Source organism: Danio aesculapii, chromosome 9 (genome assembly GCF_903798145.1).
Source record: "Danio aesculapii chromosome 9, fDanAes4.1, whole genome shotgun sequence".
NCBI lineage: Eukaryota > Metazoa > Chordata > Actinopteri > Cypriniformes > Danionidae > Danio > Danio aesculapii.
Window position 1 is genome coordinate 17,696,680 of NC_079443.1, and position 60,948 is coordinate 17,757,627.

The following is a 60,948-nucleotide window of genomic DNA, read 5'->3' on the forward strand; positions in this document are numbered from 1 at the left end:
TCATGTACAGTAACTTTATTTAGGACTAATCTTGACAAAAGAATTTTTTTATTTTTTTGGTCATTTTAGTCACAGTTAGACATTTACTTTACTTTCTTTATTATCCACAAGTGGAAACTCATCTTTGGCTTCACCACACAACTACATCAACCTTCATGTCACACATATCACAAAAAACAAGCAAAACAACATATCCAATGTCATCATATAAATCACATTAAAAACTTAATCAACCCAATTTATATTTTGTCCAAACTTACAAATGAGGAAAGCATTACAGTAAGTAACTTAGCACGAAGAAGCAATACTCACAAGATGGGCTGCAGTACTTTTACAAAGGTTCTGATTGTGTTTAAGTTTATATATATATATATATATAAACTTAATATATTATTATGGTGGCTTGAAAAGCCAGCATATTGTTATCTATCTTAAACTTATTATTATTCTTCTTCTTCTTCTTCTTCTGAGACTAATTTCTAAGTGTATCTCCTCCTAGGCCTTTCAAGCTACATACTTCAAACTTTCATCAAACCTTCAAACTGGTCTGACTCGGGTTGCTATATCTTTTCTAACTGATCCGACTTTGGGTTTTCCGAAAAACGACCCAGAAAAATCCCAAAAGTCCCATTGACTTAACATTGGGTCAAACTTTGTGAGCTCATAACTCTGCATCAGACTGTCCTACAGACTTCTAACTGGACTCATTTAACTCAGTCTAGCCAGCAGCCAATAACTGATGACTTTTTAACTTACTAGCCACTCCCTAGCAACCACTTACAGCACCCTAGCAACTGTCCCATAGACTTCCATTGTAAAAGACTCCCATTTACTTAACATTGGATCAACTTTTGTGAGCTCATAACTCTGCATCAGACTGTCCTACAGACTAGAGTCTGGCCTCATTCAACTCAGTCTAGCCAGCAGCCAATCACTGATTACCTTTAAACTTACTAGCCACTCCCTAGCAACCAATTTCAGCACCCTAGCAACTGTCCCAGAGACTGTGACTAGCTATTCTAACACACGCTAACAGTTTTAACATCCTACTGACATGCTAATCTTGCTAGAAAGGTGCTAGCAACACGATAGTGACATGCTAGTCATGCTAGTAACATGCTAATTCATGCTAGAATCATGCTAACAACATGCTAATTCATGCTAGAAACAAGCTGATTCATGCTAGAATCATGCTAGTAACATGCTAGTTACATGCTAATTAATGCTAGAATCATGCTAGTTACATGCTAATTCATGCTAGTAACATGCTAATTCATGCTAGAAACATGCTAGTAAAATGCTTATTCATGCTAGAATCATGCTAGTAACATGCTAATTCATGCTAGAAACATGCTAGTAACATGCCAATTCATGCTAGAATCATGCTAGTAACATGCTAATTCATGCTAGAATCATGCTAATAACATGCTAATTCATGCTAGAAACATGCTAGTAACATGCTAATTCATGCTAGAAACATGCTAGTAACATGCTAATTCATGCTAGAACCATGCTAGTAACATGCTAATTCATGCTAGAATCATGCTAGTAACATGCTAATTCATGCTAGAATCATGCTAACAACATGCTAATTCATGCTAGAAACATGCTAGTAACATGCTAATTCATGCTAGAAACAAGCTAGTAACATGCTAAAATCATGCTAGTAACATGCTAATTCATGCTAGAATCATGCTAATAACATGCTAATTCATGCTAGAATCATGCTAGTAACATGCTAATTTATGCTAGAATCATGCTAGTAACATGCTAATTCATGCTAGAAACATGCTAGTAACATGCTAATTCATGCTAGAATCATGCTAGTAACATGCTAATTCATGCTAGAATCATGCTAGTAACATGCTAATTCATGCTAGAAACATGCTAGTAACATGCTAGAATCATGTTAGTAACATGCTAATTCATGCTAGAATCATGCTAGTAACATGCTAATTCATGCTAGAATCATGCTAGTAACATGCTAATTCATGCTAGAATCATGCTAGTAACATGCTAATTCATGCTAGAAACATGCTAGTAACATGCTAATTCCTGCTAGAATCATGCAAGTAACATGCTAATTCACGCTAGAATCATGCTAATAACATGCTAATTCATGCTAGAAACATGCTAATTCATGCTAGAATCATGCTAATAACATGCTAATTCATGCTAGAAACATGCTACTAACATGCTAATTAATGCTAGAAACATGCTAGTAACATGCTAATTCATGCTAGAATCATGCTAGTAACATGCTAATTCATGCTAGAAACATGCTAGTAACATGCTAATTCATGCTAGAATCATGCTAGTAACATGCTAATTCATGCTAGAATCATGCTAATAACATGCTAATTCATGCTAGAAACATGCTAGTAACATGCTAATTCATGCTAGAATCATGCTAATAACATGCTAATTCATGCTAGAAACATGCTAGTAAAATGCTAATTCATGCTAGAATCATGCTAGTAACATGCTAATTCATGCTCGAATCATGCTAGTAACATGCTAATTCATGCTAGAATCATGCTAGTAACATGCTAATTCATGCTAGAATCATGCTAATAACATGCTAATTCATGCTAGAATCATGCTAGTAACATGCTAATTCATGCTAGAGTCATGCTAGTTACATGCTAATTCATGCTAGAAACATGCTAGTAACATGCTAATTCATGCTAGAATCATGCTAGTTACATGCTAATTCATGCTAGAATCATGCTAGTAACATGCTAATTCATGCTAGAATCATGCTAGTAACATGCTAATTCATGCTAGATTCATGCTAGTAACATGCTAATTCATGCTAGAATCATGCTAATAACATGCTAATTCATGCTAGAATCATGCTAGTAACATGCTAATTCATGCTAGAATCATGCTAGTAACATGCTAATTCATGCTAGAAACATGCTAGTAACATGCTAATTCATGCTAGAATCATGCTAGTAACATGCTAATTCATGCTAGAATCATGCTAATAACATGCTAATTCATGCTAGAAACATGCTAATTCATGCTAGAATCATGCTAATAACATGCTAAATCATGCTAGAAACATGCTAATAACATGCTAATTCATGCTAGAAACATGCTAGTAACATGCTAATTCATGCTAGAATCATGCTAGTAACATGCTAATTCATGCTAGAAACATGCTAGTAACATGCTAACTCATGCTAGAAACATGCTAGTAACATGCTAATTCATGCTAGAATCATGCTAATTCATGCTAGAAACATGCTAGTAACATGCTAATTCATGCTAGAATCATGCTAGTTACATGCTAATTTATGTTAGAATCATGCTAGTTACTTGCTAATTCATGCTAGTAACATGCTAATTCAGACTCGGCTTTTCAAGCCACCATAAAGTTTGTCCTCAAACTTTAATATCTAGTTATGGTGGCTTGAAAAGCCAGCATATTGTTATCTATCTTAAACTTATTATTCTTCTTCTTCTTCTTCTTCTTCTGAGACTAATTTCTAAGTGTATCTCCTCCTAGGCCTTTCAAGCTACATACTTCAAACTTTCGTCAAACCTTCGAACTGGTCTGACTCGAGTTGCTATATCTTTTCTAACTGATCCGACCTTGGGTTTTCCGAAAAACGACCCAGAAAAATCCCAAAAGTCCCATTGACTTAACATTGGGTCAAACTTTGTGAGCTCATAACTCTGCATCAGACTGTTCTACAGACTTCTAACTGGACTCATTTAACTCAGTCTAGCCAGCAGCCAATAACTGATGACTTTTCTAACTTACTAGCCACTCCCTAGCAACCACTTACAGCACCCTAGCAACTGTCCCATAGACTTTCATTGTAAAAGACTCCCATTTACTTAACATTGGATCAACCTTTGTGAGCTCATAACTCTGCATCAGACTGTCCTACAGACTAGAGTCTGGCCTCATTCAACTCAGTCTAGCCAGCAGCCAATCACTGATTACCTTTAAACTTACTAGCCACTCCCTAGCAACCAATTTCAGCACCCTAGCAACTGTCCCAGAGACTGTGACTAGCTATTCTAACACACGCTAACAGTTTTAACATCCTACTGACATGCTAATCTTGCTAGAAAGGTGCTAGCAACACGATAGTGACATGCTAGTCATGCTAGTAACATGCTAATTCATGCTAGAATCATGCTAACAACATGCTAATTCATGCTAGAAACAAGCTGATTCATGCTAGAATCATGCTAGTAACATGCTAATTAATGCTAGAATCATGCTAGTTACATGCTAATTCATGCTAGAAACATGCTAATTCATGCTAGAATCATGCTAACAACATGCTAATTCATGCTAGAAACATGCTAGTAACATGCTAATCCATGCTAGAAACATGCTAGTAACATGCTAATTCATGCTAGAATCATGCTAATAACATGCTAATTCATGCTAGAATCATGCTAGTAACATGCTAATTCATGCTAGAATCATGCTAGTAACATGCTAATTCATGCTAGAAACATGCTAGTAACATGCTAATTCATGCTAGAATCATGCTAGTAACATGCTAATTCATGCTAGAAACATGCTAGTAACATGCTAATTCATGCTAGAAACATGCTAGTAACATGCTAATCCATGCTAGAATCATGCTAGTAAAATGTTAATTCATGCTAGAATCATGCTAGTAACATGCTAATTCATGCTAGAAACATGCTAGTAACATGCTAATTCATGCTAGAATCATGCTAGTAACATGCTAATTCATGCTAGAAACATGCTAGTAACATGCTAATTCATGCTAGAATCATGCTAGTAACATGCTAATTCATGCTAGAATCATGCTAATAACATGCTAATTCATGCTAGAAACATGCCAATTCATGCTAGAATCATGCTAATAACATGCTAATTCATGCTAGAAACATGCTAGTAACATGCTCATTCATGCTAGAATCATGCTAGTTACATGCTAATCCATGCTAGAATCATGCTAGTTACATGCTAATCCATGCTAGAATCATGCTAGTAACATGCTAATTCATGCTAGAATCATGCTAGTAACATGCTAATTCATGCTAGAATCATGCTAATAACATGCTAATTCATGCTAGAATCATGCTAGTAACATGCTAATTCATGCTAGAATCATGCTAGTTACATGCTAATTCATGCTAGAAACATGCTAGTAACATGCTAATTCATGCTAGAATCATGCTAGTAACATGCTAATTCATGCTAGAATCATGCTAATAACATGCTAATTCATGCTAGAAACATGCTAATTTATGCTAGAATCATGCTAATAACATGCTAAATCATGCTAGAAACATGCTAGTAACATGCTAATTCATGCTAGAAACATGCTAGTAACATGCTAATTCATGCTAGAATCATGCTAGTAACATGCTAATTCATGCTAGAAACATGCTAGTAACATGCTAACTCATGCTAGAAACATGCTAGTAACATGCTAATTCATGCTAGAATCATGCTAATTCATGCTAGAAACATGCTAGTAACATGCTAATTCATGCTAGAATCATGCTAGTTACAAGCTAATTTATGTTAGAATCATGCTAGTTACTTGCTAATTCATGCTAAAAAAATGCTAATTCAGACTCGGCTTTTCAAGCCACCATAAAGTTTGTCCTCAAACTTTAATATCTAGTTATTATTATTATAGACTGACAGACAGACAGACAGACAGATAGACAGATAGATAGATAAACTCCATGAATAAATTACTAAGGACTATGAATATTAATAATAATAATAATAATAGTAGTAGTAGTATTAGTAATAATAATAATAATTATTATTATTGTTATTATGGTGGCTTGAAAAGCCAGCATACTGTTATCTATCTTAAACTTATTCTTCTTCTTCTTCTTCTTCTTCTTCTTCTTCTTCTTCTTCTTCTTCTTATTCTTCTGAGACTAATTTCTAAGTGTATCTCCTCCTAGGCCTTTCAAGCTACATACTTCAAACTTTCGTCAAACCTTCAAACTGGTCTGACTCGGGTTGCTATATCTTTTCTAACTGATCCGACTTTGGGTTTTCCGAAAAACGACCCAGAAAAATCCCAAAAGTCCCATTGACTTAACATTGGGTCAAACTTTGTGAGCTCATAACTCTGCATCAGACTGTCCTACAGACTTCTAACTGGACTCATTTAACTCAGTCTAGCCAGCAGCCAATAACTGATGACTTTTTAACTTACTAGCCACTCCCTAGCAACCACTTACAGCACCCTAGCAACTGTCCCATAGACTTCCATTGTAAAAGACTCCCATTTACTTAACATTGGATCAACCTTTGTGAGCTCATAACTCTACATCAGACTGTCCTACAGACTAGAGTCTGGCCTCATTCAACTCAGTCTAGCCAGCAGCCAATCACTGATTACCTTTAAACTTACTAGCCACTCCCTAGCAACCAATTTCAGCACCCTAGCAACTGTCCCAGAGACTGTGACTAGCTATTCTAACACACGCTAACAGTTTTAACATCCTACTGACATGCTAATCTTGCTAGAAAGGTGCTAGCAACACGATAGTGACATGCTAGTCATGCTAGTAACATGCTAATTCATGCTAGAATCATGCTAACAACATGTTAATTCATGCTAGAAACAAGCTGATTCATGCTAGAATCATGCTAGTAACATGCTAGTTACATGCTAATTAATGCTAGAATCATGCTAGTTACATGCTAATTCATGCTAGAAACATGCTAATTCATGCTAGAATCATGCTAACAACATGCTAATTCATGCTAGAAACATGCTAGTAACATGCTAATTCATGCTAGAAACATGCTAGTAACATGCTAGAATCATGCTAGTAACATGCTAATTCATGCTAGTAACATGCTAATTCATGCTAGAATCATGCTAGTAACATGCTAATCCATGCTAGAATCATGCTAGTAACATGCTAATTCATGCTAGAATCATGCTAGTAACATGCTAATTCATGCTAGAAACATGCTAGTAACATGCTAATTCATGCTAGAATCATGCTAGTAACATGCTAATTCATGCTAGAATCATGCTAATAACATGCTAATTCATGCTAGAAACATGCTAATTCATGGTAGAATCATGCTAATAACATGCTAATTCATGCTAGAAACATGCTAGTAACATGCTAATTAATGCTAGAAACATGTTAGTAACATGCTAATTCATGCTAGAATCATGCTAGTAACATGCTAATTCATGCTAGAAACATGCTAGTAACATGCTAATTCATGCTAGAATCATGCTAGTAACATGCTAATTCATGCTAGAAACATGCTAGTAACATGCTAGAATCATGCTAGTAACATGCTAATTCATGCTAGAATCATGCTAGTTACATGCTAATTCATGCTAGAAACATGCTAATTCATGCTAGAATCATGCTAACAACATGCTAATTCATGCTAGAAACATGCTAGTAACATGCTAATTCATGCTAGAAACATGCTAGTAACATGCTAGAATCATGCTAGTAACATGCTAATTCATGCTAGTAACATGCTAATTCATGCTAGAATCATGCTAGTAACATGCTAATCCATGCTAGAATCATGCTAGTAACATGCTAATTCATGCTAGAATCATGCTAGTAACATGCTAATTCATGCTAGAATCATGCTAGTAACATGCTAATTCATGCTAGAATCATGCTAATAACATGCTAATTCATGCTAGAAACATGCTAATTCATGGTAGAATCATGCTAATAACATGCTAATTCATGCTAGAAACATGCTAGTAACATGCTAATTAATGCTAGAAACATGTTAGTAACATGCTAATTCATGCTAGAATCATGCTAGTAACATGCTAATTCATGCTAGAAACATGCTAGTAACATGCTAATTCATGCTAGAATCATGCTAGTAACATGCTAATTCATGCTAGAAACATGCTAGTAACATGCTAATTCATGCTAGAATCATGCTAGTTACATGCTAATCCATGCTAGAATCATGCTAGTAACATGCTAATTCATGCTAGAATCATGCTAGTAACATGCTAATTCATGCTAGAATCATGCTAGTAACATGCTAGAATCATGCTAGTAACATGCTAATTCATGCTAGTAACATGCTAATTCATGCTAGAAACATGCTAGTAACATGCTAGAATCATGCTAGTAACATGCTAATTCATGCTAGTAACATGCCAATTCATGCTAGAATCATGCTAGTAACATGCTAATCCATGCTAGAATCATGCTAGTAACATGCTAATTCATGCTAGAATCATGCTAGTTACATGCTAATTCATGCTAGAATCATGCTAGTAACATGCTAATTCATGCTAGAAACATGCTAGTAACATGCTAATTCATGCTAGAATCATGCTAGTAACACGCTAATTCATGCTAGAAACATGCTAGTAACATGCTAATTCATGCTAGAACGATGCTAGTAACATGCTAATTCATGCTAGAATCATGCTAATAACATGCTAATTCATGCTAGAATCATGCTAATAACATGCTAATTCATGCTAGAATCATGCTAGTAACATGCTAATTCATGCTAGAAACATGCTAGTAACATGCTAATTCATGCTAGAATCATGCTAGTAACATGCTAATTCATGCTAGAATCATGCTAATAACATGCTAATTCATGCTAGAAACATGCTAATTCATGCTAGAATCATGCTAATAACATGCTAAATCATGCTAGAAACATGCTAGTAACATGCTAATTCATGCTAGAAACATGCTAGTAACATGCTAATTCATGCTAGAATCATGCTAGTAACATGCTAATTCATGCTAGTAACATGCTAACTCATGCTAGAAACATGCTAGTAACATGCTAATTCATGCTAGAATCATGCTAATTCATGCTAGAAACATGCTAGTAACATGCTAATTCATGCTAGAAACAGGTTAGTAACATGCTAATTCATGCTAGAATCATGCTAGTTACATGCTAATTTATGTTAGAATCATGCTAGTTACTTGCTAATTCATGCTAGTAACATGCTAATTCAGACTCGGCTTTTCAAGCCACCATAAAGTTTGTCCTCAAACATTAATATCTAGTTATTATTAATATTGTTATTATTATTATTATTATTATTATTATTATTATTATTATTATTATTATTATTCATTCATTTTCTTTTCGGCTTAGTCCCTTTATTAATCTTGGGTCACCACAAAGGAACCAATTTATCCAGCATATTTTTTACGCAGCTGATGCGTTTCCAGCTGCTTCACCATCAATGGGAAACATCCATACACACTCATTCACACACATAGCCTACACTACGGACAATTTTAGCTAGTTAGTTAGTTTAGTTAGTTAGTTTATGTTAGTAAATACATTAATAAGGAAAACTTATACTATTTTATACTAAATATTGTTTTAGAGGGTAACCCGGTAATGCGATGTTTTGCTGTTCAAATACAAGCGCGTGTCGGTCTGTTTGATGTGCAGAGGACTGTACCATAAACAAGAGATCCCTGTACATTAAACAAACCCCGCTCGACAATTTATTACACGTAAACACCCACGTTCGTGCACACAACACATTTTACCTTTTTTAAGTGATGAAATACAGCCAGTCTAAACATATTCGTGGTCTCCAGCAGAACATTACTTTCACAAGCAGAGCGCGCACCCCTTTAAAGGGACGGGTGGTCTAAACCTCGTGATGTCTCAGCAACATAGCAACGCTGTACACCGCTTCCGCATTGACTGCACTCCTCTCTGTCGATGCGGGAGAATGAATAACTCTAAATGTGCCATTACGCACAGACGACGGAGACCAACGCGCATTATACGATGTATATACGTGGTGGGATTCATGGTGAGTATCATATTTTGTATTTGCCAAAGTTCAGAGTTTTTCTGCATGCCATTGACCGCAATGACACATCACTTTAAGCTGCTGTCAGTAAGTTTACATCTATGGGATGCCCCTGTTCTGCACTTTTTATTCTTATACAAGCTGTCATATTTAATGGCTCTAGAAAACGATTTTATTTCCTACTATTTAACATTAAAATATTATGAAAAGTTAAGATATTTATAAATTGTTGTAAGACAGGAATGTTGTTTACAAAAAAATAATGATATTCACCTTTGCTATCACGTGACTTTTAAACAGGGTGTTCATTATCTATCTATCTATCTATCTATCTATCTATCTATCTATCTATCTATCTATCTATCTATCTATCTATCTATCTATCTATCTATCTATCTATCTATCTATCTATCAGATTAGGATAGTAATATGTTTTTGCATCTGTATAGTAGGATATCTTGTTTAAGTGTCTGGATTTTGGCATCAGCCATGATAAAGAACACATTGTCTTTCTCTCTTTCTTTTCCTCTTGACCAGTAGCTTTAGTTTAATAGAAAGTGCCGTGACACTGAACTGAGGTACGGTGTGACTTCAATCAAGTCTTTGGCTGGCATGACTGCAGAACAGTTAAAAATCCAGATAAACAGGCTCAGGGATGGGCTTTTGTTTCAGCATTGACTTGAGACTGTTTATGCGTATATTGTTTCTTACTGTGAAGACAAATTAAACATATTGTTTATTCACTTTCTGTTAACTAATTTCTCAAAACATGTTTTTGTTTTGTCATAGATCAAAGCACGCGTTCATGGGCCTTAGTAGGCTATAAACCTTTGACTCAAAATATCTTTATCTGACACTTTATTGACTTACAAGAAGAATCAAGTGGCAAAGTGTCATTTTAAAAATGCATTCAACTACAAAAGACAGTCTATTAAAAAAATCTATTCTGCAGTTCAGGGTATTGTTACCATCTCAGATTAAATCTGCTGAAATTAGACTCGATTAAGTTATTCATTCATTCATTCATTCGTTTTCTTGTCGGCTTAGTCCCTTTATTAATCTGTGGTCGCCACAGCAGAATGAACCGCCAAATTATCCAGCATGCTTTACACTGCGGATGCCCTTCCAGCTGTAACCCATCTCTGGGAAACATCCATACACACTCATTCACACTCATACACTACGGACAATTTAGCCTACCCAATTCACCTGTACCGCATGTCTTTGGACTGTGGGAGGAAACCCACGCGAACGCAGGGAGAACATGCAAACTCCACACAGAAACGCCAACTGACCCAGCCGAGGCTCGAACCAGCGACCTTCTTGCTGTGAGGCGACAGCACTACCTACTGTGCCACTGCGTCGCCTCGAATAAGTTATCAGCATAAATCCAAGGGTATGTTTGATTTCCTTAAGTATAAATCTATTTGTTTTTGTCTGTGTGTGTTTTCAGGACCTCTTTGGGGTGAGTATGATTATCCCTTTGCTGAGTCATCATGTGAAGTTTCTGGGAGCAAGTCCTACAGTGGCTGGGATTGTAGGTAAGTGTCTGATTTTTTTATTTTATTTTATTTTATTTTTTATTTTTTATTTTTTTCATTGCAAAAAAAGCATTTTTGTCTTGTTTTGAGTCCAGATATATCAAGAAGTATTTAAGAAAAAAAAATGTCTTGATTATAGAAAAAACATGTCATTTTAAAGCATTTTTTTCATTAAAACAAAATAAATAATCTGCCTGTGGGGTAAGCAAAATTGCACTTGTCAAGAAAATGCTTCTTGATTTAAGAATTATTTTATATTTAGATGAGAAACAAGACAAGAACTGTAAGTAAGAATATAATTTTTTGCAGTGTTAAATCCAATGCTGCCATTGATCTATTAAAACAGGGATGATTCACTCGTTAAAACTGTTCACTCATCATCATTTACCCTGAACTTGTTTCAAACCTGATATTTTGAATAGCCTGGTAATTTAAAGAAAGCTGAAAACTTGTAACCATTGATTTCCATGAAGGAAAAACAAACAATATGGAAGTTGATGGTTACAGCTTTCTTTAAATATATTTTCCTTTGTGTTCATCAGAAGAAAGAAACTCAAACAGGTTTGAAACAAGTAAAAGGTAAGTAAATAAATAGCAATTACATTTTACGTTTTGGGTGATTAATCCCTCTAATAACATACACTCAAGGGCCCCTGTAGTGGGTTCAGTTAGCTAGTTTTGGGTTGGACACCCTTTTGACTTCAGAAGAGCATTGATTCAAAAAGGGTGCTGGAAACATGATGTTTTGGTTGATCCAGATTTGTCCGCTGCATGAGACAAATCTCCTGTTCAGGTACATCCCAAAGGTGCTATGTTCAATTGAGATCTGGTGTTGGTGGAGCCCATTTAAGTTTAGTGAACCCACTGTCACAGAGTCATGTTCAAGTAAACAGTCTGAGATGGTTTGAGCTTTGTGACGTAGCATGGAAGTAGTCATCATAAGATGGGTATACTGTATGTGGTGAGCAACAATAATCAAGGAGGTCAGCCGGTGTGGATTGTAGCCTTAGATTGTAGCCAGTGTGTATTAGAATGATCTTTTTACTTGTTGCCTTTAAATCAGCTCAAATTAGTCTGGCCATTTTTCTTCTCTCACCTCAACTGAATATTTTTTGCTAGAGATGCACAATATTTCAGTGGCCATATCAATATGTGGCAAATTATATAAATATCGGATAAAGCTATTTGTAATGTTATCGTTATCAGCCCTACAAAATTAGGCTAATATCTTTAAGCTGATAAATTATGTATTATTTCTGCTAGTTGAATCACTTCGCATGCTTGCTGCCTGCCACTTTTTAATAATTTTACTGGTATTTTGATTTTGGTTAATGACTCAATTGCTTTGTTTATATTTTTATTTCTATTTTCTATGTCAGGAAGTAGATTTTATTTATATTAAAGAAAGTTGGCTATAGAAAATTGATTAATGAGGTTCAGAGATCAGTTCAAACTTTTCTGAAGTTTTCGAATGAAATCAGTTGTTCACTGTATGTGTTTGTTTAAATAGAAAATTTTGAATATTTATATCTATCGGCTAACCATGTGTTCACTCTGCCGCTGACGAGAACCTCAGAATTCGCTCTGACCGCCCTGCCGTTGGCACTCTGAGGATCCAATATGTTTACATGTGTTTTTTGTCTAAATAAGCAAATTAAAAACTGTTTGTGTCGTGAGGCTTTTGTGTTCATGTTTTTAAGTGCTAGTCTAAATTCAACATGCTGTTTATACAAGACGTTTAATAGTCTTGGTCTTCACGTAAACGTTAATTTATGTGCATTCCACATTACAAACTGGGAAACCCACCATAGCAATGATTAAACTGTGATTTGTTTTGGTTTGGAACTAATGTGGTGAGAGGTTTATTTGACTTACAGGTTCTTATAGGGATTGGCACAGTGGGTAGCTCATTCACCTCACAGCAAGAAGGTCACTAATTCGAGCCTTGGCTGGTTCAGTGTGCGTTTCTGTGTGGAGTTTGCATGTTCTCCCCGTGTTTGCTGGGATGGTGGTGTGAATGCAGAGTAATACATTGGTGAACTGCTTCTACTTTTAAAGAGATATCAATTATTGGTATGAGTCAAATATTCCTTGTTTTTGCATCCTTGTTTTTTAGACAATACTAGAGATGGTTGTGTATGAACATCAGCAGTTTCTGAAATAATCAGAGCAGCCCATCTGGCACCCAAAACCATACCACATTTAAAGTCAACGTTGACCCATGACTCTTTCTTCCATTTGAACACTCTTGATTTAGATCATATGCTTGTTAGCAGAGTACTCTGTGAACTGAACCATGCGTAGCAGATAAGTGAGATGCAGTGTTTCTGATTGATTAGTTTAAAGTTCAGATTGTCTTGTCTGCCATATGATTGGCTTATTAGATGTTCACATTAACGAGCCGTTGAACTGGTGTGCCTCACACTGTTTGAAAGTAGGAAATTCTCAGATTATAAACAGTGCATGTTTTGGACATACAGCATACAGATTCGATGGCTAATGATTGCATGGATTTAAGCTCTACATCAAGTTTAAAGAAGTGCACTGAAATTTGTTGTGTCTTGTGAAAAATCTTTTTTGTAAAACAAATACACCAGTTCAGTAAACAGTTTAAGTTATAATAATCAGAGTTGAAAATTCTTCCAGGAAAGTATAGGTCACTGGGCAAAATAATTGTAATGTAATAAATATAATTTCATTTGGTTTTGTAAATATAGATGTCCACATTTTTTGCACATCCTTGGATTTTCATACTTTTCTAGTTTATAGATGACTTCATAGCTACTGTTTAGCGAGCTGTTATTGTTAGGGCAAAGACAAGCATGTGTTTGAAATCACCAGTACATTGCCTGCACCTCGTCTCTGATTAAAAGGGCTGCTTAAAAATGGCCAATATAATGCCAATGGAAATCACTAACTGAAGCCTGACTGCTTGGATTTGGATCACAAGGTCTTGTTCCCCTAACTGTTTGATTGTAAAACTAATATCTTTTTTTGTTTTATTCTTTGTCTGTTTTGCATTGTTGCAGGATCTACTTATGGTGTATTACAACTTTTCTCTAGCACTTTGGTGGTAAGTAGTTTTTTTTTTTTTTTTTTTTTGCTGCTGTAATATGATTAATTTGCTACTCAATTCAAAGATTGTGTGACCCGGAAGTTTCTGACACTTTTATTTCAATAACCTTGATGTACTTTCAAATGAAACAGAATATTGAGTAGGGGCGGGGCTTCTTTTTTGCACATAATTTGCTCATAGCAAACTAACTGCAAAGAGTTTAGAATCACCAAGAGGCGACACTCAATAGAACGTTCCATTGCAACAGCAGCGCCCAGCAACAGCACCGCGATTCCACCATTTTGGAGTGAAAGTGATTGGCCGTCCATTGGACCTTAATGCTGTCATGATGGCAAGCAGCTGCTTTTGTTTTTTATTTATTTAAAAAGTGCTTTAAAGCTGAGATACAACCTGAAAGACTTAAAACTGTCACTTTTAGGTTACTTTTGTTGCAATATTATATGTAATAATAGTATATAGTATTTTTTCCAGTGTTGTCTGTTGAAAGACTAATAAAGCTTTTATGTAAAAATCCACTTTCTTCAAAATGATTGATAAATAAAGGGACTATGCAAAAGGAAAATGAATAAATGAATGAATGAATTTGAGCAAAACAAAAAAAGTAATCAAAGTTATTTTGTTAACTTTACTTTCATGTCATAGGTTAAACAGATGTTATAATAAACTAAGTTATTGTCAACAATTTGGAAATAGTTTTTGTTTCCATTAAGATATTGTTTAAAATGTTACTTTTCAAAGGAGGTGTACTCATTCATGCTGATATATATATATATATATATATATATATATATATATATATATATATATATATATATATATATATATATATATATATAGTAGATTATTTAAACTCATATTTAACTTAATACTTTAATTAGTTATGTCTAACATTAGTTATCCGTGCTGTTGTCCTTATGGAATTTTCATTCCAAAATGACACTAGCGGCATGTAGTGGCTGTTTTCCAAAGTGTCGCCTGTTGATGATTCTATGCTCTTTGCTAAAGGAAAGAGACTCGTTGTTAAGAATATTGAGGCTGAAGCCTTTAAACTGACATCATCAGAGAATGACCGCCCCTCCAAACAAGGAAGCAAATGATCAGAATTTGATTGACGATTAGCAAAAATAAATAAATAAAAAATTCAGTGGATTAACTTGCATGGATTAATTGTTCACCTAAAGGATAACAATGTGCGCAATGTCACGGTGGCGCAGTGGGTAGCACAATCGCCTCAGCAAGAAGGTCCATGGTTTGAGCCTTGGCTGGGTCAGTTGGCATTTCTGTGTGGAGTTTGCATGTTCGCCCAGTGTTGGCGTGGGTTTCCTCCGTGTGCTCTGGTTTCCCCCACAGTCCAAAGACATGCGCTATAGGTGAATTGGGAGAGCTAAATTGTCCGTAGTGCATGTGTGTGAATGAATGAGTGTGTATGGATGTTTCCCAGTGATGGGTTGCAGCTGGAAGGGCATCCGCTACGTAAAACAAATGCTGGATAAGATGGCGGTTCATTAATAAAGATTAATAAAGGGACTAAGCCGAAAAAAAATGAATGAATGAATTTAGATTTCATACTTTAATAATCAATGTATACTTAGTCTGATTTGTCTCCATGGAAATTAAAGCATGTATCACCTCAATTGGTAATTATAATCCACATACTGCAATCCTCAAACTGCAGATGGCTTTCACGTCTTGAGTGCGTTACTGTAAAACTGGTTGTCATGTAACCATTGACAAGCACACTGACACACACACATATTTCACGAGTTCACACTTGCAACAGTTTCAGAATAAAGCGTATTTGGCGTGCTGTCCGGGGAGAGGGCTCTGAGCTCGGGGAAGACACCCAAACTCGAGTCATTCCTCTTATCAGGAAACAAAGAGGAATAGGGATTCGAGCGAAGTATCTAGCCCGGCCCCAGAACGCTCCCCCCGGGATAGTAATGCTTAAGAGGTGAGGTGACGGGGTGGTGGAGGGATGCTAAAGTCGTAAGATGCTGCAGGTAAGACAGCTTTGGTATATATAGGGGTTTGGTCAAGAACTGATTGGATAATAGAATAATTGTCAATGACGTATTTGATACTGAAACTTCTGCGCGTGCTCCTCCCGAAATTTGTTTATCAAACATCACTTCACGAGTTCACACTTGCAACAGTTTCAGAATAAAGCGTATTTGGCGTGCTGTCCGGGGAGAGGGCTCTGAGCTCGGGGAAGACACCCAAACTCGAGTCATTCCTCTTATCAGGAAACAAAGAGGAATAGGGATTCGAGCGAAGTATCTAGCCCGGCCCCAGAACGCTCCCCAAAAATTGCTTATTTTGTTACAGGACAGCAGCCAGACAAGTGGGTGAGCCCCCCAAAATTTGCTGATCTTTAAAATTTGGAGGGGTGCTGTTAAGCTGATGGTTGTGCTTTGCAAGGTGTGTGTCTCGGGAGGAGGCAGTAACTGTATTGATGGTGATGCGTTAAGTGTCTCCAGCAGGAGTCGTCGCTCCCACGGGAGACGGGCGTCTCCCATAGGAGCGGTCACTGCGCTGGCAGTGGTGGTAAGGTGTACTTCTCCCATGGGAGCTGTCACTGCACTTGCAGTGGTGCATAATTAAGGTGTACGTCTCCCGAGGGAGCTGTCACTGCGCTTGCAGTGGTGCATGATAAGGTGTACGTCTCCCATGGGAGCTGTCACTGCGCTTGCAGTGGTGCATAATTATAAGGTGTACGTCTCCCGTAGGAGCTGTCACTGCGCTTGCAGTGGTGCATAATGAGGTGTACGTCTCCCATGGGAGCGGTCACTGCACTTGCAGTGGTGCAAAATTTTGTAAAGGTGTACGTCTCCCGTAGGAGCGGTCACTGCACTAGCAGTGGTGCATGATAATGAGGTGTACGTCTCCCGTGGGAGCTGTCACTGCACTTGCAGTGGTGCGTAATTATAAAGTGTACGTCTCCCGTAGGAGCGGTCACTGCGCTTGCAGTGGTGCATAATGAGGTGTACGTCTCCCATGGGAGCGGTCACTGCACTTGCAGTGGTGCATAATTTATAAAGGTATACGTCTCCCGTAGGAGCGGTCACTGCGCTTGCAGTGGTGCATAATGAGGTGTACGTCTCCCATGGGAGCGGTCACTGCACATACAGTGGTGCATAATATATAAAGGTGTACGTCTCCCGTAGGAGCGGTCACTGTACTAGCAGTGGTGCATAATAATGAGGTGTGTGTCTCCCGAGGGAGCGGTCACTGCACTTGCAGTGGTGCATAAGATGTATGTCTCCCGTGGGAGCTGTCACCGCACTTGCGGTGGTGCATGATTATAAAGGTGTACGTCTCCCGTAGGAGCGGTCACCGCGCTAGCGGTGGTGCATAAAAAGGTGTACGTCTCCCGTGGGAGCAGTCTCTGCGCTTGCAGTGGTGCATAATAATGAGGTGTGCATCTCCTGTTGGAACGGTTATGTAGATGCTGTATTAGCGTTATTAAAATATATTATGCAAAGTATATTTCGAAGGAAGTGTCGTGTCAATGAAGGAATGTGTTTTGAATAAGGGTTTGATGGGCTTTTCTAATGTGAGAGCGGTCGGCTCGAATGTAGCACTTAAAGGCCTGTGAGGACCAGCGTCCGAGTGTTTGGATCTGCTGCTCTGATAGACCATTTTGTGCTGCAGTGGTGGCTGCGCCTATTCTGAAGGAATGGCTGGAGAAATTGTCAGCTGGAAAGCCCGACTTAATTAGGACGCATTTAAGATGCTTCTGGAACCAGAAACGAGTGACTGGGCGATTGCTATCGTCTGTAAAAAGGGGGTCTGAAAGGGAAGTGGCTTGTGATCTCCTGATATGTGAAAATGCTAGCAGTGTTTGGTATGGATGGATAGGTGATTGAAGGTTGAAAATGTAAATGTAATGGCCTCTTTTTGCTTGATCAGTTTTGCTTTGTTTAATGAGGAAAGAAATGGTTTCGTTATCCAGCGTTACTAGATCGGATATGGTGGGATGAATGTTTGGGTTGAACCCTGATGTAATGGTGAGTTCTGAACACCTTAAAAATCCGAAGAAGGCTAAAATAAACATGGCGTCGAGAGTACGTGCTGTGTGGATTGATTCGTATCCTTTGCGAAGAGTGGATATGCATTTAGTGAGTGTTTTCAGTGTTATGGGTTGTCGGGTGTCATGACGTGTGGGGTGGGTTCTCTGTATGCCTTTCAAGAGAAGAGTTGTTTGCGAATTAGCTATGTGAGGTGCAGGGGAGCCGTAAATTAGTTTGTGGAAAAATTGAATTCCACTCAAATAGCCTTTAATGGAATTGATCTGGAGTTTTTTGATAATTGTGAGGTAGGATATGTAAGATGAAAATGGAAAGTAGAGAAAAATCTGGAAACAGTATGTTATAACATGCATGGAATGTTTTAAAGCTTTTCCATGCTGTTAAATATGACTGCAGGGTTCTAGGAGCCACTGCCTGAAGGATAAAGTCGAGAGAGGCTCCAAGCAGGTTTTTTAAAGGATGATCTATGGGAATATCAGCTCTGAATAAGGAGGGACTTGGATTGGAAACTGATCCGCCTCTGGAGCCAAATGTCTGAATTTCTGGAAGGCAAAACGAGAGAGAGAGTCAGCAATTTGATTTTTGGACCCAGAAATGTGATTTGCAGTTAAAATAAACTGGTCACATGCTGAGATCCAAGTTAGGCGTCTTAGTAGGGGAATTAGTGCTAGCGAATTTGAACGGCCTTTATTTATACAGTGAACGGTTGCTTCATTGTCACAGTGAATTATGATGCGGGAAGAGGACCATTCTTTACCCCATAGGGATGCAGCGACGACTAGTGGGTAGAGCTCGAATAGCGCCGATGATTTTAGTGGTTGCGGCAGGTCTAATAGCTGGGGCGGCCAAGTGGACGCGAACCAGCGTCCTTGATAGTAGCCTCCGAATCCGATTGACGGGGCGGCGTCGGTGAATAAATTAATGTCTGCTGGGGAGGATATTAGGTCGCTGTAAAAGAAGGAGAGACCGTTCCATTGTTTGAGGAATAATATCCATAAACGGAGTTCGTTTAGGCTATTGTCATCGATGGATATAATATCCTCTAGACCGTGAGCTGAGGACGCGAGAAATAAGAGATGAGAAATAAACGAGCGGCCTTGGGGAATTATGCGCATTGCGAAATTCAAATGGCCGAGAATTGATAATAGCTCACGCTTAGAACAGAGGGGACTGTCTAATAGGGAGGAAGCTACCAGGATCGTTCGATCAATTTTTTCCTTTGGTAGGGACGCTTGGAATTTATTGGAGTCTAATTTGATGCCCAAGAATTCGATTGAAGTGCTTGGACCGGCGGTTTTTTCCTCGGCGAGGGGAATCCCGAGTTCAGCGAAAACCTTCTGAACTGTCAAAAGGTGCGCGGCTGGTATAGCGTCTGGTGGTGAGATGATTAGGAAATCATCTAGTAGATGTATTAGATGCGGGATTTCGTAGTTATTGGAAAGGATCCAGCAGATTGCTTCCGACAGCGTATCGAAAATCTTTGGACTACTTCTGCAACCAAAGGTTAGGCGGACGGAAAAATAATAATTTTTTCGCCAAAGAATGCCGAAAAGGTGCCAAAAGTCAGGGTGGATGGGCATGACTTTAAAGGCGGACGTTATGTCGACTTTAGCCATCCATGCGCCGCGACCCGCGATTTTAATTAATGAAATAGCTTGGTCGATGTCATGATAAATCATTGAGTACTCTTCCAGAGGGATGAGACTGTTAATACTAGGAAACGGAGAGTTATGAGGGGAGGAGAGGTCGATTATTAAGCGTTTTTTATCGGAGAATTTCCTAGTGGCGATGCCAATAGGACTGACGCGATAAACTCTGAAAGGAGGTGCGGAGAAAGGACCCATCATGAAATTTTCGTCTACTTCTTTTTTGATTAGACGGTCGACGACGTCGGGTTCGGCGAGAGCGGACTGAAGATTTGGACAAATGAAACTACAGGTGGGTAGGCTAGTGACACCTGGATGAAAACCTGAAGACAGACCCGTTAATAGAAATTCGGTGAATTTGGGATCGGGATGTTTGAGCAGTTCCGATTTTAGGCGAGAAACATTCACAGGAGTCGATAGGTACTTTCTGGTATTTTTATTTACAGATTTTCTCACTGGACATACTGTGCGGGCGTGAGCGCCGCCGCAGAAATTGCAAACATGCAAAAAACGACATTTCTGTCTCCAGCACCTGCCGCTATTGAAGCCGGTGCACGGGCTGGCGGAGGCTGGGACAGAAGAGCTGTGATCAGAAAAAAGGGGCGGAATATTTGGGTTTGAAGGGACGTAACTGGTAGATCTGGGCTGGGCTGGGTCGGGGAGGGGAGGAGGGATGGGATTTATGAATGGGCATGATTCTGTGTGGTGGGTGGTGGATCGACAGACCGCGCAAGATATACTGCGGCAACCGAGAAAGACTTTATTATGGAGATCTGTGTCTATGGCTCCCCAGAATGGGGTCTGGTTCCATTGTGAAATGCGAATGGCGCATTTAGCGGAGAAAAGGCGGTGGTATGTATAGAAATGAGAGCCTCCGTATGAGAGCGCGAGCTCAGCGACTATCGCGAGATAATCATTGAGCTCACGCCTCCTGTGGGGATAGACAGAACAAATGACGTCTGTATATCTTGAAAATGCTATTGTGAATTCTGCGAATGATAAGATGCGTGACTGAATGTTAGCTGTGTTTTTTAAAGTTACTGAAAATTGGCCGCAATCTATCTGGCGGTCTGCCGATGTGGGTGAAATGGGTGAGAGGAGAGAAAAAAGATCAACATCCGAACCTGACAGGATTTGGCTCCTGATGGTGTTGGAGACGGGTGGAGGATCCAGGGCGAGGGCGTTGGGTGGAACAGGTAGAGGCGTGGCTGTGGACAGAGAAAAAGACTTGTGAAGTGTGAAGAAGTGGCTGTGGGATGTTGGAGGCTAGAGCCGCTTGCGGAGGCATGCTCGCGCTACTGCTGGCCCTAGGATCACCGGTGGGAGGGAAAGAGAAAAGGGGAGGGGCTTCCGACGTTAGTGACGTCAGCGGAGGCGGCCTCACGCTGGAACTTGCGTCGGGGCCTGGAGGAAAGTTGTAAGCTAGGGCCGCTTGCGGAGGCATGCTCGCGCTGCTGACCCTAGGATCACCGGTGGGAGGAAAAGAGAAGAGAGGAGGGGCTGCCGACGTTAGTGACATCAGCGGAGGCGGCCTCACGCTGGAACTTGCGTCGGGGCCTGAAGGAAAGTTGTAAGCTAGGGCCGCTTGCGGAGGCATGCTCGCGCTGCTGCTGGCCCTAGGATCACCAGTGGGAGAAAAAGAGAAGAGAGGAGGGGCTGCCGACGTTAGTGACATCAGCGGAGGTGGCCTCGCGCTGGAACTTGCGTCGGGGCCTGAGAAAACCTGGGGAAGAAGAGGAGGAATTAGAGGAGCTGGGTTTTGAGCTGGGAGCTGAGGCGGCCTCGCGCTCGCACTGCTCGTGGGAGCTTGGGAGGAATGGGGAGGCAGGATGTGAATTTGGGCCTGTGCTTCCTGTAGCGACCCTGCGCTTGAGTTTGAAGGGGGGGCTGCGGGCCAAGGATATATTTGAGGATGAGCTTCTGGTGCCGCTAGCGGAGGCAAGCTCACGCTATACTGGCGGCTCGAAGGAACGAGTCCAGAGCCGGCGTGGAGTCCCACTTCCGGGGTTTGAGATCCTACGTCCTCTGGACCTTGGGCTCTCCCCAGACTCGCTGACGGCCTGCTGCTGCGTCCGGGTCTGGAAGACTGGTTTCGATCCGGACGCTGGTATGGAGACTTTTGTACCTGGCCGGATTTTTTCGTGGCTTTGGAAGGTGGAGTGATGGAAGGAAGTGGTGCTCCGGACTGCAAGGCGTTATACATAGCCAGGAGGTCCGCCTTGGTGGTTCGGCGCGGAACGGTGACGCCTGCGCTGGCCAATGCTTGGCGGAGGTCGGAGACGGTGTTTATCCCTGTGGCTGGGACGGAGGACATGGCTGAGGCAAATGATGAGGCTGGAGAGGATTGCCTTCTGGGAGATGGAGATGGTGAGCCCCGTCTTGATCGGACAGCCGTGATTCTGGCTGAACGGCGGCCTCGAGGTGGAGCCGCGGGCTGAGCTGATGCGCTCTGCGGGGCTACGGAGCTTTGGGTACCGGCGGGAGATCTCAGAGGAGCCTCGGCAAGGAAGGCGTCGTCCTCTGCGAAGAGATTAATCTCAGACATTCTGCGTCGAAGTTTGGATGCTAAAGTCGTAAGATGCTGCAGGTAAGACAGCTTTGGTATATATAGGGGTTTGGTCAAGAACTGATTGGATAATAGAATAATTGTCAATGACGTATTTGATACTGAAACTTCTGCGCGTGCTCCTCCCGAAATTTGTTTATCAAACATCACTTAAACTGGCTAAAGCCTGAAGGGTCACGGGTCTTGTTAAGAATTGAAGGAGATATTTGTCTTTTCTTGGATGTTAAGCAAAGAGATAGCAGACAGGAACAGTAAGCCTCTATGGCATGCCTGTAGGCCATATACAGAGAGAACATAGTAAATCCAATTTAATTTTTTATTGCATTACGGCAAGTGTGCGGTGTCTGCAGATGTGTGTGTGTGTGTGTGTGTGTGTGTGTGTGTGTGTGTGTGTGTGTGTGTTCCATGCCTCAGTTTAATGAGTGCTGGTATGGAGATGCCTGCAGTGTTTGCCTGAGGGCCTGAGCCGTTTCATTTGCCACGTCCGATCTGTCTGCCTCTAGGCTAAAAATTGTAGCTTTCTTGGGTGAAACATGCTTTCCTTTAATAAATGGCTAAGATTCTGACTTAAAAGTGTTGCTGTAAATAAAAAATGTCTCAATACTTGATGGATGCCACTAAAGTTTGCGTCCTGATATACTACAAATTGCATAAGTTCCCACTAGTTTTGAACAAAAACAACAACAACAAAAAACATGAGATGTTACACGTTGATCGGGTGAAATCTTTTGCTGACATGAAGGATTTTGGAGAGGGCTTTCTTATTAAAATGAGCTATTTTGCTAAGTTTAATCAGGGTTAGCTGTTTAGCAAAACAAAGAGAATGGCTTACAGCATCTTAAATGCAAAATTGGTTATTGTTGTCCCATTTTCAAGTGTGCTTTAGCAGTACTTCTTGTACAAATAATGAATTTAAAAGAATAAACTTAAGATTGAAGCTTAATGGTTTTTGTCATTTAATTGCATGTTAATAGATAGGTTTATCTAAAATTATTTAGTTAGCTGTTAGCAACTTTAGCTTTAATTTTGGCTCATTTACCTAAGATCTATTTCATAGTTACTCTTATTGTCTATAAAGGGATATTTCACCCATAAATGTAACTTTACTCAAATTTCCCTCCAACCTTTATGAGATTCTTTCATCTGTTGAACACATTTTGATATCTTTGATACAAAGATATTTTAAAGAAACATGTAAATGTGTATGGTTACAGGTTTCCAGGGTTTTTTTTTAAGTATCTTTTTTGTCTTCAACAGCAGAAAGAAACTCATAAAAGTTTGAAACAAGTAAAGGGTGAAAAAATGATGACAATTTTTGGGTGAATTATCACTTTAAAATATGACTAACAGGGGTAGTGCCAAATATTCTCATTTAGAGTTTTCTAAAACAGTGTTTCTCAACCACATTCCACCAGCACTGCATGTTTTGGATGTCTCCTTTGTCTGTCACACCCATTACAGGTCTTTCAGTCTCTGCTAATCAGCTGATGATCTGAATCAGGTGTGTTTGGTTCAGGAGACATGGAAAATGTGCAGAGCTGGTGGTCCTCCAGGAACTTGGTTGAGAGACATTGTTCTAAAATATATTGTCATGTCATTTCTGTACAAACTATTTGTGTTACATATGTACATGTAAATTTGAGACATTTGTAATAACCATCTACAATTATGAATTGCAAATTTGAGAATTTAAAATATAGTAGTCAACGTTTTCAAACAAGTTCAAAAATCTTGATCAAAAGTTTTTCAAAATTGTCCGGTTCATACGTTTTAGGACAACTTTGAAAGGTTTTGATTCACGTTGACTAGTGTATATGCACTTTCAGTGCAAATTATATTACAGTCCTAATACATGTATCAAAAAATGTATTCTACTGTCTCATTGGCAGGGAAGTTGGAGTGATGTGGTAGGGAGGCGCTATTCACTACTGACGTGCCTTTTGCTGAGTGCCTTTGGATATGGCCTGCTGGGTCTGTCCACCAGTATTGCTCTCTTTGTGCTGGCCAGGATACCAGTGGGTAAGTACTTGACTACTGTGGTTCAAAGGGCAAATTTGCGAAGTGCATTATTGCTTGAAGTCACATATTAATGTGATTTTTGTGGAAAGGGCTCTTCAAGCACTCGCTGTCTATCTGCCGAGCGCTGCTGTCTGATCTAGTGACGGAGAAAGAGCGTCCTCTAGTGATGGGCCACTTCAATGCCGCTTCAAGTGTGGGCTTCATTCTGGGACCGGTGGTGGGTGGATCTCTTACTGAACATGAGGGGGGCTTCTACTTGTCCTCATTCGTCTGTGCTGCCATTTTCCTTCTAAATGCAGGTGAGGAAGATTGACAGTAGGGCTGTATTAACAAAGGTAAATAACTTACTTAAAAGTATAGACAAGTATAAAAAACCTAATGTTTTCTGAGATCATGTTTTTTTATGCAATAAATGGTTTGCTTAAATGATTAATAATTACTAAAAAAATAAAGAAATATGTAAAACTGAATGTGACTGATTAAAAAGTTTTTTAGGATGTAATTTTAAATTTCATAAGCAATCATGAAGGTGCTAAATATATATTCTCCCATAGAGACATTTATAGAGACATTCTATTTTGATGCTTGAAAACTTTAGTCCCTATCATTGTGCTGTAATTTTCATGTTAATTGCCACTAAATTAAAATATATTCATACAATACACATTATACTGTATTTAATAAATTTAGTTTATAAATGCAGTTAGCTGTTAAAAAAAATTTATCCACTCAAGTAGAAGTTGGTGGACATGTTAGCCAACAAATAAAAAAAATAACTAAAGCACTACAAAAATGGTTGATTTAAAATGTACTTTAAGGTAAACCTCTTAATGTGACATTAGTACAAGGTGCACTTTCTAAAAGTCATCTTAAAAGTGTTAAAGCTGTAGTTTGTAACTTGTTTGAATTTAGTGCAAGCAACCAGACAGTATTTAAAACTGTCTTTACTTCAACCCGATGTTCACAATGGTAAGCTTGTAATAATGTTTTATAATTTGAGTGGGACTGGTGGGTTTTTGCGCGATACATACTGTATATATACTATTGAAGGAGTCCTGGTGTCAGATCTTTTGCATGTGAAGATCTAAACCAACTCAACAAACTTCCACAAATTGCACATTTTAAACAGAGAAAGCTGCAGACTGGAGCTTTACGATATACTATATTAAAGTACACTTGAACCTGGGCTACCCAAACTCGATCCTGGAGGGCCGATGTCCATGCAGAGTTTCGCTCCAACTTGCTTCAATACCCCTGCCAGGAGCTTTGTAGTACACTTAGGGTTCACTCACATTATGCTATCCAAACAGTGCCCAGGTGCGTTTCTCGGTTTGTTTGACACGTATGAGTGCTCCAAATTGGGCCCTGGCACCGTTCAGTTGGCCGGCCCTGGCCCGGTTGGAAGACGTGTGCCAGAGCGCGATATGGTTGGGCTTTGGTATGATATAATAATTTATGAGCATAAAAAGTTATTGATTCCAAACGACTAAAATGATATAACTAAAGCATTTTCCTCTGTGCTGAACGAGAGCGCTTCTCTTCCTGCTAAACTGAGCAGTCGCATCATCGATGACGTGAGCGCGCTCCGGTTCGGAAGGCAAAATGCAGTGTGAGTGCAGGCCGTAAGGGGAGAGCGGAGGGGGGACAATCGCACTTCGGCACGGTTCAAAGCAACTGTACCTATTGTGAGTACGTTCTAAGTAAAAGCTTTATTAGCTGGTTCAGGTGTGTCTAATTGGGGTTGGAACTAAAATTTTCTGGACACCAACCCTTCAGGACCAAGTTTGGGCACCCCTGACTTGTTTATAGTAAGTGTTTTTAAATCTTTAGGTTTAAATTCCAGTGTAAACACTAAGTGTACCAGGACTAAATTTATATTTTTCTTTGGGAAAAAAACAACAAAAAAACACATATCTACTTCAAGTACACTTGTTGCAATTCAACTGAAAGGTCATATATAACCAAGTGCACTACTTCTTCATAACTAACCTCTTCAGATATTTACTACTAATAGATCAGGCTACTTATCCCGATGTTGTCTTCTTAGGTTTGGTATGGATTCTACCATGGAGTGAGACACTCAATCACTGTATCGATGCAAATGCTAATGGTAAACCCAAAACCAGCAAATCCTACGACAGCTTCAATAATTCAGTCCAGCGGAACTGCTCAGATAAAAACCACTTCCGGCATCCAGACACATCAGCAGTCGGCAGTAGGGCACATGGGGGCTGGAGCTGGACGGACTTGTCCATCGTCCAGCCTGCCTGGAGACAATTGACCTCAGTGTGGATACGCATCCAAATGGTGGCATCCTCAGACATGTGGGACGTCTTCCTTGTGCGCCTTCTAATGGCTCTAGCCATAATGCTGTACTACAGTAACTTCTCCTTAGCCATGGAAGAGCGTTTTCTACTCAAACCTAAGATCACAGGATATCTGATAAGCTACAGCAGTATGTTGGGAGCCTTTGCTGGGTTTTTGGTGGGCCCTGTTACAAACCTATATGGTAACAACATGTCTGCTTTATTATTGCACTCTACTGTACTCACCTGCACTTTGATCTTCCTATATGCAACTGCACCAAATGTATGGCAAGTTTTGCTTACCTCCACATTTTTTGCCATTTCTACCACAATCGGACGCACTTGCATCACCGATTTGGAGCTTCAGCGTGGAGGATCCCAAGCTAGTGGGACGTTAATTGGAGCGGGACAGTCAGTCACAGCTGTGGGTAGGGTTTTGGCACCACTTCTTTCTGGATTGGCTCAAGAATTCAGCCCCTGTGGACCTCCTAGTTTGGGGGTCATATTGGCACTTTTAGCAGTGGGTTTGCTACTCATGAGGACTCCTAAATGGGACAGCAAGACTAAGGTTAAAGACAAGAGTCCCAAACAGTGAACAGCACTCAAAGTGAAAGAAAGACTAAGGACTGTGATGGCAGCGGTCTTTTTTTTTCTCTCAGATGATGTGAAGTTTTGGATCTGTATACCAGCTACTAAATGTCAATGTAAGATGTGCTAAAGAAGGTCTTAAAAGAGGAATGTTTATATCAGAATATTTTAAAGCACCAGATATGGAACATTCCTTGCTTCCTGGCCAAATTTTAGACAAGTTGTCACTGATAAATTCTGAAGGACACTACTGATTGACTTCCAAGTTTTTGGAGGGAGAAATTTATCAAGTACAAATTTTACCTCACTGTGGCATTGAGCCTTTTTAAACCACTATTCAAATGCTTCCTAATTGTACAGTTACCCCAGAGTCTAGCAATAATGCTTGCTGTAAACCAGAGATTTGAGAAAATACTACGTACACTACCATCACAATATTTGGGGTCAGTATGATTTTAAGTGATAGTGTAGATATTTATACTATTACAGAAGATTTCTGTTTCATATAAATGCTGTTCTTTTGAACTTTCTATTCATGAAAGAGTTCTCTTTGGAGGGAGCATGTGCTGCATCAGAAGTGATGACACTCTGGGGAAAAACTCTGCATGATTGCACCAAGAAGCACATTTAAAATCAGTCCAATAGTGTTGGAGGACGTGGCACATATGCCATCATAACCAGGAAACTACCCTGTACCTATGAACTACCCTGTGCCAATAAAGCACACCCTGAACCAAGCAACAAAAGTCACAGCTGCAGCCCAAGATATCACCCTGCAGCCCAGACTGGTTGCTCACTGAAGGAAGCTAAGCAGGGCTGAGCCTGGTTAGTATTTGGATGGGAGGCCACATGGAAGCCCCAATCCATTGGGAGTATGCTAAACTGAGGTCCTGACTTTAGTCGTCAAACATTCCATGACACTTCTTGTAAAGAGTAGGGGTGTAACCCTGGTGTCCTGGCCAAATTTCCTTACAAATCTGCCCTTACCCATAATGGCTTCCCAGTCATCTCCATCCACTAAACTGGCTCTATCATGTCTCTCCTCTCCACGTGCAGCTGATGTGTGGTGAGCACCCTGGCACCATTTCTCTGGGGCTGCCGTCAAATCATCAAGATGGATGCTGCACACTGGTGGTGGTATGGAGAGACCCTCTCATGTAATTGTAAAGTGCTTTGGGTGTATGACATTACACTATAAATATATTCAAGTGCATTACTTGCTTATTGTATCTTCAGCATGCACTCTATTTAGTCTATTTAGTATTATTTGTCTTGCATAAGCGCATATAGCATCATTACATCCAGACAGGTACACACAAGCTCTGTGTTGAGTACATAGAAGTACAGAATGCTTGCTCAGCTCTTGGAGCTGTCTGTTAAATTATGATAAACTCTCTACTCCTGCCAAGTGCTCTTTGAGGAAGGCAGTCTGCAAGGCTTTCCTCATTGTTTCGTTTTGCTCACATTGAAGTAAAGTGGTGACACATATTGCTCTTTCTTTTCCCTCACTGTTCTCTCCATTTTGTCCTGACTTCCATAGAGAAGTAGTGTGGTTATATTTCGACTCTGGGTAGTGAGAAAAATCTGGCCTGTCATTTAGTGCCTAACTTGCCATCGATGATTAAGGCCCTGACATTGCGCTCCAGACCATGCGAATTATCATCAAGATTGGGGGGTAAAGCATAACCAGTAGCGGTTCTGGCTGGTAACCTCCATATTATGGCAATATTACAGGCACTCCAGGCTGAACTGATGGTGAGGGAGTTGGCCCGAATGCTATTAAGGAACCAACTACAAGGAAATTGTATGCTGTAAGGTGGAAAATTTTATCTTCTTGGTGCAACGAGCACCATTTTGACCCAGTCAACTGCCCGGTTGGTACAGTGCTGGAATTGTCCACAGGATCAAATCCCTTTATATTAAGGGTTTTTGTGGTGGCCAAATCAGCCTACCTTGCACCTGTAGGTGGTGAATCTTTAGGGAGGGATGCTGCTTCAACAATTTGTTGTGCCTGGTTAAAGAACTACATGATTATGTCCACAGAGCTGCTGGTGGCATAAATCTGAGCAATTGTTCATGTTGTTTGGCCGCCAAAAAATAGTCCACTGCATCCAAACAAGTTCCCTAAAAAGGGAAAGTCTCAGGTTCTGCATACCATGCATCCCTAAAAAGGAAAGAGATGCTGCATCCCTTTGCCATAACTTCTGCATTCCTCTGATTGACTTGTTTTAACCTTTCTAAAGCTATGTGCTCTATTGGTTCTAGGTTACAGTACAACACGCACCATGTCATGCTACATCATAATGACCTGCTACACTGTTGGACTGATTTTAAATGTATTTCATAGTCCCATCATGCAGAGGAAGCATCATAACTTTCAACGCAGTGTCTGGTTCCTCTCAGGGAACCATGGTTACATGTGTAACCTGTGATGTTTCCACGAATATATTGAATAGCACTACTGTTTTCAAGATTTTAGCAGAGACTTCAAACATTGCAAAATCTTGTCAACCCCCAACTTTTGTCGTTTATATTTGGGAAATATTTTCAGTTTTTCTTTTTGTTTTGGGTCAGTTTTTTTTATCATAATTAAATTTTTTATGTATTAACAATTAGTACTTTTGTAGGCTTTTTATGTTCTTAACATCAGCAAGAGTGTTTTCACAATTACACAAATCTCTGTTTAAGAACATGCCGTTTTATTTTCACATATATGAAAATAAAAGAAGCCGGAGCCTGCACAAGTTTCTTTATATTTCTCGATTGTACGTAGAAGTACACTGCTTCATAAAAATTTGCAGTTTTATTAATGATCATGTCAATGTCACAAATTATCATACAGTACATTTCTATTTTTTGTAATAATACACTAAAATATTTGAGCGCATGTATGTACAACTAGATAACTACACATAAAAATAATGTCAATGAAGGTTAATGAAATTTAACCTTCATGGTCAAGTACAAAATGTAAAAAAGTGCAAAAAAAGATAAAGGTTTTGTTTAATTTGCCATATTTATATTTAGACTGAGTAATGTGGATTTAGTTTCATGGAAAGCTCTATTGTTTATATTTTAGCATGTTGTAATTTTGGTTAACATACAGAACGTTCTTCGCTTTCTCACATGTAGAAGTCTTTTGCATTGTTTAGTTTGTTCCAAAGTGGTAAGATTAAGTATTATCAGTTCAGCTGCTTTAAAGTATGATCACACTGTTTATGTGATTTCTGTGGCATCTAGTGTGGTTTTCTCATCAGGGGATGTTGGACATTATTTTGCGGGTCCTCCGTCCATCCATGAGGAGGCAACCTCGACTGCTGCTCTTCATAGTCTGCGTCACTACAGCTTCTAGATGTGCCATAATACCGACGTGAGGTTTGATGTCCTGAATGTCTGAATTTTAACTTCGGATGTGACGTCCTGTAATGCATTTCTTCATTTGGTTCATTATCTTCCCTCAGATTGTTCAGTGGCCTGAGAGGAATCACTGCTTTAGATGATGATCTCTGCTGATGCCTGAACGTTGGTCTGTTTGATGGATATGCAGTCTCAGATTCAGTATCAACAAGGTCTAAAAAGACAAAAATGCAGATTATTATATGGCTACTATTTTCACTTGCTAAAATAGATTTAACTTTATTTTTATCTTTTGTTGGAGTGTGTCAGCAGGAATTATCAGTTTACATTTGCAAACATTTTGCCATTAATTGTAATAATCAAGCAAGATATTTGTATGCACAAGGAGTCTGACGGCAGAACTGATCTCTCAATCATCCAGCCTGTCTTGAAAGACATGAAGAAACAGACTTACAACATCTCCAAAATACTTTAAGAAACCATACCTGCAAAGCTATCTAAAAAACGATATGAAGTGCACCTCGGGCAAAAGTTGCTTTAACAAAGTATGTTTATATCAAATGTTGATTTAATTAAGGTAATTGATAAAGTAAATCTAATTATGACATTACTTTTTTGACAGAATCCACATTTTACAGCCTAAAACAAAAACCTAAACCTACTATAGCCTAAAACTACTGTAGATTTGCAGGTACTGTAGATCACAAATACATTAAAACAGTCCTCCTGTTGACTTCAGTCTTACAAGCAACAATGTGTAACTTTTTTAGACCATGTGGCTGATGAGCACAATTGTCTTCTATCAGGGTACCTATAGCTAAATGCTTTCCCATGGCCAGCACAGCACAGTAGACTTCGGACTACAGCCCATGTCTTCAATCCAGAGGTGCGTTTGCCAAACAACAACTTGTATCATGGCTGCCTGAACTACCATAGTACCATGCATTATTTGGCGAATAATCAATGTAATGACAAGTGTTTCTTAAAAGTGGTTACATGGTTAAACGTGTAACAGTCATTCCCTGAAGGATCTAGGGATGTTATGTCGAAACCTGGTCCAAACCAGCAGATTGGGATTTGCTAAGAATCACTCTGACTTGAATGAAAAAGCCCTAATTATATTAGTATGAAATTGGCAAGTACACTCTGCATGTGCAGCCTAACCCCCAATAAGGAGTATATAAGGCACACCTGCAAGATGACGCATCAGATATCGCAGAGGATCCAGGTGTGGCTCAGCATTGAGCTGGCGATTCAGAGCTTAACATCTACATTCCCTCCTTCAAAGAATATGGTAGTGATGGTGAAATGAAGCTTTCTGAACCAGTGAATCGTTCGACTCAATTGTATCGGAAAAAGGTTTGTTACATAAAGCTTTCCAAATCAGAGCTTGATGAGTACCTCTGCTGGTTAATGTGTGGGAAGGCACTGTGTTACGAAAATGTAAAATGACCAACTCATTCATGTAGTAATAGAACAATAGTAATATAAACAAGTTACTCAATTACTGTAGTTTTTTTTTTTTACATACAAGGTATGCTACATTACACCACAAATGTAAAAGTATTTACGTTTATTATATTGTATTCGATCCTAGACCCATGCACTCATTTCTAATTGGGATCTAACCGGCGGTTCCTCCACAGGAGGCAAATGCTAAGAAGGAGGCTATTGGAGTGAATCTAAAGTACGGTGCTCACCAGCTGGCCTCCGTTACACACTATACCACAATATGCAGTGGCCTTCTTTAAAAATAGTTGTATGTAAATGTAAATAATACACTAATACACTGTAGTATGGTTCAAAAGATTTTACTATAAATTACTATTTTAGCTGAACTACTGGTGCATGGGAACGGTGCAGTGCTTTGAAACAGTGTAAATGTATGTAATCGATGCCTAGCTCTTGCAAGACACATTACTAACCCACAAGGGTGTTTAAACCTTTGAATCAAAATTCAAAGCAGTCACGTGGGTATAGGTGAAAATGAAGCTTCGGATGTCACCAATCACGTGATTATGACAAACGAATCAAGCTCCGGTTCACATTTTGATACATGCTTCATAGCCTCGGTTCACAACATCGCATCACAAGAATAGGGTATGTAATACTACATACTATGGTTAGCTGATAGGAAGACACTGGTTTACCTAAGGGGGGGAACTCCCCATGGTTGACCAAACACATATGGGGTTACCTGGAGGGAACCACACATACAAAGCACCAATCCCAGATAGGTCAGCACCCAACTCCTCAACTATGTCATGTGTCTTGGCCTTGGAGGAACTTTCTAGGGTTCACCAGCAGGGAACTTACTTGCCTAGTAATATTAGTGCACGGTATGTCACAATTTTAATGTGTTTGTATTTTAACATGTAGATACTGAGTTTCAGTTTACTCTTATATCAAACAATTTGCATTTAAAAGTGTAATCTGTGTTTTTCATTAAAAAACGTCCTATCATTAGTGCTCAGTGACTTCTATGATATTCTAGGCCGCAACTGAAATGACCTTCACGTCATGCAGTGATGACACAATAGCCGCATTTCCACTGTCGGGCCACTGCGAGCCAGGGCTTTTATCATGTCGCGTTTCCACTGTCCACTCTTTCACCCGGTCTCTCACACACATACATGTTTCAAGCACGAACACACCATTTAAACTTGACAAAAACTAAAACTGAAAATTACTGGCTGCTGTGTCTTTAATATGGTGTAAAGATTATTACACATTATTGAAACAGAGGACACAGCAAAGAAATATTACTTATAAATTAAAACTACTTTATTATTTTTTGCAACACCCTTACATTTAAAAGGGAAACATAAGGACGATCATAAGCAAAAACACCCCTAACCAATAAGGTGTTTTTTGGAATAGCCTGTCTTGAACTGACCAGCTACAGTATATGTTTTCTTTCCCTGCATGTACTCGTGTGCAATCAAAAAAGTAGTGTAATGGCGGCACGCCATCTTTGCCAGACTTAGGCAAAGTCCGCCTCTCCTTTCACTCCACCCCGAAGCCCCAGCTGACCCTCTTTGGCCCAAGGTATTCGGCAGGCTGAAAAAGGCCTGGCCCAGAGGAGGCCCTGCTTTGGCCCGATCAGGCCCCGGAAGTGACAGTGGAAATGCGACTGGCGACTGGAAACGCTAATGTTAAACCACAAACCAGCAAGTCCTATGATGGTATAAACTCAGTCCAGCAGAACTACACTGACAAAAACACATTCCTAACACATTGGCAGTCCCCAGTCAGGCACATGGTAGGATATATCTATCTTCTAGCCTGCCACCATGCCAGAAATATCTTACAAATAAGGCCCCTACATGCTGGTCTTATGCCTGCCAAGGGTGCACTGGAGATCCACACTGTTCTCCTTCATCATGGCCATGTAGGCCATTCCGTGCTCTTTTGTTGTAGGCACAGAGGCTGTTTCCTGCTTCTTTCCCAAAGGCATGAAGGCGATATTCTGCTCCTTCATTATGGCCTTAAAGACCTTAAGTTCTCCAGTTAGCCGGCTCTCCAGTGCACTTTGTGTTTGTTTTCATTATCGTCACCCTGTTCACTCCCACCAATGGACTTCATTTTCCATGATCCCATTGGCTCACCTGCCTACAAGTACTAATAGACCTGGTTTGGATAAAAAGATACAATGTTTCCTCTTATCTGGTAGTCCTGTAACAATACACCTCACTTTTTCATATTTCAAACTGGTTTGCATTGTGAAGAGACAGATCCAGTGTCTTGTACTGTACATTTAAGTTGAATGTAAAATCAGTGAGTGAATGTGGATTCTGCAGTCATGTGCAAAGTCTGTAGAATCTATCTTGTTTTACTAGAAGGACCAGAGTCAAATGGAAATCACTAGATGATGTTAACTGTTTTCAGTAAAAACTGTATATTCTCTCACCAGTATGTTGGAATCTTCCTGCAGGAAATCCAGAGTTCAAACTCTGACCCCCCGGCAAAGAGAAAAACTTCTGGGACCTAGTTGAATTCTGGTGCAGCAGAGGAGAAGAGCAAAGGAAGAGTCAGTGACAGAAAATATGGTTCTCATTTTCATATATAGACGTGTACGTAGTGTATATTTAAAAAATGCATAATATTGTGCTCTGTTAAATAATAGCACACCTAAAAACACTCACCACCAGGAGCCATGGGTATTCATTTTGTTTTGCCTGGATGGTTTTTTCTTTTATCTCAGTGTTAGTCGCTACTCACTTTTTTTTATGAATCAACAAGGACACAAATTCAGCTACAAATCTACTGAATAAAAAGCCACATACATATTTGGTGGTCTGAGGGCAAGTAAATAAACAGTAAGTTTGTAAGTCTATTGGCAGAGGCTATTTGCACTGACTCTGGCCATCATTTCTGTCTTGAACAGACAAAGAACACACAATGCCTTCATAAGGGTGTAGGGAGTAGAACGTGAAATAGGGAAGTCTTGAACAGACTTGTCTTGAATGGACCTGGGTTCAAATCCACCTTTTATAGATACTAGTATACAGCTTAAATTGACATTTAAAGGCTTAACTAGGTTAAATAGGCAAGTTAGGGTAATTAGGCAAGTCAATGGTTTGTTCTGAAGACCTTCGAAAAAATATATATTGCTTAAGGAGGCTAATAATATTGACCTTAAAATGTTTTTTAAAAATTAAACCGCCTTTATTCTAGCTGAAAATATTATAGGAAATACTGTGAAAAATATATTTAAAAAAATGTCAGGGCTAATAACTATATACTATATTGCATCTACAGCTGCTGTCATTTGTTTTGTTTCGTTGATTTGTGTTTTTTTGTTGTTGTTTTTGGTTAAACTATCTCTTTAAGCAGCATTCTTTGTAAAAATGACAACTTCTTTTAGTCATATACTAAAAAATTCAGTGTCACATACAGTGGCATTGAAGGTTCCAGATCTGAGACTTCTTCGTAGGGTTGTGTGGCGTCTCATCAGGATCTCTTTGGCTATGTTATTATTGGGTAACGAATGCCTATTCGTGTATGACACCGTCTGTGAAGAATGAGAGATGGCAGCTTGTGAAATATTACAGTAGAAACAGCAAAATAAATATTAGCCAGTTTTATAACTCATAAACTTAATACTGCAAATCAACAGTTTGAGAAATCATTTATGAACTCTCATAAAAACATATAGTAAAGTCAAACAGGGTTTCATATTTTTTGCTGGTGTTTTTGTTATTTAAAGGAACTCACCAACAGTACATTAGTTAGCCTGTACACATACAGTACATATGACAAAAGCACTGAAAGGAAAAAATTGGCTTTGATTTTAATAGGATAAGTTCTCATAATTATGTTTAGTTTGTTTCAGTTATTGTTATGAGTTCAGTACATTATTACTTTCACAACTCACCCTCTGTCTGATCTTGTACATGTTCTTTGATAAGAGTTCATGCATATTTGCAACATCAGATGTCAAGAACTTGGGCTTCGAGGTGTTCTTTCTCTCTTCACTACAATAAAAGACAATAACATAAATCAACAAGGAAACACTAAAATTGGGTTAAGAACTGTCATCTTTGAGGATAAAATGTCAATATCTTGAATGATCATGTCACGGATTGGCCAGGCTCTTCCACCAGCATCACGCAAAGATCACCATCACCTGAGTATTAACCACACACAGCTGCACCCAATCACTTAGTCACTATATAAGCACACACCTCACTTCACTCAGGGTCCGGTCTCGTTCCTACGAAGCGGACTCTGAGTGAACACCTCCTGGTAATCACTAACACTCGATATCAGTATATTGTACTTATCTGCTCTCTGTCTCTCCTAGTTTGTCCAGTGTTCCCTGTGTCCTGTCTGCCTTGTGTTTGTCATCAGTCTGTCTTCCCCGCAAGCCCTCTGGTGTGTGCATTAGGTCTCCCTCAGTATCAGTCATCCAGCCTGCCACCAAGGATCATCCGCACAACCGGACTCCACTCACTTCTCCTCCGTTCTCCTGATGTGCTCATGTGTTACAAATAAACATTGTTAATAATTCACTCACCTTCCTTGTCCGTCTGCTTCCCATAACAGAAGACCGGACCTCTACAATCAACAGCATGAGCACTCACGATCCCATTCAAGAGTTGGTGGACTCATTGAAGAGAGTTTTATTACCATCTACTCCACTTCCCGAAGCACCACCAGCACCGAGCACTTCTTCACCGTCCACCCACTCATCCAGTCCCATGGCTCGACCAGCGCCCTACTCTGGCGGGGCGGAGGAGTGCAATGGATTTCTTTTGCAATGTTCTCTCATATTCACCATGCAACCTGAGTTATATCCCACAGATCGGTGCAAAATCGCATTCATCATCTCCCTTCTCTCTGGATCGGCTCTTCGGTGGGCAGAAACCATTTGGCAACAGTCTGGGCCGGTAACCAGCTCCATTCAAGCCTTCACCAAGTACTTTAAGGAGGTTTTTGGTCGCGCAGATGCAGAAGTAGCAGCTGGAGAACAGTTATACCATCTCAAACAGGGAGCCATGTCCACTCAGGATTATGCGCTCCGGTTCCGTACTCTGGCTGCTGCTAGCGGATGGAATGAGCGATCTCTCCTCACCACCTACCGGTTCGGACTGGAGCCCAGCCTCCGACTACAGCTAGCAGCCCTCGACGATACCTTGGGGTTGGAGAAATTCATCCAACTATCCCTCCGCTGTTCCGATCGTCTGAGGGTGTACCAGCACGATCTTCCACCTGTTCCCCAAGCACTCCTCCGTTCGCCAGAGCCAGCAGTCCCTCCAGAACCTGAACCAATGATCGTGGAATCTGGTAGACTCACCATCACTGAGCGACAGAGGAGGCTGACCCGGGGTCTATGTATGTACTGTGGTGCCGAAGGACATGTCAGGCTGGACTGTCCCATTCGTCCAGCACGTCCCTTGGTGAGTGTATTCAGTTCCCCCATTGAAAAAATGCATCCTCTCACCACCAATGTCCAGTTAACTACCCCTTCTGTATCTGTTTCAGTCACGGCCCTCATCGACTCCGGGTCAGCTGGAAATTTCATCTCGTACGCCCTCTGTCGCCAGCTCCATCTTAACACCGAAGCCTCGACGCACGTCTACCAGATCCAACCCATAACCAACGCAATCCGTTCCCAGGCACGTATCCATCGCAAATGTGAACCTATCTCTCTCCAAGTGGGATTGCTCCACAAGGAGGAGATCCAATTTCTGGTTCTGGAGGGTGCATCCATGGACATCATTCTAGGGCGCCCGTGGCTGGTGAAGCACGATCCCATCCTCTCTTGGGGCACAGGAGAAATAAAGAAATGGGGTGAAGACTGCAAAACCAGATGTTTTCCCGACCTACCTGTTCAACTTCAGAAACCACTTACCATCTATGTCACGTCTGTCGAAAGTCCAATCAATAAACAATCCATTCAAATCCCGAAGATCTACTCCACATATGAAGACGTTTTTTGCCCCAAGAGAGCTTCCCAGCTACCTCCACATCGGCCATGGGACTGCGCCATAGACCTGCTGCCAGACGCTCCTATGCCCAAAGGTAGGATCTACCCGTTGTCCCTTCCGGAAACTAAGGCCATGGAGGAGTATATTCAGGAAGCACTGAGTCAGGGGTATATCCGCCAGTCCACGTCACCCGCTGCCTCAAGCTTTTTCTTTGTGGCCAAGAAGGATGGAGGGCTGCGTCCTTGATTAGATTACCGAGTTCTGAATCAAGGAACAGTTAAGTTCCGGTATCCCCTTCCTCTCGTCCCTGCGGCCCTGGAACAACTCCGATCCGCCAAGATTTTCACGAAGTTGGACCTCCGCAGCGCCTACAATCTGGTCAGAATACGTGAGGGGGACGAGTGGAAGACTGCGTTTGTGACCCCTACAGGGCACTACGAATACCTGGTCATGCCCTATGGTCTGGTCAACGCCCCCTCCGTATTCCAGAACTTCATTCACGAAGTCCTCCGGGAGTTCCTCCATATCTCCGTCATAGTCTACATTGATGACATCCTGATTTACTCCCGGAGTGAGGCCGAACACCGCCACCACGTTGCGGAGGTCCTACAAACCCTCAGAGACCATCAATTGTACCTCAAGGCTGAAAAATGCTCCTTCCACCTACCATCTGTTCAGTTCTTGGGGTACATTATTGATCAGAAAGGGGTTCGCATGGACGAGGGGAAGGTCACTGCCGTTGTCTCCTGGCCACAACCAACAACTATTAAAGAACTCCAACGATTTCTAGGGTTTGCCAATTTCTATAGACGATTCATCCACAACTACAGTCTCATTACCGCTCCGCTGACCAACCTACTCAAAAATCACCCCAAGAAACTCTCCTGGCCTCCCGAAGCCGATGCAGCCTTCCAAACCCTCAAACAATCATTCACTCAAGCTCCACTCCTGACTCACCCAGATCCTGAAATCCCGTTCGTGGTCGAGGTAGATGCCTCGACAACTGGAGTTGGAGCCATCCTGTCACAACATCAAGGTACACCAGCATTACTCCATCCATGCGCCTATTTCTCAAGGAAGCTCAGCCCGGCGGAGAGAAACTATGACATCGGAAATCGGGAGCTATTAGCTATCAAGCTTGCCCTGGAAGAATGGCGACACTGGCTGGAGGGAGCTAAACATCCTTTCCAGGTGATTACAGACCATAAGAATCTTCAGTACCTCAAAGAAGCCAAAAGACTCTGTCCTCGTCAGGCCCGATGGTCCCTGTTCTTCTCCCGATTCCAATTCTCCATATCTTACCGACCTGGGTCAAAGAACATCAGAGCGGACGCACTTTCCCGTATTTATGATCAGCCGGAAATCATGGAGACCCCAGCCAGAATCCTCCCAGAACAGATCACGGTCTGTCCCATCACCTGGTCCGCTCCTACAGTCGTCGCCACTCCCGAATCCAGGACTCCGCCGGGCTGTCCCCCCAATCGTCGCTTCATTCCTGAAAACCAACGGGTAGATCTGATCCATTCCACCCATACATCTTTGGGCACAGGACATCCCGGGACCAACAACACCCTCTCGCTGCTATCCCAACGCTTTTGGTGGCCGCACATGGCGAGGGATGTGAGGAGATACGTTCAAGGCTGTAGAGAGTGCGCTATGTCGAAGAGTCCTCGCCATCTACCTGCAGGTAAACTCCATCCCTTGCCCATCCCAAACCGCCCCTGGTCACACCTAGGAGTTGACTTCATGACAGATCTCCCATCATCTGGAGGTAATACCTGCATTTTAGTCATTGTCGATCGATTTTTCCAAATTCTGCCGTCTGATTCCCTTGAAGGGTCTGCCCACAGCCCTGGAAACCGCCGAAACCCTATTCAACCATGTCTTCCGATGCTTTGGATTACCTGAGGACATAGTCTCGGACAGAGGACCCCAGTTCATCTCCAGACTATGGAAAGCCTTCTTCAGACTCCTAGGTGTGACCGTCAGCCTCTCGTCTGGCTATCATCCACAGACCAACGGCCAGACAGAGAGGAAAATCCAAGAAGTGGGGCGGTTCCTCAGAACATTCTGTCACGGTCATCAAAACTCCTGGAGCCAGTTTCTGGGCTGGGCGGAATACGCCCAGAATTCCCTGCGGCAACCTACCACCGGACTTACGCCATTCCAGTGTATTCTGGGCTTCCAACCTCCACTCTTTCCCTGGGATGGCGAACCTTCTGATGTCCCCGCAGTGGATTACTGGTTCCGGGAGAGCGAGAGGGTCTGGGACGATGCTCATCACCATCTCCAGAGGGCAGTTCGCAGAGCCAAGGAGGTCTCCGACAAGAGGAGGATCCCAGGTCCAAGCTATGCGCCGGGGCAGAAAGTTTGGCTCTCCACCAGAGACATCCGCTTGCGACTGCCCTCCCGAAAACTTAGTCCCAGATTTGTTGGTCCCTTCACCATCCTGGAGCAGGTCAACCCCGTCACATTTAAGTTACAGTTACCACCACAATATAGGATCCACCCCACATTCCATGTTTCACTCCTCAAACCCTTTCACGACCCTCTGATTCCTTCCACAGAGCCTGGCCATGAAGAGGAACCTCCTCCCCCCCTGATGTCGGAAGTCGGATCCATTTATAAGATCAAGGACCTTCTACGGTCCCGACGTCGTGGTGGTCAGCTGGAATATCTTGTCGACTGGGAGGGATACGGTCCGGAGGAGAGATCTTGGGTCCCCAGATCAGATATATTAGATCCTGCACTTATGGAAGAGTTCCACTCCAATCACCCCGAGTTTCCAGCACCTCGTGGACGTGGTAGACCACCACGGCGTCGGAGGTATAGGCCCTCAGGAGCGGGCCCTGGGGAGGGGGGTAATGTCACGGATTGGCCAGGCTCTTCCACCAGCATCACGCAAAGATCACCATCACCTGAGTATTAACCACACACAGCTGCACCCAATCACTTAGTCACTATATAAGCACACACCTCACTTCACTCAGGGTCCGGTCTCGTTCCTACGAAGCGGACTCTGAGTGAACACCTCCTGGTAATCACTAACACTCGATATCAGTATATTGTACTTATCTGCTCTCTGTCTCTCCTAGTTTGTCCAGTGTTCCCTGTGTCCTGTCTGCCTTGTGTTTGTCATCAGTCTGTCTTCCCCGCAAGCCCTCTGGTGTGTGCATTAGGTCTCCCTCAGTATCAGTCATCCAGCCTGCCACCAAGGATCATCCGCACAACCGGACTCCACTCACTTCTCCTCCGTTCTCCTGATGTGCTCATGTGTTACAAATAAACATTGTTAATAATTCACTCACCTTCCTTGTCCGTCTGCTTCCCATAACAGATCAAGAACAACCATCACTTAAAAGTCTGAAATCAAATCATAAAAAACTATGTGACATAGTTTCACATAAAAAATGATAATGGACATTTATACAATGCAGACCTTTTACAAACAGTTGCCTTACAAACTACATGATAGGTAATATCCAAAAAAAGAAAGAAAAAAAAGTGACATTTTAACAAGCTACCTATTAGGCCAAAAAAGCCAAACCAGTTTTTGAGTAGCAGAGTACTGGAAAAGGACTGACAGTGCAAAAATGCAGACTTACTGTAATGACATTAAGGAGGGAGCTGCGCTGATGTCACCAGACATTGTGTCCAGAATCTCCATGGCGTTTCGAAGCTCCAATTTCTTATACAGAGACACAATACTTGATTCAGGACGATTATCGCGGATTAAAATCTTGCGAATGAACCGGTTATTGAACTTCACGAACCTGACAACCAAAGAGAAGATCAAGATGAGTAACTCTTAACATCAGTATCAGTGAAAGTAGGATTATGTGCATGCCACTAAACATTCTTTATCTATTTGAAACTTTACAGAAAATTAAACAAAATTAATTACGGTGAAAGCCTGTGGAAGTTATAATAAGAAATTGTCATTATGTATTTCAATAAGCCCAAAGCACGTTAGAAAATGCATGTGAAAAACCACATAGATAAGATACCTGAAGAACCAGTTGAACCGGCAACACTCTTGTTGTGCTGAACTTGTGACCAGTGTTAGGTGTGATTAGTTACAAAGTAGCTGTGTAATTAAATCATTTATCCACAGAAAGTAATGGATTAGTGTTTAGTTTAAGATAATGACTTCAATATGGTAGATTAATTCATATAAATCAATTCAAAAAAGCTAAAGGCACATAGGGGTGGAAAAAATAGAGGAGGGGAAAGACATTTACTTCAAATGTTTTGCTTTCTTTCCCAAAGTTTTTTGTTCTCTCAGGAAACTTTGCGTTCTCGCGCAAAACTCATAAAAAAAAACAAAAAAAAAAAAACACCTGTTCATTTTGTGTTGCACCGGTTGAGACTTTTTGCTCCGTATGTTCACTATTGAGCTGTTCATAAACTTTTCTTCTGCATTAAGAAAGAAATAGCCAATTAAAAAACGACAATAAAAAATTAAAAAAATATATTAGTCTATTCTTGGTACAGATAAGCATGACCCCAGAGGTATTAAAATCCTTAAGTATTGACATTTTTAATGAGGCTAAAATGCCATGTTTGACTGACATTTTAACATTTAAAAGAGTATAATTTATATTTTCCTTACATTAGGATTCATAGGGATTTTAAGTGGCATAAAGGTGTGGTCACACTTGACTTTTCCTCCCATAGACTTCCATTCATACGCACGCGAATGCGTCAGACCGGAAACGCGGGGTCATGCGTTAAGTTTCGCAGGTTGCTGTGGTGCAAAGTTCAAGCTTGGTGAACTCTAACCTGCTAAATCGCATCCCTTGACTGCATGAGACCAGTCGAGGATCAAAACAGGACCTCTCTGGGCAAAAATGTAAAACATGGAGCAATGGCTTGCTTTTTTAAATGTCTAATAAGCTTGTTTAATCCCGCCCCTTTTCGCAGCGCCGCACGACAGAATTTCGCACACACAAAGCCCGGTGTGACCGTAGCTTAATTCAATTCCTTAAACTGATTAATTCAATTACTTTTCCCACATAGTAATTGGAAATGTAACTTCAATACAATTTTACTGATGTAATTTGTGTGATTACTTTTTACTCTGATTATGAAAGAGGAAAGTGTAAACATTAAACTGAAATACTTCTTAACTGCTGTCAGGAGAGAACTGTACTTAGTACTTAATTGTACTCAGAATAAAAAAAGCAATACACAGTCTACAGTACATGTCTTTCCAGCGGTAGTGACTCCATTGTCCACATAGATCTTCTATGCCGGCGACTGTGTGCTCCATTAACTAGAGTAGAGAATCAGAATCAGGATGCATTAAACTGATGTTTATTATTAAGGAATAATGTTTAAATAAAAAAAGAAACCACTTGAAATGTACCCTTTTGTGAATCTCAACATTGATGGTCTCCAAGTTCCAATTCGTCTTACGGATATTCATTAACTTTAGAAGGGGTCTTATAGTTATTCCCTGCCAATAGAAATAGCCATTGAAAAATGTTGCTGGCAGACTGATTTTACTTGAACATTTATAATAACAAGTAATGTTTCTTATGCACCAAATAAGCATATTACAATTGTTTCTAAATTATTTTTTGGTTTTGATGCTGGAAAATCTATTATAAATTACAGTGGAGATCAAAATTCTTGCAAAATCAGCATAAACTGTAAATAAAATGAAAATTCTGCCAATATGTATTCATCCTCCTCTTGTTGATTGAGTTTCTTTTTCTGTTGAATACAAAGATACGAGATATTTTGAAGAATGTTGGAAAAAACAACCATTGAATGTATTTTTGTTCTTACTACGAATGTGAATGGTTGTTTTTACCGCCAACATTCTTCAGAATATCTTGTTTTGTGTTCATCAGGAAAAGAAAAAAGAACAATCATAAATGTTTAGAACCACTTGGGTGTGAGCAAATCTTCATGTTGTGGTGAACTCAAATCTCTTATAGGTTTGTCAGATAATTCATAAAACTTATCACAAGGTTAATATTTTGATCAGATTGCAATTGTCCCATCTGTTTTATAATAAATGCAACTCATGAAATATCTGCTCTTTTATTTCTGTTAGGATAACTTTAGATAGGAGGTTTACATATAGAAAATGTTGCTTTGACTCTTTTACTCAAATAGAAGACTTGTACTTGAATGAAAACTGTGAAGATGATGACGGCAATCGTGTCTGTGATGAAAAGCTTCTTGTGAGCAATGCTGTTTGGTAGAGTGAAGGCCAAGGCAAAGGACAGGGCTCCTCTCAGCCCACCATAGGCTAAGCCAAACTGATCTTGGAAGTTGAAAGGAATCTTGCGGAAAGGGTTAATGATCAGTGTTAGGACCAGGACTCCTAAAACACAAACAACATATGATGTATGGTTACATATGACGACAATTACTGTGCCCTCAATCAGGTGGAAAGGATTGTGAACGATCCAACTCTTTTTTTGTTTCCACATTACGAACTACTTCCCTCTGGTAGAAGATATCCCAAAGTAGAAGAGTCCCAAAGTGTAGGTTAAACCGTTTAAGAAATCCTTTGTACCTTTTTCAGTATGTTTATTTAACAAGAGTCTATCTTTATTAGCATTATATATTTTGTAACTGCTGTATTTTGTCTTGTTTTTATGAAATGTCTGCAGCAATATGGTGATGCCCATGGCAAAATTTCCTGTCAAGGACAATAAAGTTTACTGCTACTACTACTAATAAGAATAATCTCCATTCACAAGGTGACTTAAAGGTGACCAGAATTAAATTTACACTTATGTTGATTTTTTTATGTCTGTGTTGAGCAATTCATATGTCCAATATGCCATAATTAGCCGGTTTGAATTTTGTACCAGTTAACAAGCTACTATTTCACGTATGCACACCTCCAAGCAGACTCCAGCCTCATCCCACCTTTTTTTGTACACAGATAGCAAAGCAGATGACAATGGTGCCTTTCATTTATCTTCTATTCAACAGTAGCATGCAGTCTGCTGTGTGTTCGTATGTAGAGGCTGACCAGTGCCTTTACACACAACCTGCTTCAGAAGAGGCAACATTCATTCATTCATTCATTCATTCATTTTCCTTCGGCTTAGTCCCTTATTTATCCTTCCAGCTGCAACCCAGTACTGGGAAACACACACACACACACACACTCATACACTACAGGTCAATTTAGTTTAGTCAATTCACCTATACCCGTATGCCTTTGGACTGTGGGGAAAACTGGAACACCTGGAGGAAACACACAGGGAGATCATGCAAACTTCACACAGAAATGCCAACTGGCCCAGCCGGACTCAAACCAGCGACCTTCTTGCTGTAAGGCGACAGTGCTAACCGTTGAGCCACCGTGAGGCAAAGAGGCAACAGCGAAACAGATTCATTTTAGTTATGAAGGAAATACCCCAGAGGGAGTGGGCAAAAATGAGCTTTTGTGTGCAATACATTTTTTAAGATCACAAAGTTAGCATTAACATTAAAAGAAGCATTTAAAAGATGTAGCTGTACCTACAATTTGTCTGAAAGATGCAAGTAACTTACAATTAGTAAATAGTTAATACAATTAGCAAATAGTAAATACAATTTGTTTGTTTTTTTGTTTTTCTGTTTGATTACGGTTAGCAAACAGAAGCTTCGGGTCACTCATGTTTAGAATCAGCTCACCATTCCTTAATGTGCAGAGCTGTGTTTGTCAGTGCTTTACACACTAACCATTTTAGAAACTGCAGCTGAGCATTTGTTAAATACACCAGTGTCACTTTTCACATGTGTAGATGTTTGTTTGAATACATTTTTCACTGATAATGCCAGGCTGCAATGTTAAAGCAATAATAAATTGTATGTGATGATTATATGCATGGGCAAAAAGATTGCTTGTTCGAGCCCAAGCTGGACCAGTTTGCATTTCTGTTTGCGTGGGTTTCCTCCTGGTGCTCTGGTTTCCCCCACAGCCCAAAGACATGCGCTATACATGAATTGGATGAACTAAATTGTCCATAGTGTATGTGTGTGAATGTGAGAGTGTGTATGGATGGTAAAACATATGCTGGAATAGTTGGTGGTTCATTCCACTGTGGCAACCATTGATAATAAAGGGACTAAGTCGAAGGAAAATTAATGAATGATTATACGCATGGGAGATGGCCCAAGCGATCTTACAAGTTATCATCATAATGTGGAAAGAGCTTTAAATACTCCATGCCACTCATGCAGACAAACTCAGTAGACACTCGAGCACTGTAAGTGTGTGTGCTGCGCTGGTTTAGCTGAAGAATGGATCAGCAGGCTAATAGTCCATTTCCACCGAGCGGTACGGTAGTGTGGTAGATAAAAACTTATTGTTAATGATTTGCTTAAGTGACCCTATGAAGACAAAACTTACACATTGTGCCTTTAATGTAAAATAAAAAAAAAGTTTGATCTTCCTTACCCAGAAACCTCCAAAAAAGAGTAAAGAACAGAGTAAAGAGGATGTAGCCCCAGTTCCACTCGTGGTCCATTGTGATTGTAACAACACCCAGAAAAAAGAACATTAGTGTTTCTGACACACTTCCAGCCATCTTGATGACATGGCGAATAGTGGTGCATGAGCGCTGGGACACATTCTCCTCAACGTAGTACTTCATACTCAAGGTGCAGGTTAAGATACTGTCGAAATAATACAAAGTTCAACTTTCAGGAAAATTTATATTTTCTTTAGACATTTGGAAGCAAACTTACTAAGAGGGCCTTACTTACGCCATGATGCTGGAGAGGGCGAAGAGCTCAGCTATCAGGTAGGCCATATAACTGAACATGAAGATGACCAGGGGCTCGATCTCTCTCACTTTTCCAGTGAACCGTGTGGTCAAGGCTGTCAAAAACCCAAACAGCAAGCCAAAAAAAATCCCACCCAAACCCACCACAAAAAATCCGCCAATGTCACTTAAAATGACCGCAGGTTCATCCACTTCCATCATTGCTACATGATTGAAGAGATTGTACAGCACCTGGAAAGAATTATTTGTACAAAAGTACAAATAATAAAATTAGGAATACAGATATGATGAATTTTAAGATACAAATATTGTAGCGTTCAGATCAGTGGTGCTCAGTTTTGTTCCTGGAGATTTACCTACCTGCAGATTTCAGCTCCAACCCTGATCAAACACAGCTGAATCAATTAATTAGGACCTGAACAGCAGCTGATAATTACAGACAGGTGTGTTTGTTATAGGTTGCAACTAAAATCAGCAAGAAGGTAGATCTCCAGGAACAGGGTTGGTCACCCCAGCAGTAGATAATTAGTTGAAACTGAAGTATCTACTTACCATATCTAATTTAAAGTCATAAAAAAAAAACTACCCCGATTATTTTCATGTAAAACCTTGTTATCATTGAATAAATTAGTATAATGATATATGATACTGAACTATGATTCACATACTGGTAACTCGCATACAGTAATATTATAAATTTAACAAATTGTTTTACTTTCAGGGAATTTACAATGGTGTTTAAGCCTACATCGAATGACCAAGCAGTTACTGTACATTGACTTTGGATGTACTGTACTGTACAGTGTTTTGGATATCAAATATTCTGTCACTATGGGGCAAGATTTGAAAGGGGACATGATTTCAAGAGTATTTATTTCTAAACAAATTGGGATACTTTTGGATAAATTACACGGATATCTCCCTGCTTTTACATTGGCACAACATCTTCAAACAGTACTCAATCAGAGACAATTTGTGACTGAAGCTACAAGTTTAAATCTGTTGAGGCCACCTTAAGAATGTGCTCTCTCTCCATACAGAAAAAAATAGGTAAAGCAGTTCCTTGAAGATAAAAAAATTAAATAATGAAAAGACTGTCCTGACGTAACCCTGATTGAAATTTATTGAAAGTTGTGGCTAAGAAACTCATTACAGACTCCAGAAGAAACCATAGATCTTCTCTAATTTTGATGACTGTTTTCCACAAAGTAAATCATTTTTGTTGAAGTACCTTCGATATTTTAGAAAACACTGATTTAACAGCATGGTTTAACCATGACTTAAATTCCTTCAAATTGTGAATGATGAAACAATCACATTTACAATCACAAATTGATTTCTAATTTTGATCTCCAATTGAAAGTATGGCTCAGTCCTAAATGAAAATGTACTCACTATTTACTTACTTCTTGAGTTTCTTTCTTCTGTTGAACACATAAGAATTTATTTTGAAAAAAGACAAATACTATGGAAGTCGATGTTTGAAGGTTTTCAGCTTTCTTCAAAATATCTTCTTTTGTGTTCAACAGAGGAAAGAAAATCATAAAGGTTTGAAAAAAGTAGTTGACAATTTTCAGATCCCTTCAATCTCAGATTTTTTTTCTCTGCATCAGACATCATTCATTTATTTTCTTTTCAACTTAGTCACTTTACTAATCAGGGGTCGCCACAGTGGAATGAACCGCCAACTTATCCAGCATGTTTTACACAGTGGATGCCCTTCCAGCTGCAACCCAACACTGGGAAACACCCATAAACTCTCATTCAACACGCACTCATACACTATGGACAATTTAGCTTACCCAATTCACCTGTACAGCATGTCTTTGGACTGTGGGGGAAACCAGAGCACCCGCAGGAAACCCATGCCAACGTGGGGAGAACATGCAAACTCCACACAGAAATGCCAAAGGACCCAGCCGAGGCTTAAACCACGGACCTTCTTACTGTGAGACGACAGCGCTACCCACTGCGCCACCATCAGACATCATTTGGTTTAATATGTGTATAATCCACATCACTCACCACAGTGACGGCATCATTGAACAGACACTCTCCAAACATCACGATGTAGAGCTGCTCATTTATGCTGATGTCCTCAAACACACTGAGCACAGCCACCGGTTCAACAGCTGAGAGGATGGTGGCGAACAGAAGGTTCTCCTCCAGGTTAATGTCCTGCACACCAAACGCCTCGATCTGGCAGATGGCAAATAGGGAGATGCCGACGCCCATGATATTCCACAAGGCGCCAACCACAGCAAACCACATTACCGTGCCCATGTTTTCAAAGAAGGGTCGAGTGGGCATAAAGTAGCCAGAGTCTAGAATAATGGGTGGCAACATGTAGAGGAAAAAGACATTGGAGGAGACTACTGCCGGCGGCTCCTTGCGCACTGCATGCATGACGCCTCCTACTATGAATCCAAGGGAGATCAGCAAACATGACTCAGGCACCCAGACTGTGATCTTATGGTAGACATTGAAACCTGTTCAGAAAGAGTATGTGATAAGCATATTTTAACGGTAATTCCACCTCATACACACATGTAAAAGTCAGTCAGAGGCTGTAATTTAAAATTATAAACAATTTTAAAAGGTCAAAAAAAGTTTAGAAGTACTATTAGAGGGACAGGTTAAGGCAATTTATTTATTTTTCAAAAAGGGTTTTCAAGCAGCAAAACCATAAAAGTTTTTTTTTTAAAAAAAGAAAGCATCCTGATTAATTGTTTTCTGAGCAAAATACCATGACTATCATTTTTTTACCATGGTTTACAGAAGGCACTAGCTGAAATACACTATAACAATAGTTAAAACAATAATATTTTGATGGCATATTAAAAGACTATATTTAAGGATGACAGTGCAGCCCTAAAAAACTAATTATTGTCCTTTTTAGTCTTCATAATTTGTCACTATTCTTGAAGTTTTGACCTGTTTGTCAGCAAGGCGCACATTTAAAATATAATTTTAAAATAGGTATGATCATCTATTTGTATACGTATATTAATAAGTACCAACCAGAATACACACGTTGTTTTATTTTTACATTTATGTCATGACAACTTTTAGAGAGATTTACAGTTATGATGAATATGTATATAGTGGAGGAGGGTCTCAAAAAATGTGCTGCATATTTATAGAGCTAACCTTGTATTTCTGAAAACTTGATACAGAGTCTATAAACAGTTGCACAAACAAACAGGCTTATATCAAAATTTCTTTAAGGCAAGTCATTTCACTCAGCGGCCATCTTTGAAACACCTCTTAGGCAGTATGCTCGGGCATTCTGTCTGAATGGGGAGACATCAAGTTGTCCAAAACTGTTAGCCAAGCTTACAATTACATTACATATTTGGAATCACCAATAAAATTCAACAACCGTCTTATAAGTTTAGTTTTTAAACGTTCGATTTACATAAAATCGGCATTTTTTAGGTTGCACAAGCTAGTGCACATGCACACTTGAAGGGAAATTGATCATGACACCAATCTTATTTCTGCCCGTTTTACACATATTATCATCCACTGAATAACGATCATCTGATCGCGCTGCTCTACTGAAGTAATTCACTACCTGTTCATGATGGCGAATCTTCTCCAGAAATGACAGCGACTCTTTGTTTACAAGTTGTGGGCATTAGAGTAGCTACTGCTGTCATGTGATGTGCGTTTAACAGGAAAGACTGTACCTCGCGTTCATTTCATACAGAATACAAAACCTGAAAAAAATTTTTTCAAGTGTAGTGGGTTCATTTAAAAGTAGAGATTTCAAGTTTTATGTGGATATATTTCTGTGAAGCAGGTATTCGCTGAGATTCCAGTGTGATTTGTTGACCACATAAACTGTTGTAAAAGTACACGTCTGATTTAAACTTCTCCCCCGGAGAATCGTCAGTCTATATTGACCGATGATTGGCTCCTGTACTAGTAGGCGGAGCCTTATTCGCCATATTGACCGTTACACTTTTCCCCTATCAAAACAATACGAGTGACATGTCTTGTGTTTTATATAGTCTTTGCTTACATCAATGAAATAAACACTTTTTTCACCACTAAGCCATGGGATTGCACATTTTACTATCTGCTGTATGTGTGCCTGGGCTACTTTGTTGAATGGCTTAACATGAATGTATTAGACTATGTGTGCCTGGGCCACCATGCCTACTGTCTTAGATCTAAAATAACAAACATAGGTAACATGAGCGCTCATTGTCATCCCAAAAGTGAAATACTGACAAAAAAATAATAGGCCTGAGAGAGAAAAAACAATGCTCTTTAGTGATGTTTTTTAAAGGAACTGAGATGGGTGAAAACAGATCCTGGTTCCTGCCTCACTTTACATACACTTCACTGCACCTCTTTGTTCCACAAGAACAAAAGTAAACCCTCCGCAGCCTAAAATGATATCCCGCTCCTAAATGTGAGATATAAAGGCAGGATTTGAGACTTAAGAGGCCCAAAAAGCACATTTAGTCTAGAATTAATATGCAGAGTACTCTACAATAATGTATTTTAGTTTACTATGAATGTATCATTTAACACAGTGTACTTTAAAGTGTACTTTATAACCTCATTCACCTCACCCTGCAGGCTACGTTGTTTCACTATCTTAACAATGAAAACATAATATAAGGAAATTTATTTCATTTTGATGTTATGAGTAAAAGACACCAAAAATGTTAAGGCGTCGTGTAGCTATATATTTACATGACCGTCATCTTCACTCTCTGCATATTTATAAGGGATGAGCAATAAGACGTTATAGGTGAAAAGCTGCGCTTTCATTTTTAATGGTGACACCCACCTTCTCCAGAGAGAACTCGGAATGACAGAATTACTCTCTAACAGAGGTTACATGTGCTGCTGACGATTAAAGATACAGATGGGAGGTTTGCTCTGACTGTGGGCTATATTTCATGTTGTTTTTGAACCCAAATAAGAACTAAATGTATTTTGTGTGTAGTTTATATCTACATTTACATTTACATTTAGTCATTTAGCAGACGCTTTTATCCAAAGCGACTTACAAATGAGGACAAGGAAGCAATTTACACAACTATAAGAGCAGCAGTGAACATGTGCTATAGACAAGTTTCAGGTGTGTAAAGTCTAAGAAGCAAAGCATTAGTACAAATTTTTTTTTTTTTTTTTTTTTGGAGAGAGAGAGAGAGAGAGAGAGAGGGCACAGTTAGTGGTATAGCCAGAGAGGCAGTTGCAGATTAGGAAGGAAAGTGGAGACTAAACAGTTGCGATTTTAGTCGTTTCTTGAAGACAGCAAGTGACTCTGCTGTTCTGATGTAGTTAGGGAGTTCATTCCACCAACTGGGCAGATTGAATGTGAGAGTTCGGGAAAGTGATTTCTTCCCTCTTTGGGATGGAACAACGAGGCGACGTTCATTCACAGAACGCAAGTTTCTGGAGGGCACATATATCTGCAGAAGTGAGAGCAGATATGAAGGAGCCAAGCTAACGGTCACTTTGTAAGCAAACATCAGAGCTTTGAATTTGATGCGGGCAGCAACTGGCAGCCAGTGCAAACGGGTGAGTAGCGGAGTGACATGTGCTCTTTTGGGTTCATCAAAGACCACTCGTGCTGCTGCGTTCTGAAGCAGCTGAAGAGGTTTGATAGAACTAGCTGGTAGCCCGGCTAGCAGAGAGTTGCAATAGTCCAGTTTGGAGAGAACAAGAGCTTGAACAATGAGTTGAGCTGTATGTTCAGATAGGAAGGGTCGGACCTTTCTGATGTTGTAGAGTGCGAATCTGCAAGATCGAGCAGTTCTAGAAATGTGGTCAGAGAAGTTCAGTTGGTCATCAATTGTTACTCCAAGGCTTTTTACCATTTTGGATGCAGTGATGGTTGCTCCGTCCGTCTGGATTGAAATGTTATGGTGAAGAGTCGGGTTGGCAGAAACTTCAAGCATTTCCGTTTTCATGAGGTTAAGCTGGAGATGATGATCTTTCATCCAGTGTGAAATGTCTGACAGGCAGGCTGAAATGCGAGCTGGAACCGAGGGATCATCAGGGTGAAAAGAGAGGTATAGCTGGGTGTCATCAGCATAGCAGTGGTAGGAAAAACCATGTTTCTGGATGACTGTTCCTAAAGATGCCGTGTAGATAGAGAAGAGAAGTGGCCCAAGAACAGAGCCCTGAGGTACCCCAGTGTTTAGATGCTGTAGGTTGGACACTTCTCCCCTCCACGACACCCTGAATGACCTGTCCGAGAGGTAGGAACTGAACCATTGAATAACAGTGCCTGCGACGCCCAGTGACTCAAGCGTAGATAGCAGGATCTGGTGGTTTACATTGTCAAAAGCAGCTGATAAATCCAGCAAGATGAGGACAGATGATTTAGAGTCTGCTTTAGCCAGTCTGAGATCCTCCACGACCGAGAGCAGGGCAGTCTCAGTTGAGTGGCCTTTCTTAAAGCCAGATTGCTTGTTGTCCATGAGGTTGTTTTGAGTAAGAAAGTTTAGGACTTGATTGAACACTACTTTTCTAATTGGTAACATATCAGCAGGGCCGGCTCTGACTAATTTGGTGCCCTAGGCAAGTTTTCGGGTAGCGCCCATTCATATTGCAGTAAATTCCACTGGTAGTGTACATATACTAATAAGAAACTTATTAGCTTTGTCTTTAACATCTTTTTATTTAAATAATGCAATTGCACATTTAAAATACTTAGAAAGAAGAATTTGCAACGGTGGGACTGAGAAACCTCAGCAGCGCGTTTAAAGACAGAACAGGAGTATGTGACGCCAGTCTAATTGTAAACAGGTGATTTAAAGAATAAAATAAGATGTAATAATATAAATGAAAAACCTAGAGATACATGCATGATGTATAGACTAATACACAATGTACGTTTTCTGATATGCAAATTGTATTAGTAATTCATATATTAGTAACAATTAAAATTTTATTGTCATTACAGTGAAATGCTAATTAGCGAATAAAAGAATTAGTAAACTGCATAATATACCATGTGGAAATGCTAAGCTATGCTCTAACATTAATAATGTGCATTTTAACACTGATGTAAAGTTTGTGATAAACGCACTTTAAACAATATGAACTGCAATACAACAAACAGCTAGACTTGAAAAATGAAGAGCATTTTGATTGATTATTACAAGCTGGGAAAATGTTAGATGCAATGCAATCAATGTTATAACACCTGCTGAATAGATCTAATATTTACACATTTGCCTGAGTAAGGAATGATGGGGGTATACATTACTATTACTATTTTTCATAACATATATGCCCTTCCATAATATTAGCTGATGCTTAAACTAACAGAGCTGGCTGTTTATTGAATAGCAAACCATGTTATGCCATGTCAACACTGGGATGTAAAAATAGTGGACAGCAATTAGCTTCAAATGATAGAATACATAGCAAACATTAGAAAATATTAGCAATAAAATAAAAGGTTAGCCTATTAATATAGCCTATACTGAAATTAAATCAAGTTATAAAATCTCGTTCACTTTTTACTGTATTTAAATATTGATTAAAGTTGCAATAGTTATTTAGTGAGGAGCGGCTAGTGAATCTCTCATTTTGTTTTGTTTGATAACAGAGGTGTTAATGTAACCATTTATGCTCATTTAAGAGAAAATTAGTTGTGTTTAAAATAAAACACACACGACGGACATGTTTACATGTTATCAAGTGTGTTTTTCTGCTTAAAAACACACCAAAGCCCACAGAAGCTTATCTGGGAACAGTTTATCATACAGAGCGCGTCCGTCAGTCAGCATGCATTCACTGATTCAGAGATTCACTGATTCAGACCTCATCAAGATGGCGCTGCGTATGGCCGCTTCGGTGTGGAGCTCTTCAGTGTTTGTACTGTTTTTGTTAGTCTGTCCTGTTTTATGTTTATCAAATGAATATGTTTTTTTTTCATATTTATTTTGTGTTGTCACTTGTCACTTTATGTACACTGGAAGCTTCTGTAGCCAAAACAAATTCCTTGTGTGTGTGAAGCACACTTGGCAATAAAACTGATTCTGATTCTGATTCTGATTTACGACGATCGACATACAGCTTTAATGGAAAGAAGGTGAATGCAGACGTGTTTATATTCATTTCAACGTGCTTTCAAGCCAAAATAAAGCTAAAGCATAATTCTCTTGAACAGCTCTTGCAGTGATATCCCATTTGAGATCAGCTTTGATACTTAACTGTTCATAGAAAGATTAGAAATACGGGGGAAATATGGGAAAATACTTAAACGGGTTGATAGCGGGCAAAAACAGGAGGGTTGACAGGCATGCCTTTGGTTAATGGCGTTATCAATCATAGTTGGGTTACAGAAAAATAATCATCTTTATCGTAACATTACCTGACTTTGCCGCGTTTTTCATCCTCTTCTTTTCTTTTTTGCCTCCCCTGCGCACCAGACAGTTTGGGATATTTTGACATGTTGAGCTTGATGTCCCTCAATGCTTCCCTCATTTCTGGTGCCCCCCTGGATGTACGGCGCCCTTAGCATTTGCCTATACTGCCAAAGAGCTTAGAATGACCAAGTGGCGACACTCAGGCCCAATCCCAATTCTATTCCTTAGCCCTTCCCCTTACCCATGTCCCAATTCTCTTTAGCTTGAAAGCTCAGGACTAAGGAGAAGGGGTGAATACCCCTTTGAATGTAGATTTTTCAGTACCACACTCGAAACCAAGGGGTAAGAAAATTTCCCAGAACACACCAGCCACAACGGCAGTATTGCTGAACCCAGAAGTAAGGAGATCCACAAATGAGTATTTTTTTGTCATTATTACGGTGACGCAGTGGCGCAGTAGGTAGTGCTGTCGCCTCACAGCAAGAAGGTCGCTGGTTAGAGCCTCGGCTGGGTCAGTTGACATGTCTGTGTGGAGTTTGCATGTTCTTCCGTGTTCGCGTGGGTTTCCTCCGGGTGCTCTGGTTTCCCCCACAGTCCAAAAACATGTGGTACAGGTGAATTGGGATAGCTAAATTGTCCATAGTGTATGAGTGTGAGTGAGTGTATTGATGTTTCTCAGAGATGGGTTGCGGCTGGAAGGGCATCCGCTGGGTAAAAACATGCTGAATAAGTTGGCAGTTCATTCCGCTGTGGCAATCCTAGATTAATAAAGGGACTAAGCTGAAAAAAAATGAATGAATGAATGTCATTATTATGAATTTTTACAAACAAACATTTAATATTTTAATATATTCATAACCGCGTTTGTTTTACCGTCATGCTTAAAAAAAAAAAACGCAAAAAAAAGCTAAATATCACAATCTATAACCCCTATTAAACGAACAGTTTAAATCCGATGTAAACAGGATGTTTGCCGATGAATATGGCCACGGTGTAAATACACAGTACATTACGATCTTATTGCCACATTAGATCACTGTGTTATCATAATATATGCCTTCAGAGATTTCCTGAAGATAAATACCAAATAATAACACAACTGGAATAACTACAGCAGTCACGATCGTCTGATCTGATATGAAACAAGAGATCGCGAGGACATATGATGACGTGTGCAGGTGATGCAGTGCTGTCCCAATTCTTAGGGGTAAATTTTGAAGCCCTTCCCCTTAACCCTCGGTTGTAAAGGCCAAGGGGAAGGGGTACAAAAATAGAATTGGGATTGGGCCTAAATAGAACGTTCCATTGTAACAACAGCACTCAGCAACAGCGCTCAGCAACAGCCCAGAATTCCACCATTTTGGAGTGAAATCAGTCGGCTGTACATTGGATTTTATTGCTTTTGCGATAGCAAGCAGCTGTTTGTTTTTTATTTATTTATTTAAAAAGCGCATTAAAGCTGAGATACAACCTGAAAGACGACAATAAGACACTTAGGCCCAATCCCAATTCTATTTTTGTACCCCTCCCCCTTGGCCCTTAAAAATGAGGGTTAAGGGGAAGAGCTTCAAAATCTACTAAGAAATAGGACAGCACTAGCACACACACATCATCATATGTCATAGTGAACTCTTGCTTCATATGTGATCAGACGATCACGATAGTTCTGCGGTAGCTAGTTGGTTTTTTCGGTATTTATCTTCAGGAAATCACTGAAGGCGTTTATTATGTTATCATATCGATATAATGTGGCAATAAGCTCATAACTATACTGTGCAATTACACAGTGGCCATATTCATCTATGTAAACACACCAAAACAACATTAACATTATAGCAGACACTGTAAATAGCTCATTCATAGCCACTAGACAATACTGACAGCATATTCGAGTGCCATCGTGTGTCAATGTTGTTGGACTGCTCTACAGTAGTTATGATTATGGATTATAGATAGCTAAATTTAGCGTTTTTTATTTTATTTTATGAATGCGGTTATAAATATATTAAAACATATGCTTGTTTTTTGTAAAAATTCGTAATAATGACAAAAAATCCTAATTTGTGGATCTCCTTACTTCCGGGTGCAGCTGTTGCTGGTGAATTCTGGGAAATTTTTTTACCCCTTGGTTTCGAGTGGTCCTGAAAAATCTTCTTTCGAAAGGGTATCTACCCCTAGCCCTTAACCCTACGCCTTCAAGCTAAAGAGATTTGGGTCACCCCTACCCCTTGGCGGGAGCGCGCTAAACGAGGGGTAGGGGTAAGGGCTAAGGGGTAGAATTGGGATTGGGCCTACTATTACAATCATCAGCACTTTTAATAGTTTATTTTACAGACTTATAATATGCTGTTGTTCTATTGAAATTTTCATTCCAAAATGGCCACCGTACCATCTAGTGGCTGTTTACAAAATCGCACTAGAGTGTCGCCTCTTGGTGAGTCTATGACCTTTGATACTTCCTATCCCACGGGCCGGCCCTGCATATCGGAGACTGTAAGGGTCTGTATGTGTTCATACATGTTGCATTTATTTATTTATTTAATATAATTGCAGACGTTACAGTAGGCTATTTCGCTATAATTTATCTGCAGTTATAATCAAATCCTGTTCATAGAAAGGTTAGTCATGAACATTTATAAGTATTTATGTGTATAAAGCATTTGTTTTGTGAGAAGTGCTTCTCGTATAATATGTGAACGACCGGTACAGCTTTACTTTGACATTTCCTCGAGCGAGAATGACGTTGTGTGAAACTTTCTGTCGTACACCACGCCATTACCCTTTTGGCAGTGGAAACACAAGCCTGATTAAGGTGACCTGTACCGTACTATACCACTAAGTGGAAACGGGCCAAAGTAAAGAAGAGAACTAGTTTTACAGGAAACACAAACTAGTCATTTGAATGGCAAATACAGTCCCAATCATTCTCCACGATCTAGTGTTACAAATAGAACCATACTCCACCTAGGTCCCAAACAACAACCTTTACATTTATTCATTTATTAATTTACGGAGTGATGCATATGAAATGTGTATTTAAAAAACGTGTATTTGAAATACAGTGTTCTTGTTTTTTGTCACTGATGCAACTGGATTTAACCAAACACATTTAGAAGTTTTCTAATCAGTATGACACCTGTACACAAATCCATTGAAGCGCAGTATAAACTTTAACCTGTTACTTATAAACTGCTGCGTTGTTCATCCACATGAACACAGGGCTTGAATTGTAACATCAATGCTCACTTAAAAACAAGTAGAGCCATAACACGTAGATAAAAGTAAAAGATTATATTAACTTATCTTAGATGTTGTTTTCTGAAAAATGTTATTATAAACATATCTGTTACATAAAATTATAAATTTGACATATTCTCATCTAAATTTGTACTTTTTAAAATTTAGCCATTTTGCTTGCATTTAATACTCATTAAATGCGTATAAAATTATTTTTGCAAACTCATTTTGCTCTGGTTTTCCCCAACAGTCCACAGACATATAGAAATTGGATTAAAAAAAATAAATAAATAAATTGGCCCTAGTGAACGAGTGTGTGGGTTTTTTCCCTGTGCTGGGTTGTGGCTGGAAGGCCATCCGCTTACAACTCACTGTTAAATATATATATATATATATATATATATATATATATATATATATATATATATATATATATATATATATATATATATATATATATATATATGCAATATGTCTGACAAGAAAATATTTCAGGATCTACTTCAAAATCTCAATTTAATTTGTTCCTTATTTAACTTTTTGTGAAAAAAAGAAAAGAAAAAAAGAGAAAAGAAAGGTTTCAAATCAGATTCTAGATTTGTTTGACTTTAGGATTAGTATTTGCTCACCTATTTTGGCAAAGGAAGCCAGCAGCACCCATAAAGTGATCTCAAACGGGATCTTAATGCGAGAGAAGTTCAGTGTAAAAAACTCCGGATTGGTTTCGTCAGCTTCATTTCCAGCAGTGTCATCCGTTGAGCTCCAAAGAGGATATTTAGATGAAAAAACAGCAGTCGCTTTCGGAGTAATATCGACGTTTTCTCCATATCCAAGAGAAGCAAAACATATGCACAAAAAAATCTGAAAGTTGAAAGACGTGCTAACATAAAAATGAAGCACCATCTCTGAGTGTGCCTTTAGCTGCCGTGTATTTAAATTTGATTACCTCGTTCATTCATTTCTGAGTAAAGCTGACGGATATGTGATTTGACTACCTGCGTCTCTCCGTCTGCCTCATTGCTCAGATACAGACAGAGGCCGGTGTAACTAGATTTTTGGTTTCTGTCAACGTCTGTCACCGGGCGGGTCGCTACAGATTATTCATGAGATTCACTTATATATGCGGGTGAAACTGAGAATTTTAGTTCACGCTATTTGCAAGCTATCTCAGCATTTAGGATTAATGTATATTTCAAAACAGTAAATGGTTACACCTTTGCACAAATAAATGCAAATTACAGCCGTTCATCTTTTTTTTTTTTTTTTGTCTTGCACCTTGTTTTGGAGCTGTCCCTGACTGAATGATTGCAGGCATATAATTGCCAGGCATATTCCCACAATCCCGTTCCAGACACACACACACAAACGCACGCACGCACGCACACTCGCACACACACACACGCGTTTTTAAAACGTAATTTTGTCCTATTAATTTTTTTCATTTGGCAGTTTATGTTTAAGTGGAGGAGTAAAGGAGACAGATAAAAGACAATGAGCAACTCTGCCTATTGTTCTTGTTGAATAGCAAGTGTGAGAGAAAGATCAAAAAAGATATTTTTTTCTCCAGTAAATGTTCATTCATTCATTTTCCTTCGGCTTAGTCCCTTTATTCATCAGGGGTCGCCACAGCGGAATGAACTGTCAACTTACCCAGCATATGTTTTACACAGCAGATGCCCTTCCAGCTGCAACCTAGGACTGGGAAACACCCATACACTCTCACGTTTACCACTGTAAAACCCAACAGTCCACTTTTTCAAACGAAATGAGTGTAGTTAACTCAAAGTTGACTGAAAGTTAATTCTACTAATATGAAAAGAGTTTGGAAGGTAATGGGTTGATTAATACCTCATTACTTCAACTTAAATGGAGTACGTTTACAGTACTTATATAGATTTTTTTAACTCAAATGGTTTGTAGCGATCGGTTTACAGTACTCAGTTGAGTTCTCTTCATTTATTGGGTTTTACTGTATTCAAATTGCTTTGTTTACTCAAATGGATTAAGTTCACAGTACTCATTAGGATTTGTTTTTGGACTTAAAATGGTTTGTTGCAATCGGTTTTCTCAAATGGTTTGAGTTACCTTAACTTTTTGGGTTTTAGAGTGTACACTACAGCCAATTTAGTTTATTCAATTCACTTATGGCGCATGCCTTTGGACTGTGGGGGAAACCGGAGCACCTGGAGGAAACCCACACAAACATTGGGAGAACATGCAAACTTCACACAGAAATAGCAACTGACCCAGTCGTGACTAAAACCGGCGACCTTG

The 60,948-nt window shown here is 39.9% G+C and overlaps 2 protein-coding genes across 4 annotated transcripts; one reads left to right on the forward strand and one right to left on the reverse strand.

Annotated features, from left to right (window-relative positions):
- The first annotated feature begins 9,652 nt into the window (after positions 1-9,652).
- On the forward strand, positions 9,653-28,774 carry mfsd9 (major facilitator superfamily domain containing 9). The gene is made up of 6 exons (XM_056465063.1): positions 9,653-9,788; positions 11,242-11,329; positions 14,359-14,402; positions 24,535-24,664; positions 24,754-24,963; positions 26,712-28,774. The coding sequence occupies exons 1-6, from the start codon at positions 9,705-9,707 to the stop codon at positions 27,563-27,565; spliced, it is 1,410 nt and encodes a 469-aa protein (XP_056321038.1). The 5' UTR covers positions 9,653-9,704; the 3' UTR covers positions 27,566-28,774.
- Positions 28,775-30,342: 1,568 nt separating this feature from the next.
- On the reverse strand, positions 30,343-59,700 carry slc9a2 (solute carrier family 9 member 2). Of its 3 annotated transcripts, XM_056465060.1 has the most exons (13): positions 59,304-59,375; positions 55,443-56,217; positions 49,115-49,578; positions 47,070-47,320; positions 46,762-46,979; positions 44,486-44,685; positions 43,717-43,806; positions 43,553-43,623; positions 41,954-42,121; positions 36,293-36,392; positions 35,813-35,929; positions 34,826-34,913; positions 30,343-31,129 (listed from the first exon to the last, which is right to left on the reverse strand). In XM_056465060.1, exons 2-13 carry the CDS (start codon positions 55,462-55,464, stop codon positions 30,795-30,797), a joined length of 2,124 nt encoding a protein of 707 aa, XP_056321035.1. In that variant the 5' UTR covers positions 55,465-56,217; positions 59,304-59,375; the 3' UTR covers positions 30,343-30,794. The 3 variants fall into 3 exon arrangements, with proteins under 3 accessions (XP_056321035.1, XP_056321034.1, XP_056321036.1); XM_056465059.1 differs by lacking the exon at positions 55,443-56,217 and having other exon boundaries at positions 59,304-59,700; XM_056465061.1 differs by lacking the exons at positions 30,343-31,129; positions 34,826-34,913; positions 35,813-35,929; positions 36,293-36,392; positions 55,443-56,217 and adding an exon at positions 39,393-41,711 and having other exon boundaries at positions 59,304-59,700.
- Between the last annotated feature and the right edge of the window lie 1,248 nt (positions 59,701-60,948).

Coding starts and splice junctions, on each gene's coding strand:
- slc9a2 (XM_056465059.1), bottom strand. CDS start 59,577: ATGGTGCTTCATTTTTATGTTAGCACGTCTTTCAACTTTCAGATTTTT. Junction 43,807..44,485: donor TCTTCACAGTTTTCATTCAA/GTACAAGTCTTC, acceptor TTCTATTGGCAG/GGAATAACTATAAGACCCCT. Junction 43,624..43,716: donor ATGTTGAGATTCACAAAAGG/GTACATTTCAAG, acceptor TCTCTACTCTAG/TTAATGGAGCACACAGTCGC.
- mfsd9 (XM_056465063.1), top strand. CDS start 9,705: ATGAATAACTCTAAATGTGCCATTACGCACAGACGACGGAGACCAACG. Junction 14,403..24,534: donor TTTTCTCTAGCACTTTGGTG/GTAAGTAGTTTT, acceptor TCTCATTGGCAG/GGAAGTTGGAGTGATGTGGT. Junction 24,964..26,711: donor CATTTTCCTTCTAAATGCAG/GTGAGGAAGATT, acceptor TTGTCTTCTTAG/GTTTGGTATGGATTCTACCA.